The sequence below is a fragment of the Ananas comosus genome, linkage group 1 (assembly GCF_001540865.1).
Source record: "Ananas comosus cultivar F153 linkage group 1, ASM154086v1, whole genome shotgun sequence".
In the NCBI taxonomy this organism is placed as follows: domain Eukaryota; kingdom Viridiplantae; phylum Streptophyta; class Magnoliopsida; order Poales; family Bromeliaceae; genus Ananas; species Ananas comosus.
The window spans coordinates 2720847-2791631 of NC_033621.1; the positions used below are offsets into that span (position 1 = coordinate 2720847).

At 35.7% G+C, this 70785-nt stretch overlaps 7 protein-coding genes and 1 long non-coding RNA gene across 16 annotated transcripts in view; 3 read left to right on the top strand and 5 right to left on the bottom strand.

The window, feature by feature from the left end:
* Positions 419 to 9409, top strand: LOC109720669 (protein SNOWY COTYLEDON 3-like). Of its 3 annotated transcripts, none has more exons than XR_002219036.1 (7): positions 419 to 2196; positions 3797 to 3916; positions 5772 to 5888; positions 5963 to 6052; positions 8209 to 8316; positions 8404 to 8547; positions 9043 to 9409. XR_002219036.1 is itself a non-coding variant. In XM_020247928.1 (6 exons), exons 1-6 carry the CDS (start codon positions 865 to 867, stop codon positions 8464 to 8466), a joined length of 1830 nt encoding a protein of 609 aa, XP_020103517.1. In that variant the 5' UTR covers positions 419 to 864; the 3' UTR covers positions 8467 to 8853. The 3 variants fall into 3 exon arrangements, 1 of the variants encoding a protein (XP_020103517.1); XR_002219034.1 differs by lacking the exon at positions 9043 to 9409 and adding an exon at positions 8666 to 8853; XM_020247928.1 differs by lacking the exon at positions 9043 to 9409 and having other exon boundaries at positions 8404 to 8853.
* On the bottom strand, positions 17048 to 18067 carry LOC109708709 (LOB domain-containing protein 37-like). The gene is made up of 2 exons (XM_020230528.1): positions 17828 to 18067; positions 17048 to 17608 (listed from the first exon to the last, which is right to left on the bottom strand). Exons 1-2 carry the CDS (start codon positions 18015 to 18017, stop codon positions 17238 to 17240), a joined length of 561 nt encoding a protein of 186 aa, XP_020086117.1. The 5' UTR covers positions 18018 to 18067; the 3' UTR covers positions 17048 to 17237.
* On the bottom strand, positions 21246 to 26326 carry LOC109706823 (UPF0553 protein-like). 2 transcript variants are annotated; one of them, XM_020227834.1, is made up of 7 exons: positions 26124 to 26325; positions 25607 to 25750; positions 24910 to 25008; positions 24645 to 24721; positions 24315 to 24423; positions 22890 to 23218; positions 21246 to 21701 (listed from the first exon to the last, which is right to left on the bottom strand). In XM_020227834.1, the coding sequence occupies exons 1-7, from the start codon at positions 26191 to 26193 to the stop codon at positions 21609 to 21611; spliced, it is 921 nt and encodes a 306-aa protein (XP_020083423.1). In that variant the 5' UTR covers positions 26194 to 26325; the 3' UTR covers positions 21246 to 21608. The 2 variants fall into 2 exon arrangements, with proteins under 2 accessions (XP_020083423.1, XP_020083428.1); XM_020227839.1 differs by lacking the exon at positions 25607 to 25750 and having other exon boundaries at positions 26124 to 26326.
* Positions 35105 to 40568, top strand: LOC109707951. The gene is made up of 3 exons (XR_002215591.1): positions 35105 to 35255; positions 39835 to 39939; positions 40306 to 40568. It is a non-coding gene; the product is annotated as an uncharacterized LOC109707951 (long non-coding RNA).
* Positions 55168 to 57587, top strand: LOC109721152 (transcription factor bHLH139-like). Its single transcript, XM_020248597.1, has 5 exons — positions 55168 to 56066; positions 56358 to 56606; positions 56703 to 56768; positions 56862 to 56927; positions 57252 to 57587. The coding sequence occupies exons 1-5, from the start codon at positions 55479 to 55481 to the stop codon at positions 57345 to 57347; spliced, it is 1065 nt and encodes a 354-aa protein (XP_020104186.1). The 5' UTR covers positions 55168 to 55478; the 3' UTR covers positions 57348 to 57587.
* Positions 56605 to 64103, bottom strand: LOC109721126 (pentatricopeptide repeat-containing protein At1g25360). Of its 5 annotated transcripts, none has more exons than XM_020248575.1 (4): positions 61526 to 64103; positions 61321 to 61435; positions 60682 to 60892; positions 56605 to 56693 (listed from the first exon to the last, which is right to left on the bottom strand). In XM_020248575.1, the coding sequence occupies exon 1, from the start codon at positions 64089 to 64091 to the stop codon at positions 61680 to 61682; it is 2412 nt and encodes an 803-aa protein (XP_020104164.1). In that variant the 5' UTR covers positions 64092 to 64103; the 3' UTR covers positions 56605 to 56693; positions 60682 to 60892; positions 61321 to 61435; positions 61526 to 61679. The 5 variants fall into 5 exon arrangements, with proteins under 5 accessions (XP_020104164.1, XP_020104157.1, XP_020104147.1 ...); XM_020248568.1 differs by having other exon boundaries at positions 56605 to 56754; XM_020248558.1 differs by having other exon boundaries at positions 56605 to 56754; positions 60642 to 60892.
* Positions 65671 to 69166, bottom strand: LOC109708666. The gene is made up of 4 exons (XM_020230486.1): positions 68220 to 69166; positions 67342 to 67605; positions 67166 to 67257; positions 65671 to 66620 (listed from the first exon to the last, which is right to left on the bottom strand). The coding sequence occupies exons 1-4, from the start codon at positions 68946 to 68948 to the stop codon at positions 65849 to 65851; spliced, it is 1857 nt and encodes a 618-aa protein (XP_020086075.1). The 5' UTR covers positions 68949 to 69166; the 3' UTR covers positions 65671 to 65848.
* The window catches only part of LOC109718735 (BTB/POZ and TAZ domain-containing protein 4), a 2947-nt gene continuing 2346 nt past the window's right edge, over positions 70185 to 70785 (bottom strand). For both annotated transcript variants that reach the window (XM_020245137.1, XM_020245128.1), the window contains exon 6: positions 70185 to 70639. In XM_020245137.1, coding sequence (XP_020100726.1) covers positions 70504 to 70639 — 136 coding nt within the window. In that variant the 3' untranslated portion in view covers positions 70185 to 70503. The remainder of the gene's footprint in view (positions 70640 to 70785) is intronic.

Sequence of the window (70785 nt, forward strand, 5' to 3'; positions counted from 1 at the left end):
ATATATATTAAATTTAATTTATTTAGTTTATTATTTATTGATCGGCTCGTAAATTATATTAACGAGCAAAATACAAACTGAATTTTTCGGGTCGCTATTTTTACGAGCTAACTCGTTATCCGCTCGTTGACGCACCAAAACCCATCTGCTCTCTCTCTCTCTCTCTCTCCCGGAAGTTCCAACCTGTAACGCCGTGCACATCACGGTTACACTGCACTGACACGTGGGCCCCACATGCAAGGGGGTCCCACACGTCATGCTAATAAGAACCAAGATATATGAGCGTTACATGGAAAGCAAAATCACCGTCTCCTTCTCTCATCCTCCCTCCAATCTACATCTTCTCAATTATTATACTTACCTGCTACCTCTCTCTCTCATCCTCCCTCTCTCTCTCTCTCTCTCTCTCTCTCACTCTCACCGTCCTTTCCTCTTCTTCGCCTCATCGGAGCTCTCTTTAATCCACATTATTCTCCGTTTTAAATAACACACCCCCTTTATTATTATTATTATTATAAATAATACTACTAAAACTAATCCCATTCTTTCTCTCTCCACACATGAACACACTCTCGCTCTCATCTTAAGCTCCTGAACACCAGCACCCCCACTACGAACATAACTACCCAAAAAAAAAAAAACAAAAAACAAAAAAATCCCCAAACTCCACGGCTACTACTGTACACACAATGTGGCTTCACCTATCACTATCTCTCTCACTTCTCCAGGTGAAGAAGAAGAAGAAGAAGAGAGAGAGCGAGCGCTAGAGCGGTCAGAGGAGTAATCCCCCTCGCTCACAAGAATTTTATATATATATATATAGTTCGTAGGAGGAGGAGATAGATCGAGATCTCACCGGCGATCATGGTGGCCGCCGCCGCCGCCGCCGCCGTCGCACCCGCACGAAACCCTTCTCCCCGGGAAGATCTCGCTCGCCCCCCTCTGATCCCCTCGGAGAGCAATGGCGGCGCCGCCGCCTCCGCGGCAGCCGCGGCGCGGCGGCCCCGCGCGAAGGAGATCGGGTCCCGCTACCTCTCCTCGTTCTCTTCGCCCTCGCCCGCGCCCTCGGCCTCCACTTCGTGCGCGTCCTCGACGTCGTCGTCGTCGTCGTCGAGCTCTTCGCGGCGGCTCCCGTCGCCGGTGCCGGCGCCGCGGCCCTCGGCGACCCCAGCATTGCCCCAGTCGGCGGCGCCGCGGAGGTCGCACTCCGTGGGCCGCGCCCGCCCCGCCGCGCGGGCGGATCCGCGGCCGCAGATCCCCGCCGAGCCCCCTCCCCCGGCCCCGCCGCCGCCCTCCTCCGCCGCCGCGTCGCGCGCTATCTGCACCACCACGAGGAGCCTCTCGGTGTCGTTCCAGGGCGAGTCCTTCTTCTACCAGACCAGCCGCGCCAAGGCCGCGGGCTCGCCGAAGCCCACCCCCGAGCGGCGGAGGCTCTCCACTGCAGCCGCCGCCGCCGCCGCCGGCGCGGCGTCTTCGAAGGCCGGGGAGCAGTCGGAGAACTCCCGGCCGTCGGATCGCCACCACCGGTGGCCCGCCGCTAAGCCCCAGGCGTCCAATCCCCTCGCCAGGAGCTTGGACTATTCCTTAGAATCAAAGAACTCGATCCTGGCGACCGTACACTTGCTGCAACAGTCCATGGTGTTCGATGACGGTTTGAGGCGCGCCTCCTCCTTCGATGCTGACGATCTCTCTGCATCGTCGGACACCGATAGCGTCTCCTCTGGCAGCAATTCGGGGGCACAAGATCTCGGGGTGTCGGGACGAGCTAGGGTTTCTCAGAGGGGAATTAGTGTTCCTGCGAGGTTCTGGCCGGAGACCAGCGGTCGGCTAGGTTTGGTGAAGAGATCTTCAGTAGATAGCCCTTTTTCATCTCCTCGCTCGGCTTCTTCACCTCTCCATGGACCAGTGAGGGCTTCGTCGCCGTGTAAGGTGATGGCTTCGCCATCGAGAGGGATGGCCAGTCCTTTGCGGGGAAGGAGTGGATCGGCGGTGAGCACTTCTTCTCCTGTTGGGGTTCAGCCGGCGAATGCGCCCTCTATCATTAGCTTTGCTGTGGAGGTGAGGAGGGCGAAGAAAGGAGAGAACCGGATCGAGGAAGCGCACGTGCTGAGGCTCTTGGACAACCGGCATTTGCAGTGGCGGTTTGTGAACGCGAGGATCGATGCTCTGTTGCTAGTGCAGAGACTAACTGCAGAGGTGAGGGCGATAACGTTGCAGTTGTATCAGTTTCAATTGAATCTATGTTTTGCTTATCACTTTGGAACTGCTTACTTGTGTTTCCATCTTTGCAGTCTATAATTCAATGTGAAACACCATATAATTGCCTTGTAATGTGTCGTTGCTGAATTGTTGTTGCCTGTCCAACTGTTCTACCGATGTATATAAACTTACACTGTTATCTGCATAACTGTGTATTTCCTATTCATTTAGTCCTCATGATAATTGTCATATGGTTTACCATTTGGTGAATTTCCTTCATCCTTTTGTAATTAGGCATTTATCATTTACTTTACAGAACATTGCTATATTCTATTAACTCATTAGATAGATAGTTGATTTGACATATTTAAGATATGCTGTATTTGTGACAAAATATGACTTCATAGATATTTAATCGGCGAGGGTAGCAAGCTACATAATTGTGCAGTCAGAAATGGTAGATCTCTTAGTTTACAATAGTTCATACATAGGGGCACCATGCAAGCTGCCAATGATGAGCTTGCGTACAATTGAAATTCATTCAAAGAATGGCATAGGTACATGAACTTTTTTTGTGCATAAATGATTTCAAAAGGTGAATTTTTGACTGGATTGACACTCTCTTACTTCATGTATTAGGTTGGATTTTGCATACTATGAGAGCTACTTTTAGTTTCTTTCTATAAAAGAGACTTGATAGCTAGTACTTTTGTGTAGTCATGAGTAATCAAATTGCCCTTAACTTTTTAACTTGATACTTTGTTTATAGTTATTACTTATTAGCTCCCCACAGGTTATAGAAGTTATGGCAGTCACAAGTAGGTTTCTAGGGCATTACTAGTTTTGAATAATGTTCTGATAGCAGTGGACTTCAAAGATCATCTAAAAATGTTGCAACTAATTAATTTGGACTTTTGTTAAATGAGGGCTAGTCACCCAGAATTTTAACATCTCAAATTGGCATTGCATTATAAAGTATCTTGGTTTTCCCTAATACTATGCTATGAGCCTTCGTAGGCCACCTAGAGTTAATATTTTGGCCGGTAGATCGCTGGGTTACATGCAGTTGACTAATTTATCTTCTATCTGTAACTGTTTAGCTGATCATCTTGGGCTGCCTGACTTCTTAGCACAGAATGAAGTTTCCTCCTATCAATTTTCTAGTTTAGGCTAGTAATTATTTCATAGCTAGGTGATTACAATTCTTCATCTGTTGCCATGATCATCTTTTTCTTTTCTTATACTTAAGGCTGAATTAGTTTTTTCGTTTAGTGTTAGTGATGCAAAACTCTCCCAGCCCAATCTGGTTGATTGCGTCCTACATCAGTTTTTCGATAGATACAGAGATTCTTCATAGTTAAACTCAGCTAAAAATAACTGCTGATCCTACTGTTAAGTTTTCCTTCATCTATTCCTCCCCATTGCGCAGTTCTGAATCAGTACTTCGTCCTTTTGGTCTCTGTTCATTGCTGAGTACATTTTAGAATATTTATCAACTTTTCCTTCATCTATTCGGTATACTCATCAACTTTTCCTTCGTATATTCCTTAAATAATGTATACTACACATTGCTTATATTCTTTTTGATTTGTATCAGAAAAATCTTTACAATGCATGGATTAGTGCCTTGAGGTTGCGTGATTCTGTCACTAGTAAAAGGATCAAGCTCCAACTTCTGATGCAGAATCTTAAGCTAACTTCCATTCTTAAGGGACAGGTAATTCTTCGGTTATCATCTCTATTTTGCAGATGTTGTGGAAGCTTTCTCGTATATTATTCTTTGTACACTTTTTGATTGTCATTGCCTATGCCATGCTTGAATTCAAAACTAAATGAAAATTTTGACCTTTCGCAGCTATCTACTCACAAAAAAGTGGATTGAGTTGTGTCTATTTAATCAAGTAAAAAATTACTCTGGGAATTGATATTAGTGGGCAAAAAGTAGCTTAATATGCAGTATTTGAAGTCAAGAAGAGATAAATAAGCAAAGGCCAGTTGGCAAATTAATCAACTGAAGAAATTTTATCTTAAATTATACACCTGCTAATGGGATTTGAATTTCACAAAGGCGTAGGTCTTAGAAGTTTCAAAAGGCTTGAAGAGGGAAAATTTGTGGAAGAGAGTTCCAGTCTACTATGTATCGTAGAATTAGGTGACTGCCATGCATCAATTTCATTAGCCCTTTTACTTTGTGTAGGTTGCTAGAAGGTGACTGTCCTTTTGCCATAACACACTTCAAACTTTTTCACATGATGTACATCTGTACCAATATACAGTAGGTTGCAGGGCCCAAGTGAGTCCAAAGATCTCTCTTCCTTTAGGGGATTTGAGCCCATTCAATCTACCTCTTTGAGTCTTTTATCCATGGTATCCTGCTTAGAATTGGGTAGAGATAAGTGGAGCTATTTGAGTTTCGTATGGTTAAATCTGATTGAATCATAGAAACTTGCAATTAATTCATCACCAACTTAATTTGCCATGCATGTCATGTTATTTCATATCCATTTTGTTCTGAGGCTAGTTCATATGTAGTATATCTACTTTAATAGTTCTTGTCTTTCAGTTCCTATTATCTCTTACTTTTTTTTTTTTTTCCGCTTTAGCTGGTAACTGAAAGTAGATGGCCTAAGCATCTCCCACTCCAAAATTTCCTCCTTTTACCCTCAAGTTGGTTACTCTTTGTTCTTAATTGTCTTTGTTTGTTTGCTATTAGCATATTCTTCCTTCTTCATCTTGTCCCATTGTAACTATGCTACCAGTGATAGGGCAGCAAGCTTTCTGGCCCAACAATTGGGGTCAGAATTATGCCTTCAACTTTATTCTGATCAATATATATAACTAGTACCTTTAAATATTCATCTTGCTTGGAAGTTTAAAAAATTATTTTGTTAATCATTCTGCTCTGTTGACTACTGAGAAACTTTCCTTTAGTGTTTTGCTATAGGGAAAATATTTAGGACATGTTTGGTTCACCTATTTTAGACTATGGAATCGGAATGGAATCGGAATGGAATTCATTGATTCCGATAGTTGTCGTTTGTTTTATAGGAATCGGATTCTGATTCCCATTCCACTCCAGAATGGGAATTGGCTAAATCCATTTATGGCCCAATCTGGCTTTGAATCTCGGATTGGCCCATTCCAAAGTAAACTATTCAAAACTCTCTTTCACCAACAGCTACCTCCTCTCCCTTCATCACTTTAATCAAAATCCTCTCTCAAAAAATCTAAATTTCTATTCCGATTTCCAATCCAATAATGAACCAAATATTTTTGGATGATTCGTCATTCCATTCTCCATTCCAAAGCAATCCAATTCCATTTTCCATTCCTATTCCAATCATGAACCAAACATGCCCTTATGTGCTACTGTATTTAAGATTTTAGAGCATTAGTTATCTAAAAAGTTTCAAAGCTACTTGTGCCCTTGTTATTTATCTTTCCTGCAGAAACAACCTGTTATTTTTCATGACAATAATCTTTGAATAGCAATACTTTTAGGCTATTAATTCTTCTGCTGCACTAATAGTATTTTCAGCTTTTGAAACTTGACCAGTAGAAGTTTTATACAGATGTCTTATCTGGAGAGTTGGTCTCTTATGGATAGAGATCATTCAAACTCTTTATCAGGAGCTATTGAAGCATTAAAAGCTAGCACTCTCCGTCTTCCCGTTGTTGGTGGTGCAAAAGTCTGCTCCTCCTCTTATGCCACCTTTACTATACTCAATTTTAGTGCAGACTTATAGTTTATTTCTTTTTGAAGGCGGACATCCAAGATGTTAAAGATGCTGTTGGTTCGGCAGTTGATGCAATGCAGGCAATGACATCTTCAATGATATCTTTGTTGTCAAAGGTGATTGCTTTTACCATTTTTCTTCTGTACATTCCATCAATTCTAAGCTCCTATACTGTCTTTGCTGCTTCCATGTTTATACTTCATCTATTTCATTGAGGGCCTGTTTAACTCTTTTATTTAGAGGCAAGCTATCAACCTAGTATCAACCCTTGAAGGAAAATTTTGTAGATAAATTAAGGCTTCTTAACTATTGCATCAAAACAAGTTCCTGCACATTCTGCAACGTGTGAAAAGAGAGTATCAAATCATTTGCATTAAAAAAATATATATTTGTGTTTAAGCATGAAACGAAGGTTTTCTTGGGAAGTAAGCTGATAATTTTCTACTATTACTAACGCTATCTTATTGAAGTGCGAGAAAAGATATCTTCACTGACCACATTGTAGAATGCACGGTTGTCAATTTCTATCGTGGCTTGCTCGATACTGAACATGTAGTGTTGGAGAGTTTATAAGCTTTTATAATTGTACCCTTGTAGAAAGTAGTTTTAGATGTTGAGTAAAGAGTGAAGTCCTTATGCTACATCATTGGAGAACCTGCAGAAAATTTACCAGCCATAAGCTGGTGGTCCCATCTCGAGAGAAGACAGGTCAAATAGTCAACAGGAAGGGAGGAATAATAAGGAAAAGAGAGAGGAGAATAAAGTCAAAAGATAAAGAATAAGAAAGGAGCCAACAGCAAAATGCGTCAACATCAAGGATTTCTCCTTTTTTAGATTCAAATGAGAGTTAGGCGTCCATAGAAAAGTGAAAGAAGTCTCTGAAAGTGAAAAAATAGTAATAATAAAAAATGTTTAGAATGAAAGAAAGAAACTTAAAAGAATTAAACAAGGGCTTTGACTTCACAAAACTTTTTTTTTCCTTTTGGCCACCCTCCTTATTTTAAGTACAAATGTTCAAAATGCCTTGGGTTTCAACAGAACTGCAGATCATTTAGTACTGTGGGTGAACTTATTTAATTTTTTTTTTCTTTTAATCGTCTTTATGAAGCTAAGGTCTTGCCTATCACCCTCTCTAGCAACAGTAGCAGGAGAATCACTATTTGGAGGGCTATACAGGGATTGATATATCTCAATGACCTGCCGCAGAAATTCTTTCTTTCTGTAGAATTCCATTATTGCCTGCTTCCCTTTCTAGTTTGTTACCCCACTCCCATTTATTTCTGGTGGTTCAGTATAGGCTGGTAGCGCATGTTAATAAATCAATAGCTCTTGCATACACTTCATTATAAATAGGAAGGTGAACTCATGTAAATTGGCAATAGTGGTAGCAAGGATGCTGAGAGTAGCCAGATTTACGCCTGAAGTTTTGGCTCAATAGTTGGAAATGTATATGGCGTGAAGGCATGCCAAGACAAAGTCATTCCTGGCAAAAGCCTGTTTGACCTTGCTATAAGGTGTAGTGTTGTTAGCTGAAGTGCTCTTTGTGTCTTGCTATTCAGACGATTTACAAATCTCCCCAAATTGCTTCTCTCTGCATTTTCTGTTTGCCAAACATTCTATAAAAGTGACTATTGCTGAAAGAAAAAGCAGCAGCAGCACCAACCAAGGGCTAAGTATATATAGGTCTTTAAACACTGTAGTTCCTAATGTTTCCTAACAGCATCACCTTTTTCTAATAATACGGTGAGTTAGGTATGGCACGTCTCACAACCAAATGTCCTGTTGTGGACCCTCTAAATTGATGCCAATTTCTTCGCCCAAGCATGATTAGGCAAGAGATGAGCTTGCCTCGGAACCAATAAGGCCACCCAGCAGGACTATGCACCGCTTTATAAATTTCTCTCTAAGTATGGTGTTGCGATATGGGGGTAACCTTTTATAACAGCTCCTTTTCACATGGGGAAAAAAAAAAAAATCTAGAGTGCGATGAGTAGTCCAATTCATGGGCAGACACTAGTTTTGTATTAGAACTTTTTAAAAAAATGAGGGGCATATTCGTGAGTACGGGTTTATGTCTGCAAATAACTAAAGCCGTAAATAGATCATATATTTTGCATAGCATATTTGCAAATATCTCAAAAGAAAAATAACGTGCCATAAAAATCGATTGAAAATTTTCATGAGGCGAAAGTTATCCCAAGTCAACAGTGTTCTGATCATGTATACTTGGCCAACTATCATCTCACAGTTTCTAGGATATTTTCTTCTCCAGGTTGAAGGGGCAAATTCCTTGGTGTCTGAACTTGCGAAAGCGGCTTCTCAAGAACTAAAACTGTTGGATCAATCCAGAGATCTCTTGTCCACTGTGGCTGCTTTGCATGTAACTCCTACTACCCTTTTTTTCTGTCCTTTTGCAATATTAACATGCATTTGCTAATTTATTTTTCTTCTCAAAAAAAAAAATCAGGTGAAGCTATGTAGTCTGCAGGGCCACATATTACAACGAAAGTGCAGGTCCAGTAAGCTGTAATTGTAGAGCAGATTCTCGTACTGATCACTAACTTCACAGCGGGCTCTTTTGTTCCCATGCCAACTGGAGATTGTCCGAAAGGTATTGACGTTTTATGTGATTGGATGTTTGTAGAGTGTTCTAATTCTGCTTGTTGTTGATCTCACGTAATGCATCTGATTCATGTTTTTTTTTTTTTTTGTATTACTCGTATGTCCAGAGGAATGGCCTTGTTTTCTTCTTCTTCTTCTTCTTCTTCTTTTGACTTCTCCTGCAGAGATTGCAGTAGTTGTATACAGATTACTTTTGCTGATAAAAGGGTGTATATATGTCATGCTTTGTGGCTGCTGCTTTGAATGAGCAAGTGGAAGAAAGCTACGTCTTTGTTTGCAAGAACTTTTGCTTTTTTGTGTGTTTTCTTTTTTCTCGGTGTTCTTTTTTCTATTTGCATTTTTAGATCTGAGTTATTACTTGGAAAGATGATTGCACAGAAGCATTTTCAATGCAACTCCGAAATCATCTCAAAGTTTTGGTTAGATCAACCAACTTCAATTTGGTGCAATTGAGTTGCAGAATTTCAATTTGTGTTTCATTCAGGTCTCTTTGTCAAATTCTGTATGGTTTTTCCAACAGAAGAATAATGCGACATGGATTTCATCATCTGCAAAAAGATGGCATGACTATTGATTCAGCTGCCACGACTGCATCGTCATTTATGTTATCTATTAGAGAAGTGCGAAAGTTGAATTGCCTGCTGTATAATCCCTCTTTCAAGAGAATTAAACCAACTCTGGGGACGATTCAATTGAAGTTTCAGTAATCTAAATGAAACTTTGAGATACAAGTTCAGTGACCAATGTGTAAGCTAATCTGTTACAATAGCTTTCTCTAAACTGCACGCGGCGAAAAGAAATCAGGGGCTATATATGATTTTGTTCTACATCAAAACTCTGGTCGAAGTTGATAGATCCTTAGACATCAATTGATTGAATAACACCCTTGCTTTGGCTTAAAAGACCCCTGTTCTGATCACTGTGATCCTTAATTTGTTGTGTTCTTCTCTTTCTGAACGGAGATAAGGACGTTTAAGTTGATCTCTCACTTTCTTTGAGCCAATGTGCAAATTTGTATTCTTTTTATTGGCTTTTATCTCTTGACAGTTCCACTGGCCAGCTTCTGATTGAGACCCAATGGCTGCTACCCAAGTGCTAAAAATTAGAAAATTTTGTTGGCTGGTCCATATCTTTTGCTTCTATCTTTTAACCCTAATAAAAACAAAATAGAAAACCTCCTCCTACATTATTAATTGTATAATTTTGCTTCATCAACTTTGAAATGTCACCACTAATTTATAGCATCAAAGCGAAACTCTAAAATAATTTTAATTTTTTTAGATCCTCTTAATATCCAAACAGATTTATTCGGACAACGTATTTTAAAAAACTAGACCTTTGCCTGCACCAATGCTTAGAAAGAAAATGTTCCAAATTTTTGGTGCTGTTTAAAATAGTGATAAAATGCCTATTTCAAATTAAAATAAAATTTTATGTCAAGGAGCAAGTAAGACCAGGGACAAGGGAACCTAGATTTTTACCTAACATAAATATGAAAACATGGTTAAACATAAATAGGACTTAACTTATGCGTATTGACTACTTTGATTTGACTATTTAATCTTTTAAATTTTTAATTTTAGTACCAAATCTTTCATATTTATTTGAGTTAGGTCATTTGATGTCTCTCCCAATAAAAAATTTAAGTTAATTATTTATTTTAATAAATTTATTGGTATATTGAATTACTTAAATTGTATTAATTAAATCTGTAAAAATACGACGGACTCAAATTTTAAAATGAAAGAGTCGTTAACATATTCAAATCAAATAAATTAAAAAATAAAATAAAAAATCTAAAATTTTTTAAAATTAGAAAATCAGATCAAAATAAGTAATACTTTTAACTTTTATATATTTTCACTTACGAAAATTGTGAATTTCCCATAGCTCACCATCACCGTCCAGTCGTTTCGCCATCTCCTTCATCATCAGATGGGTGATCTTCTAAGTTGCAATGCCATCACATCATATATATTTTAAGGCGGTCAAAAATTTTTAGAAAAATAATAATAAGTTTTTAAAATATATGATAAAATGGATAAATTTTAGGAAAATGTATAGATTTTACACCCTATTTTAGGGTTGATAAAAAACTCAAATAAATTTGAATAAAAATAAAAAAAATTTAATGTGACGGTAGAATATTAATAGTCTTGGGATGAAGTTGGTATAAGATATATACTCCATTTTAAATTGTTCTAAATTTTATGAGCAAATTTAATTTCTTGAAAACATGAATAATGCTGTGGGGCTGTCACATTTTCAATTCAAGCCATGTGAAATATATGAAACAATCATTGTATTATAAAAATTTAAGATTTTAAAAAATTTCTAAAGACTTAAAGAGTTAAAAAAAGATATTTATAAATTTTTATATTGTAACGATCTGACCCGTTAGTAATAATAAATCGTTAAGCCCAAACAACCGGCCCAAAATGTTTAAACCCAGTTATTATTAGGACTACATCATTGGGTCCAAACCAGACAAACCAGAACAAGAATTACCAGACGGTATGAGATTCTAGAGGTGGCTCCTACCAAATCCGTTGGTATAGCACTTTGTCTCGTATACCATTTAGCTCTCACAATTTCAGCTGGTATTCGGCTCTGAAACTAAATGTAACGACCCGATCCGCTAGCAATAATAACTCATTGGGCTCAAACAACCAGCCCAAAATACTTAAACTCAGTTATTATTACTAGTGTGCAGGTCTCATATAAATCGATTGAAATTAATATCTCATCCGATATAAAACTATTGAGGCATTACATATATTTAACAGAATATCTTATTTTAGATTGCTTTAAATTTTATGATCAAATTTAATTTTTTTTTTTTTTTGAGAGATAGATAGCATGCTACCCGCTTCGTTTATTTTATTTAGAAATAAATTTAGCTAGAAATATAAATTAATTAAGATTCAAATTTAGATCTTGGATGCCTATCATCAAGCTTTTTGTCATTTGCTCTAGAAACGGTAGATAAATTTAATTTGTTGAAAAGATGAAAATAATGCCGTGGGGGCTGCCACATTTTATTTTTTTTCTTTTCCATGTCCGTCGGCTCCGCAATCGAGGGAGGAAGCAGCCGAATTTGGCGCCGACACTTGCCGTCAGCCTTTCTCTCCACGTCTGGTGATGCGACGTCTCCACGTCAGCTGTCACACAAAATGGGAAGTTCGCGACCGCACCCATTCATTAAATATTTGTAGATACTATTATCTAACACAACTAAAATACTTTTAATAATATATAAATACTATTAGTAATATAAATATTTCTGTGCTACTAAATTATCTTTAATGATGCAGTTTTTAAATCGACGTTCGGTTCTATTAGATTTGATCTACACCGTTGAAAGTATTTAAAAATTAAATTTTTTAATTTTTCGATATTATTTACCTATCAAACGAGTAGTCTAAAAAATAAACGGCTAAAAAAAAAATCTCATAAGAAATAATGATAAAAGACTTGAATTTAAGATCAGAGATGCTGATCTTACTCTAAATAGTAAAAAAAAAAATTTCTATAAAAATTTCACCAAACTTTGATTGTTTTATACTGTTTAATTCACAAACGCGTCATATCGACGATTAAAATTGTTAGTTTTGAGATCTTTTGATCACTAATCAAATAATGTCGAAAAATTATGAAATTTAGTTTTCAAATACTTTCGATAGTGTAAATCAAGTCTAACGAAATAAATTGTCGATTTGAAAATCGCATCATTGAAAATAATTTGATAATACGAAGAACTCCGTACTACTAATAGTGTAGCAGCTTAACTCTATAAATAATATATATTATTAACTTTTCAGTCATTTAATGCTTATAATTTACTATAAGCAATGGTGCTATTATAAATCTAAAGAATAAAAAGTATATAATATATATTATTTATGTGCTATTATAAGTATTATTATTATAGGCGTACACAATATTTTTAGACTTTTTTATTATATATAGTGAGAAAATTGATATAAAGTTATTACAAGAAAATCTAAGAAGCGCAAATATAAATAAAAATCAAGAAATAAATAAGTAAATAAAATAATAATTAACAAAAATTTGTGTACATTTTTTTAAAAAAAATAAAATAAATACTAGTATATTTCGGAAGTAGGCAAAATTCGCCGCCTAGTGGACCCCACTCCACTTGGCGGGTTTTCTTATTTGCACTTTTGCAAGTCTATCCCTACACAATCATCTATTCGTGGTCATGTGACAAATATTTTGAAAAAAATACACAAAATTATTTATCTGAACTATAAATTATTTTAAATTTTCTATCTAATATTTTAAAAATTTTAGTTTTACAATTCAATCTTTTCAATTTATTGAATTTAAATCAATTAACAGCAGTTTAACTTTAAAATTTAAATATTTTATTTATTTATAAAATTTAATTAAATTTATTAAAATAAATAATTAACTTAAATTTGAGTCTCCTAAAATTTGGAATACCGACAAAAACTTTGCTACAAAATGATGGATATATTTTTTGTGATTGGTACGATGTCATTGCATGCCATGGAATTAAACCCATTGACAATAATTTTGTTTTATTAGCATCAGGTTAAATTTCATATAGGTCCCTACAAAAATAATAAATTATAAATATTTTTTTATAAATTTTAATTTTTATATATTATTTCTTCAAAAGTTCTAATATTTTCAAATGTGTTCCTGTCATTTGGATCCTTTAAAAAAATTAGTTAACCATAGATAAAATACTTGAGCATAATTAGTTAATGAGATGAATTGACCTTTTTACTCCTCTTTAATTAATAGTTGAAATTTTTGAAGGAACATTTGTAATGATAAAAATGTCATTTTACTTATAAAATAAATTATTTTGACGGTAACAAATCAGAAGGACATATTTGAAAATATTATAATTTTTGTAAAAAAAATATATAAAAGTTAAATTTTGTAGAGATATATTACAATCGCTGTATTTGCAGGGACATACAGGAAATTAAACCTGCATCAAATAATTATTAAAATTACTAATGCTGATTTTTAAAATTACTAAAATGCCCCTGCATCAATTAATGCACCATGTCCTCTTTGATGTAACATGTTTTTCTTGTCGCTTTCTCAAGAGGCGTCCACACCCTTCCCTCTACACTCTTCATTTTCCACTGCGAAATTATCGCGTGCACCTGGTGTATTCATGCATCTTCTTATGCACCGCATCAAATATTTGTAGATGAATTATCTTAAGAGCGGTTTGATTTGTATGAAAATAATGTCCTAAGTTTCATAATATTTTACATATATTGTTTTAAAAATATAATAAAAAGTGTTCATATGGTTAAAACTAATATCATTTTCTAGCTAATTGATTTTTTATTTAATATAATATTAGAGACAGTTCTAAGTCTTCTCTGTTTGAGTTTAATTTTCGTATCGGTCATTTTATTATTTTACTATTTTTATACTATCTCTTCAGTTAGTGTACATAATATATTCATTTTGATATCTATTATGCGCATAGCAAAAATGTTAAAGCTAATTCGTATATTCTGTAGTTAAATTTCAATTTTAAAACTTCTATTATGACTTTTTTTTTCTTTTTTGGAGCAATATGTGAGATATACTTTCCACTCTTTGCATGTAATAATATCTCTTCTTTCACTCTAGAGAAAACTTCAAATACCCTTCTTGTGGTTTCACTTTTTCTCATTTTAGTACCCTGTGGTTTAAAGTGTATCAAGTTAGTATGCTATGATTATGCACTTTTTTACTTTAGTACCTTGTGGTTTAAAATGTATCAAGTTTGTACTCTGTAGTTTCGCACTTTCTCACTTTAGTATCCTATAGTTTAAAAACCACAAGGTACTAATTTAATACAAAAATAAAACCACAGAGTACTAACTTGATAAACTTTAAACCACAGAATACTAAAGTAAGAAAGTGCGAAACTACAGGGTACTAACTTGATACACTTTAAATCACAGAATACTAAAATAAAAAAGTACGAAATCACATAAGGATTTTTTGAAGTTTTCCCTTCACTTTATAACTCTCTCACCAAAGTATCAACACCACGGCTCCCACTCGTTTATAACGTTTTCGAGGGTGGATAGCTTATATAAATGTTAATTTGGACATATCGACAAAGCAAAAAGGAACAAGAACACGTAAGTTAAATAAATAAATAAATCAGAGCAATTGCGCGCACAAAAACTACTACACGTGTCGTGTGATGAGACCTCTTGTACTGTTAAACGAGAAAATAAAGATAGAACAATACTACTGGAACACTCTAAAGTGGGATATACATCTTAAACCTATTATATCTTATGATCATTCTTGTCATTTTAAATTTTTAAAAATTTTACTAAAAACAAATTCCATTTTTATCAAGCTAGAATTGCGAGTGTAAGATATACACTCCTTTTTTGGGTATACAAGAATTATTTTTCATAAAGATAAAAAGTTACATAATTATCTGAATTACGAAACATTTTGATTGGACAATTTAATCATTCAAAATTTTGATTATATTTTCTAATGTTTTAATTTATTTGATTTAAATTAGCTTGTGATAGAAAGTAATTCGCATAAACTTTAAAGACAAAATATTATTAACCAACTTAAATCAAACAAATTGAAAAAATTCTGTAGTAAAATTAAAATTTTAAAAGATTGAATAGTATATGCAAAATAGTCTATAATTCAGATAAGCTCTGTACATTTCTACCTAAAATAAAGGCACAAGTGAAATATAATTACATCAATTGTTATTCAATTATCACGACCATCGCTAGCACACAAGTAGTAAAAGGCTTGATAGTTGGTAGCTGAGATTCCAAATTCAAAGCACAACTACTTTGTATTTTCAGTAAAATTCATATCTTAAAAAAAATAAACGAAGCACATAATATGCTATCTTTCTCTCACCGAAAAAAAAAAAATTTTGATCTAGTTGAAAAAATTTTGATTTTACTACCTTACCTTTTAACTTGTTTAATTTGAGCCGGCTAATGACTTCTCAACTTCAAATTTAGAAATGCGTTGTTTATCTTTAAAAATTTAAATTCATGTAACTAGAAATTTATTAAAATAATTTAAATCAGATAATCTAAAAAATAGATGCTAAAATTAACCGAATAAATAAAAGAATTTAAGATTAAAAAAAAAAGATGACAAATGATGATAATCTGGCGCATGATGTGTACGGAGTCAAATACTCCACGAGCAAATCTTGGGGCGAAACTTGGGGAAGTTAATTTACGTACGTAGTTCCAAAAAAGAAAAAAGAAAAAGGAATAACTTTATCAAATGATGTGATACGCTCAACACAAATTCATTGCATTGAAGTGGCTGAGCCAAACCTGGTCTCTTATATTGGAGAAAAGTCGTCGTTACAACGCGTGAACTGTGTTTTTATTTTTATTTTTAGTTTGAAAAGGCTCTAGATATATTTTTATTTTAAGGTCCTAAAAGTAATTATTATTATTATTATTATCATTATTTATTGATTAGACGAGCTTAATAGGCTTGCAGAATTAGCAACCTCAGTTGGATGAGGGGGAGCCACATAGCAAATTGTGCCCTCCATTGATCGATCAGTTTTGTTCATGATATGTAATATTAATTTAGATGGTAGAAATACGAAATTATTATAAATTAGAAAGTTTTCTTAATTTTATATTTTATTATGAGAAGGATTATTAGTAGTCTATTAATTAATAATAACATATATATTAATTAGCTTTTAACAACCTCTCCACCAAAATAATTTGATTAGTAATAAATTTATTATTGTAAATATAAAATATAAAATATTATTTAAACATTATAAATTTTGAACCAAATGCTCACTAGCTAATAGTAATTTTAAAAACTACATGATATGTGCTATTGTGTTGGTGTGTTGGCATAATAGATGGAGCACATCAACAAAAAGATATATAACTCATATAGTACGAAAATCTCGGGAAATATTTGTCCCGGCATTATTGAGGTATCTGCTAATTAATCAATTTTTTTTATATTACATTTACATATGCCCACATATTAATTAATACCCACATATTAATAAAATATAAGATAATATCATATAATATCCTACAAAAGTACTATATATAAATTATAAACTATATAGAATGGGCTAGTTTGAGAAGATGCTATTAACTAAAACAAACAAATAATAACAATCCAATCGACTACATGCACGCTTCTAGAATGAGAAAGATAAGAAAAATATTATTTGTACACTCTAAATATAAATGTAAATACAATACATGTTGATCTCTATTTGAATGTATAAATATTTAATTCGGTATATTTTTGTAATTTCTGAGAGAAGCTTATATATTTCGTAAATAAAGAGTGTTGAAAAATATCTAAAATGAGATATTATATTCTTTCATTTATCTCGTAGATAAAATATGTTATTATATTAAATTATGAATACAGAATCTTTTAAGGTGCAAAAATTTAACTACTTTTTCTATAATCACACGAGACAAAAGTTTTATACCAAATAAATTATTCTTTTCTTTATCTCCAAGTATAGATGCAAATGTAAATTCATTCATTTAACATAAACGGGTCATCCTCGATCCGGCCGCAGGAAACTGCCACTGGAATATCAAACTCAATTAACACACGCAGCAACTGCACAACACTACACAAACACTCCTGTCTTCAAAAATTTTAGCATCAAACAAACAAATTCAAAAGCTGAGGTCCTCCTCCTCCTCCATTTTCACTCACAGTCACCGAGCCCTCGGAGTTCACCGACGGCGTCCGCAGCCTCTTCCTCTGCCGCCTCTTCTCCTCTTTCGCGGGCGGCGCCGGCAACATCGGCGTGAGATAGAGATCCAAGTCGCATTGCCGTGACGACGACGTCTCTTCGATCCCTACGGCGGCGGCGAGATCCTCTGGAAGTGGGCGGATGGACTCGCCGCGGAGGACGGCGTGGACGGCGGCCTGGCACAGATGCCAGTTGCCGGCCCAGAGCAGCCCCACGGCGCCGCCGACGGGACTGATCGTGCGCCCGCAGGCTTCGAACAAAAGCGATCGAAATAGCGCTACAATTTTTATTATTGACAGAACAGAAAGAATCAAAATATAGTATAATACAGTTAGCCACAGCGACCCTGCTGTGTAGGCATCAAAATTTAATTCAACAATACTAATATCATAAAAAATAAAAAAAAATAAAATTTAAGGATAAATAATTATGAAACTATGGAATATGAAAAATAATACTTTTAGCCGCTGACACAGACATAGATATAGATACGTACCGGGCCGATGAGAGAGGGGGACGGCGGAGAGAAAGGCGGAGAGACCGGCGCGGCCGAAGAACTTGGCGACGAAGAGCGTGGCGTGGCCCTGCGCCTCCGCCCCGTCGACCCACCCCTCCAAGCAAACCCTAAGCAAGCAACCCTCTCCGCACCCCTTCCGTAGTACCCGGCACCCGTTGCAGCTCATCATACATATATGTATATATATATATATATATATATTCAAAATCAAGAATGATCACTAACTTGAGGATTAGTAGTCAATCCATAAGTAACATATTATAATAAAATAATTTATAGTCAAGAGTCCCTTGCGGAGTAAATTGCACTACTACCTCCTGAACTTTTGGCGAGTTTCACTTAACCTCCCAAACTCTTAAAATATACATCTAACACCCTAAACTCTAATATTTCATTCGTTTTACCCCTTTCGTCAGTTTCCGGTTAACGGAGCTTGACAGAAAACTGACGGAAGGGGTAATATGAACGAAATATTATAGTTTAGGGGGTTAGATGTCCATTTTAGNTTTCCGCGCTGGGTCCCCGCCCTACCCCACAGTAGATTTCTGCGTGCACCAGGTGTATCCACGTAACAAGTATAACTCATGGACCACACTCTACGGTAAGTATATTTGTACATTTAATTTTACTATGTAAGAAAATTATAAATTATGGAAAAAGCTACTATCTTGGTGTTAATTAAGTAGCTGTTTGGCGCAGATGAATTTCGAGCACAAGTGTTAATTATTTGAGCATGACTACTCAAAAAAAATAATAATAAAATAAAATTATTTATGTAGTTTTTGCTGTAGCAAAGGTGGAATAAGAGAATTGAAGATTTTATTTTTGCGAGTTAGAAACTCTGGAAAACTTTTGCTTTTTGAATATATAACAAATGTGCAAATTTGCTAGAGACCTAACTGATCTAATTTTACCTCTGAAATATAAAAAATAATCGCTAATATTAATAAATTTAGCAGCAAAATAGGTGTCCCGCATTTATGATATTTAAAATATAGTCATTTCGTCATCAGAAATTGCATTTAGGAGGTCTAAATTCTCGTATTAAGGCTTGTAAAGCAGGTTTTTAAGGATGTGGTGCACTGTGCACCGGGTTCATGAAAAATTGTCGCCATCCCACCCTACGATTCCTTTGGAGGCGTACCCATCGACGCGCCTCGGTTCTTATCTTGTCCCAAACTTTTTCTATTATTTTATTCTATATCAGGGTTTCTTGCAAGTAGGTCCGTGGGTATATTTTAATTGCGAACTAGTCACTTTTTTAGCTTTTGCAATTGCCCCTTCTGATTATGGTGATAACACATAGGTTGAGAACCATTTTGTGGTAAAAATTTTGACATTAAAAAGAGAATATATAGCGACCACTGTTTAGTGCAATTAGTTGGTACCTGATAGATAACTAACAGGTTGGGGTTTGATACACTGCATGACTCTTTACTAAAGGCGCGATTTAGCTTTGGCTTGAAAAAATTTTATAAAAAAGTTTAGTGGGGAGCTTTTCATCGATACCTCATTAAGAAGCCTCCGATCCACTGTCATGTGCCAGTTTTATTGTCATTATTCAAGAATTATAATATTTTTTTCTAGAGTTTTGGAATTAAAAAATGTCCATAAATTTTTGGATGGAAGTGAAACTAATAGGTGGTAGAGTCATGGACGTTCCAACAAGATGTCGTTGGGAAACTCACTACTGAGAAAAAGGAAAAAAAACAAAAAACAAAAAACGAAAGAGATAAAATAGGTATTAATACAAAAAAAATTCTCTACTTGTAAAAGACTCGATAGATTAGATATAATAGTTAAAAATTTGGATGAGATTTAATATAATACCATAGATAACAAGTTGGTCCTTGCATTATTAGAGAACATGATGTTTGGGGAGTCTCAAATTGCGCCATACAATTTGATAATAGCATATATCTTGGTCTTATCATGTTCCTTTCTTTCTTTTCTTTGAATCGAATTTTTGATTTATTCCAAAAACCTATCTTGAAAACGTACACAAATGTCTATTATGAAAGAGTTACTCACTTCATTCTTGGTTTTATTCCCAGTTATTTTATTTTACTTTATTACTTTTTAAGTGTTAACTAGGTTTAAGTTAGTTTGAATATTAGTACGGCCGAAGCTAGTTTTCCGGTTGTCAAAGCAAATACATTAAACCTGATCATGATTTAGCTTTCTCTTTTTTAGATCTGGCAATATCATAATTTGCTTATTCCTTGAATACAATGGTAAAAGAGTATGTATGATAAGAAAGTGGGGTGAAAAACTATCTCATTTATTCCTATAAAAGATAACACGTTAGCAAATAGTGGTTGTAGCTAGTAACTTCTTACACTGTTGAGCTTAGATGTACAAGCATAATTGAGGAATAGTCTTAATAAAAGGAGGTCTGTATTCATTGATTTTAACATAAAGAAGGAAGAAGATTTATTATTTGTTGAGAGGAGGAGAATTGGTTGGAGACAACAATATATTCTCCGTAGCAACTTGAATGCGGAAGAGGGTTCCATCAATAATTGCAATCCCCTGCTTAACCCTTGCTGCAGTGGTGACGTTTTTATTCACGAACAGGGATGCTTTGTTTTGAGCCTATCTTAACCAGTGACACAGAAAAAAAAAAAAAAAAAAAAAAAAAAAAAAAAGAAAAAAAAAAAGAAGCCTGTTTGGACTTTGGAATGTTTTGATTCCTAAGTTTCTCATCAATAGATGTCCAGTGATAACTCACGCGCTGTAAGTTCAAAATGAGATTGCAATAATCATGATTTTTCTGAATAACGCATTTACCTACGAGGTGATTGAGGTCGTATCAGTCATAACTCCGAATGCAACAATTATTACGGCGCGAAAAAAGAAATTGTACCGAATAAAATATTCAGACTTCCTAATAAGCAACAATTTAGTCCCGAACCTTCTCACTCAGACGCTTTAGTTTGTAAACTTTCTGGCGTACTTTGATACCATCTATGGAAGCTAAAAAGACACTGACAAAATGCGACCTGTTTGCAGAAACTACCTTTCCAGTTCCTATTTGAGATGCAGTAAACAACAATCTCAGGTCGAAAATCCGCATCAAACTGGACTGGGTATTGCGAATTACCGGAACCGTATTGAGAGGGTTTTTGTTACTCTGTGATTGGGTTTTAGACCTGTGAACAATAATACACAGGCCTAAAGCCTTATATTCGGAAAATCGGCGTAGGTGGGCCGAAAAAGTTGAGTTTCTTAGCAATGATTGACACCACATTTGGATGGAGAGAAAAGAAGAGGAGAAAAGAGAGTTAGGATAAAACATCACTTTCAATCATTTGAATTAAAACCAGAGAGGAGAAGCAATGAAAACCAGAGAAAACAATCAATTTCTTTTGGCTCGAAAAAGTAGAGGGAACAGAAGAGATAAAATTAGCGTTATTCGCAATTATTTTGGTCTATAAGTAGCAAGCCTCATACCGCAAAACAAGTTTTGTGATTCCACTTCATGAGTCATTTTGGACTTGAATTCATCAGAAGTTTTCAAAGTACTCATGCTTATTGATTCAGTTTTTAACTGAACCAGGTTAACCCTACCTTGCAAAATCTGAATAAATAAGCTTAACATAGAAGTTAATACTGCCTTCCTTACCCCTTTTTCAGGGCAATTCTCAAAAAAGGAATGATTTGTTACCTATAACAGTGAGATCGGCAGGAAGAAATTCATATCAATCGTCATATGGTGAAGAAGATTAAATTAACCATGGCCCGAAATGCAGCTTCCGATTCAATAATATATCGAAAGAGTGCGATGATGTGGCAGAGACGCATTTTGAACGCCACATGACCAGAGCCAAAGATCGATTTCTATACTAAGCACCTGTAAAACAAGTAGATAGCAGCATTAATTAAATGACCTTTAGATGAATCGCAATAGACATCAGAGCTTTTGTCATTTCGTTACTGCTGCAATAAATACATAATGAACTAAATTAGCTTGACCTATGTGTCCCGATCCTGTCAGAGTGGCTTTCAATAAACCTTTTTTTTTATTGTCATTTTTTATCTTACTGCAGGAAATAAGACCTAGAGAAGAAGATCACAAAAATAATTTACTTAAAGCTATATTAGGTTAATAAGTAGGATAGCAGTTTCTCTTGAGCATCAAACTCATACAAATGAAAAAAATTAGAAGTAAAGGAAAAAAAAAACATATTGAAGTATAATTAATGAACTAATTTGATGTAAGAATTGAGGGTAAATATCTTAGTTGTTAAAAAGAAAACATCCTCAAGAGTCTTATGTCGATCTCTCAATAATGCTATTTTTTTCAGCAGTATACTTTGTAAATTACAAGACAATAAAAAGGCATCTATTAGCCTACACATGATGGGGAACGACCATAAATCTTTAGTAAGGATTTCCTGTATGATCAACATTAAATTGATATTAACAGTCAACTTTATAGACTATGATGATAGACGGATGCTGTTCATCTTATTACTTCTTGCAGCATTAGTTTCTAGCATAATTTCAATAAAAATGTTTACGGAAAACTATTTATAGATGAAGAGCAACAGGTGCAGGAGAGGGCGCCAGTTTTATTCCTATCACTCGATCTTCTTTAGTGGGGCTCAGTGAAAACTAGTGAGAAGTTTTGATAAACAAATCATTTATTAGTCAACTAAATTTCCTCTGTCACATGGCATGCAAATATTTCGACAGCGTCAAAAAAAAAAGTTCAAATATTACAGGCTTATCTGATTACCAACCATCCTGTTCCTAACACCTAATATAAAAAATGCTGCAAATGAGTTTTCTCTCTTATCTCTTGAATAAAAAATTTCTTTGCCTTGTAGTGTTGTAGTTTATCTTCACAACACTTTTTTATTCCTAAGCAAAGTTAAAGCGCAGTGCTTTAAACAAGTGAATTGGCAATTTCTTCTATCAAAATACTTTAACCATATCCGGAACAAACTACCTAATGAAATAAATTTACCAAAAAATAAGAGAATGGAAAAATAGGTCAGTGATGAAAGTTTGACAAGAGAAAGGAAAAGGTGTATACCTGTTTCCCAAATTTTCTTTTGATGAGTTCTCTCATTTTCTCCACAGCATAAATAGAACAAGCACGCAACTCAGCTTCCTCCTCACTACCAGCAACTATCTCTTTATTCGAATCGATGGAACTAGATAAGGCTGAACTGTACTTTAATATGCCAAGCTGTCTGAGTACTGCGGGGACAATATAGTCCGCAAATATTGTCACAGATTTTATGTCATAGAAATCTCCATATCCTCGACCCTTGAAAGCACCCCACAGGTCAGCAACAAAGATCTGTGCCCTTTTGTACAGAAAAATCTGATGTCCCTTGTAAAGAGAATGATCTCGAAAACCTATTTAAGGCAATTAGAAGTTGAAACAATACTTGAAGACACAACAATTTTAAGATATGCATACAATAGCAAAAGGTAACTTAGAGTGAAAGTAGACAAATAAAGCCTTAAGTGCATGTCAATCAAGTTAGAGGCTTAGATATGATAATGAAAATTTATGAAAATATAAATAACTAAATAATAGATTTAAATGAAAGCTCGCTGTCAAGAATTGGTACAAGGAATAGGTATAAGATAATAATTAAGACAGCACACACAAATTACAAACTGAAGTCTTCTGCATAAACAGGAAAAGGAGTTTATTTCATGACATCCCCCAATCACAATATTCTTATAATGTGTTGAGAGTTGGGGTTTCTTCAGAAAAAAAAATCCATGCTAGTGCTATAGGTTAATACACATGAATATGTTCATCTTAAGCTCATAGTTTACTGACAAGAAGCTAATAAATTGCCAAGGAAACCAGCTTCCTGGTCATCGCAATGCATATCTCAGATAGAGCTATTTTATAACAGTATCTTTTTTAATCTGTTTATCTGAAAAAGACAACTGTAGATTGTGTTGTTAAACATGCAATATCTTAAAATAGTACAGTTAATACTACAAAAAATAAAATAAAATACTGTGCAACAGATTAGGCTAGAAAATATTTGATAGTGCATGGATCCATGTATCGTGTTCCATTGAGTTCATTATGTCCTCAGGCTATCAGGACATGGTTATTATCAATGCTCATGTTCACTAAGAACCAGTTTGCTGCTTAAATATCTTTCATGATATGATAAACCACCTTGTAAGTGGAATCCATATCCTGAAGATGCTGAATTGTTAAAGACTCCACAATTGCTAAATCAAACCCATTATATTGTCTCTCTTGAATGCTAGAATACCTAATCTGACAATCTCTCTTGTTTATTAACGGCTATGTTTTAATTAGTTACCTAGAGGCCATAAGTTAAACAATTAAATATCCTTGCTAAAATAAGACACCAACCAAAAGAAGATAAGAGACCTATCGTCTTGTCTAAATGAATAGACATTAACGACTCGCATGCACACCAAAGCAAAAGATAACTGCCATTAAGAGAAAGCATACCAGGAAAGTGACGTGCAATAAGTGCAACTAGCGATTCAGCAGAATTTCCACAGGATCTTACGAGATTAACTGCCTGTCCTCCAAAGCTTCTCTCAAGTTCCAGACCAACCTTAATTGATCAAAGCATAAAACTTGATAAAAAATGCAACTCTTTTTAGAATCTCCACCATTTGTAAGCACTACACACTAGTACTTAGCTTTTATAGATGAGTAGTATATTCGGCAAACATAACGTGAACAGGTCTAAAGCATAATATGTGAACCAAGAGAAAGAAAAGGATGTAAGATGAGACAATCTGCCAAACAATCTGTCAAGTGAGCAAACACTACCTCATGCAGCAGGCGCACTCTTTCCTCCTCAATCGGCAGACGGCGTGGCCATTTCAGAAGCTCACGTAACTGGGGACCTGAATTTCCCACAAATTGAGTTCAAGTTGTATCAATTTTTTGATGATGAACTGAACCCATTTGATGATTTGCTAATGGATAATTTCATAACGCATGAACAATCCCAGGTATAAAGGGAAAAAACCAACAATCTAATTTACAAGAATAAGAATAGAAAGAAGCAATGCTCAAAGGGGTTATAAGTTACCAGTATAATTCTGAAGACGATCTGCATCAAGAGCAGATTTGTCATTCTCCAGAGCATCCTTAAGTCCCAAAGCCAAATGGTCATAGCTTAGGTCTTTGTCTGTTCAAGATATGTAAATGCAAGAAATAAAAGCCAATCAACTTCACAATAATGAAAAATAAAACATTTCGTCATGCAAAAAGATGCAAGAGATGTATTTCAAACATAATTCAACCGACTGTTGTCCATTCTTCTGAATGAAGGTAATGCCAGTGAAGTTAATGCCAGGACTTGATAGAATTTCTAGATGAAGTTAGTCATCGATTAAAACAACTTATAGTTTAGTGATCAAAGTATAATTTATTTTACAATTTGTTGACTTCTAACATAATTGCCCCCCCNCCCCCCCCCCAAACAAAAGTATCAAAACAAACTGGAATTAAAATTTGAACATGAAGAAAGTAACGTAATCGCTGTTCCAAAACACATTAAATGAAGAGCACCATAAGGCTACTCTGTTTTGAGCTGCATAAGTAAAAACAAGAACACGCTATTACAATTGAATATGCTCCTAAAGACAGGCAAATTTCCCTCTTTTTTCCTTTGAGAAGATAAATGATTGAGTAATTTCAGTTCCAGCAACTTGAAAGCTACAATACTTCCTTAAAAACTGTCAAAAAATTACTAGCTTAATAAGAAATGTCTAGAAAATTCATACCTGGCCAAAAACAAAAGTTTAATGCATCCAAAACAAGTAGATACTGAACAGTAAGAGGCCCATTATCAAAGTAGTGAATCCCTTCAAAATTCCATTCCACTTTCGGAATCGCACCCTGAATACCATCCACTACTTTCTCAATTTCTGCGAATTGAAGCAAAAAAAAGAGAAAAAAGCCCTCCTTTTAAGCAAACACACATAACAAAGAAGTAAAAGCAGCAACTTTTTACAATATCTAACAATGTAAAGAACCATTAAATTACACAGATAAGGCAAAACAAACCCTGGGTCATCAAACCAATCCACTGTATCGAAACCAACCGTATCCCTTATCGCAAGTCCCAAATCACAAAACAGGCTAACAATAACAGCAGATAAAGCCATAGAGCTATGCGATATCACCAAACTGGGACGAGCGAGCGAGTATTGCATTCTAAAACCCTAGCCCCAGGATTTGAATCTGAATCGAACTACCCTACAGGAGAAGGGAGGAGACGAGGGTTTGTAGAGGGGTTACCCAGCGAATCCACCTTCACGTGAGCCGCGCGCGTCGCCACCCACGCCGTCGTCGTCCTCACCTCCTCCATTGCGCTCTCCCTCTCTCTCCGTGTCTCTCTAGGGTTCTCTCTCTCTTCGTCCTCTCTCTAGGGTTCTCCCTATCCTCGTCGTTGTGGCCAATAGGAGATGCGTTTTATCACGTCCCGTGCCCCTCGGAGCTTTCCCGCTTAGGGATTGAACACGAGGAGCGCAGCCCATGGACCGAGGAAGTATTCCCTGCACCGGGTTTAGTAGTCCATTTTGTACACCGCCCCCCTAACTTTCCATAGTGAGAGGCTTGAGAACCAATATTTAATTCAGTTACTGTCCGTGCCTAGCGCAATTGCGCAAATGTCAAATAACTTGGTAGCTTATATCCGAGGTCGCAAATTCGAATCCTAATTGATTTACTTTTTCAACTTAGTTTATTTCTAAATAAAATAAACAAGCGGGTAACATGATACCTATCTCTCAAAAAATATATTTAATTCAGTCATGAGTCCTAAAAATACTTACAAGCATAAAACGTATAGAACTTAACTAAATTATGAAGTATTTTAAATTTATTATTTAATATTTCAAATTGTTTAATTTTAGTCATTAAACGACATTTTTACTTTATTTAATCTAATTTTTTAATTTAATGATTTATAATTGCGAAAAATGTATGTGTTATATGTGCTAACTAATCTATGTATTCAAATTTTAAAGTCAAAATTTTATTGACTAACTCAAATCAAACAAATTGATAGATTTTTTAAAAGATTAGATAGCAGATTCCAAATGGTTTATAGTTCAGATAAATTCCATATTTATATCAAAACTATATATCAAAAATTATAATTTTGACTAGTCCTTCAAAATATTATTTTTATATAGTATTGATGTTTTATAATACAATACAGAAAAATTTAATTGGTTGATGCACGCGTACTAAAAAAATTATATAAAATGCTAAAAAATCAACACTATATGAAACTAACTTTTGAGGATCTAAAAATTTTTAAAAAGTAAATAATAACTCTCTCTCCGTCGTTCTAGGTAAAAGATTTTTCAAAATCTATCTTACATTTTATATATTTGTTTTATGCTGCAAATTATATTAGTCAGATTAGATTTTGATTTTAAAAAAATGATTATCAAATTATAAAGTATGGTGCATAGTGTATATTACTCCGGGTGTAGCTAATAGTTTTCGCTTGTCGACTGAGCAGAAATTACTGAAATACCCCTCTTCTTTGTCTTAAGGACTCGGGGATATCCTTCGAGTCTTGTCGTGTAATTGGCCGTTTGATCTCGTCCGACGCTGCAATATGGACCGTCGGATTAGTGGGGCCCGCGTGTACGAGGAGGTCGCTTTCGTTGATTTTGCTGGATTGTGCGGACCATGTTTTCCACATCTGGTTTGTAGGCAAAGATTTCTCATATCTTTTTCCAGACACATGGGGATAGATGCAGAAACTTTTTTTTTTTTTTTTTTGATTGAGAGATAGGTAACACGCTATCCATTTCGTTTATTTCATTTAGAAAATTTAGCTGAAAATGTGAATCAAATAAGATTTGAACTTGAGTCTCGGATACTAGCCACCAAACCTTTTTGTCACTTGCTTTAGAGACAGTCGGTATGCAGAAATAATTATTAATAATTATAAAAAAATACTTATTTTAGGTAAAGATCTGTTTGTCTCATCAACATAAAATCGTAAAAAAAAACAAAATCTTTTATTTAAAACTTTTGGTGAATTTTTTTTTGCACGTTTTATAATATTTGGTTTGTAGAAAAAAAAAAAAAAAAAAAAAAAAAAACATAAGTTTCCATCAATATTTATTTGGTTTCGGGGAAAAAAATGAATTAAAAAAATTTTGTTTTTTTTTACGATTTTACTTTTTATTTTTCATCGAAAATTAACGGAAAACGAAAACTTCAGTTTTTTCTTAAATCTGTAAAAATACTTTTATGTCGGACCAAACAAGCAGAAAAATAATTTTCATACCAAAAAATAATTTTTTGTTTCATTTTTTGCAGTACCAAACACCCCTTAATTAAACTTGTGCAGAACTAGTGTAAACTATAAATTATTTAAATTAGTTATCTAATCTTTCAAAATTTTAATTTTGTTATCTAATTTTTAAATTTCTTTGATTTAAATCAGTCAATGATATTTCATCTTCAAAATTTGAATACTGTGCTTATTGTTCCAGATGTAGTTCGTAAATTCCATGCAACGTTCGTAATTCTAAATTTATTAAAATAATTAATTAGCTTAATTTTTGAAGTTACAATACCGTGGGTTGATTCAGATTAAGACGGTAGGCTTGAATATCAAATGTACAGATTCGGGGGTAAATCTTGCAGATACAGAAACTGTGGTAACGGTTCGAGTATAATTTTTTATCATACAGCTAGACCAAACAGATTACTAAAGATCAGAGTATGAATATAGATATGCTTTGAATCTTTTTGTCAAGGTTTTTTTTTTTTTTTTTGAGAGATAGGTAGCACGCTATCCGCTTCGTTTATTTCATTAGAAATAAACTTAGCTGAAAATATGAATCAACTAGGATTCAAACTTGGGATCTCGGGTACCAACCACCAAGTCCTTTGCCACTTACTCCAGGGACGGTTGGTATCTTTTTGTCAAGGTTAATAGAAGATTAGCCACCACCTTGGAATATTTGGAAGAGAGTTTGTGGAAAAAAATGTTGTTTTCACAATCTGCTACTACTCACTTGGACCAAACTCCTCCGGTGGTGGGTTGTTCATGTAACGCTCCCAATAGTTCCACATCGGATGGAACACTGATTTCGATTAGTTTATATGAGATTTACACGCTAGCAATAATAATTAGATTTAAGTATTTTGGACTGGTGATTTGAGCCCAACGAATTATTGTTGCTAACCGGTCAGGTCGTTACAGTTCAACATTAGATTAGTCTCGAAGTGTTATATTTTCATTTCCTACTTAAATGACCTTCTTTGCATTTTTAACTGACTAATATTTTATTTTTATTTTTTTTATTTTATTTTCTTCTTTAAGCTAGTAGAAGTTCGCACGCAATGCACGCTTTACATAAGTATGGCTTATTTATTAGTTGACAAATTAATAATTGAAGGATGAAATTGGATAAAGGTATTTTTAAGTAGTATAGATATATTTTGGGGATGGAAGGGCCTTTTTTTTAAAAAAAAATGACAGATTTAAAACTCCTATACGTTCTTTTATATTAGATAAAGAACTGTTCAATAATTATGAAATTAAATGCGAAAAAACTTGCGAATTGTACTTAACACACTCGGTTATAAAATTTTAGGCTATGTTCGAACTAGCAAAGAGGTTGCATTACTTGTAGCGAAAACTACGATAAGATAGCACTACTCTATTTATTTCTTTTCGTAGATAATACTACGTTTTGCATACTTCAACGAATCAATTATGTTATATTTTCTAAAAGTTTCACTAAAATGCACAAAAATATATCTCAATAGAATTGAGCTCCCATTCTTTTAAAAGTACCAAATTATTAGTAGTTGTAGATTTTAGTCCATGAATTAAGGGATATACGGTTATATTGATGATAGTCTTTTAGGATTGAATGGGCGGTCACTCAGTTGAATAGTATGATCTAACGGATAAATATGATCAAGTGGATAGGTCTAACTGCGAAAAACTTACAAGCATCAAATATTTTGTGCTTTTGAAAGCACTATAATTGAACTCTGTCTCTACATACTTTTGCTTTAATTTTATTTTATTTATTAGTATTAAATAAGTCTCAATGTAAAAAGAATTCTTAAATAATAGATACCCAAAGTCTCAAATTTAAAGTCTAATTAATTACTATCTTTTTCACGGCAGCAATTAGCGACTCGGACTTCCATTTTGGGGCCCGTGTTGGACCCACGAAGCTAGAGAATTAATGGTTTCACAAGTTATCAAACGCTTCAAATTGAAATGATTGCAAAATTAATTGACATTGCATTTTTTAAGTCCACCAATCACTTCGCAACATGTGTATTAGAGTCATCCGTGTAGTAACTGCTGCTTTTTGATTAGTTGGTAAACCAAAGTAAAATTTAAATTAACTCCTTTTCTCCGTTCCCACTCTTATGATAATCAAACGCTTCACACCTACGCGCATACGAGAAAACAACACAATCAAAGAATGAGTAGTTTACATTCCATTCCCATGTACACATCAAAATCCTTAAAGCAAAAAATAATAATAATAATAATAGCAAACTAATACTGTATATATATTATGTATGATTGTTTATTTTTTCACAGTACGTAAGCGAAGAGTAGTGTGAAAACAAAATTAAGCTTCAACCTACTCCCCGAGCTCCAGAGGCGGGGGCAGGTTCAGATCGAAGCCTCTAACGCTCGCGCTCGTCGACGCCTCCGATGTCGCCTCCGACGCCGCACCGCTCGCGGCCTGGCCGCGCGCCCGCCGCCGCCGTCGTAGCAACGCTTGCCCTCAGCCCTGCCCGAGGAACGATTCGACAGAGCGAGCACCGGGTGGGTCCCGACCTCCCCCGCCCCGGCGCCGGCAGCGCGGCGGAGCGAAGTAGATGGCTTTCCGTTGGCTGTCTTGTGGCGCCGGGGCCTGTAGGACCGAACACCTTCCCGCACACGAGCACTCGTGCGACTGCTTGGATGATGAGGCGCGGTGGAGTCCGCCGCTCGATCCATCTCCCGCCGCCGGCCCGCGCCTGCTGCGAGCATGACGAGGCAAGGGCGAGTACTTCGCCTCGGGCGCCGCGGCGGCGGAGTGGCGGCGGCGGCGGCGGAGGCGCCGCGCCTCGGCGGGGTGCGGGGGCGCTTTGGTCTCCAGAGCGTCGAGAGCCATCGGATGCGATCGGCGTTCGGAAACGGACGGGGGAGATCGAGTGTGGAGAGGGAGGGAGGTTTATAGCTTGGGGAGCAAGAAGAGAGTTTTGGAGAGCTCGATCTCTCGCGCTGTACATGTATAATAATAACAATATAGAGCAAGGGGTGGGAGTGGCGGAGGCGGTTAGGAAGCGGGTCGAGGATTGTTTCGTAGGGCCGGATGTACGCGAGTAATGTCCCACTGGGTGCGTGGCAGGTCGTGGCTGGTTCCTGCATTCTGATTTTGGAAGATACACGGATACTCGACGCACCATCCTGGCGTCTCAAATCTTCCAGCGAAATTCCGCACGTACGGGCGCGTGGCCCAATGAAACGACGAAAGGCGCAGTCGCATGGGATGTCGCAAGATGGCGGGCCACCACATGAGAACAAAAATTGGCCCACACGCGCGAACCTCGATCGATCTGTAAACTCGCAAATCACACGATCATCCGAATATTCCTATTTTTAACCTTGTCGATCGTCCTTGTTTCTTCCACTCTTAGTCTCTGTTAATTCTATCGTATTTATTGGTTAGGTTCCAATCTATTGTGGGATATTAATACGCTGATTAACTCTCTGATGTCCTGTTTTCTGGAAAATCATTGGTTCTAAAACTATTTAGTCTCTTATATATGCTTAACTCTCTTAATCTTTTGGGTCTAATTATTGCTTAAAATGTTATAGTCAGTTAAAAAGTTTAATTCTGTTCTATCTCTTATATAGAACTATTCTATATACCGGGACGTCGTAGTTAGTCTCAGAGCCAACTATCAGCTACAAATGTGAGATGAGTCTCGACCGAGTCAGAATTATACAGCGAGCGACTCTCTAACTGATGATTGTTGTTTTGGTAGAGCACGGCTTTCCACAAGGTTGGCTAAGATTATCGAGACAAGTCTCATATCGTCTGATACTTGTAAATGTATCTGAGCCTGACGAAGATGTCATGCCTTATAGTGAAAAAAAATATGACATCTCAAGACTTGAATTAGTCCTATATATAAAATATAATATTGTTAAATCTATTAACATGGGTATAGCATTTTAGGCGGTTGTTAGATTTAAAAGGTTAAAAAAGTTAAGCGTGTTAGAATTATAGTAGTCTTAGTATGAGTGACTCCTAGAAAGCTGGACATTACAAACTCAAAAGCCGCTATTATAAATTGTATGTATATTATAATTAATAATTGAAGTCCTCAATTTTATGTATGAGTCATTAGCTAGCTAAGAATTATAAAAGTTTGTACTTACATAGGAACTTTCTAAACCATTTTGAAAATTATTTTTGAGCCACCTACAAGCTAACACGTGCATTATCAATAGCAATGCTGATTTTATTTAACTAAGTTTTTGTAAAATACTCATTCATTTTCAATTTATTTTACGCAAGAAGTAGAGGGACCAAATTGCAATATTAAAATGTGAAGGGACCACCGATACAATTTCCTGGGACACGACGACCTGTGTAGTTAATACACGTGTTTGGGTTGTAAAGAGTGGTACGACACAGGTTGTAGGGAAGTCGATGGCGCGGGACGAGAGTGGGTCAACACGTGTGAGGAGTGAGTGAGTGAGTCGGTCGTAGGTCAACGCAGTGCTAAACCAGTTGCAACGACCATGATAAGCTATCGCCTGATCCCGGTGTATCCTTTTGTCTCGTGCACCGTATACGTTTATTTGATTGATCAATATCATGAATCAAAATCCAATTCAATAGAGCCTTTACTAATCCTCTAAATAGCCTATGATAAAAAATAAAAAAAATCAATGATTTACAAATGTGTTAACTTTTATTCTGCATTCTATTCTTTTAAATTAAACATGATGCTCCCTAAACTTTTATACATTCACTATATTGATTCATTTTTAAAAATCTCAATTAATTTTACTTCAAGAAAATATCTAAATGTCAAATAAATGATTTTTGAATTCATGTGTAAATTAAAAATATAAATAACAGCTTACTGTTTGACAAGAAGAATGATTAAACTTTTCAAAACAAAACTGATGTTAACAAGTATGCTTTTCAAGTAGAAAAAATATTTCTGAAGCCAAAATTCTAGTTAAAAATATATATATATTGACTTGGTGTCTAAACATTATTTTTCTATAAATAAACTTATTGACATTATTAAAGTTCATGTGACATATTATTCACTTTCAAAGAATATGAAACAAAATAAAACTTTGGCAGAAGTTGAGGAACTACTAGTGCAATTAACCCACTTAAAAATTCATCATTTAGGGTAAAAAATACTCTCCATATATATGTAACAATAGAATAAGCATTTATTATTTTCATTTTTCACTATTAAGCCACTATATTTATACACCTGGTGTAGGAATTTATCTTAGTTAACTAAGTTCTTCACTGAACCGTAACGATCTGACTCACTAATAATAATAATTCGAATTCAAACCACCGGCTTAAAATGCGTAAATCTAGTTATTATTATTAAGGTGCGAGATCTTATATCTTCTTAATCAGAATGCTTTTCTCGTCTGATGTGGATTATTGGGGTGTTACATGAAAATAAACAACCAACTACTAAAAGGGTGGATTTATTTATACATATTATTGTAAGGGACTTAGATGGTTGGATTTTACATATAAATTAGTTTGAGGACCAAAGTGTAATTTAGACCTTTTTTTTTTTTGTATATGGACGTGCATAAAACCATGCTGTGAAGTGGTGTTTATATAGTAATTAAGAAAATGGTCGAGTTGAGCTCAATAATGCAACGTCTTAATTAAACACCGGGACGTGCGCGAGAATAATGATGTGATTGCATGTTCCTTGAATCCGAGCTCAACAAGATATTACTACAACTTATTTCAGGTTTTTTTTTTTTTTTTGTAAAAGGAAAGAAAAAAAGAGATAGATCAGTATGAATAGTAAATAAAAAATTGATGAGGGGTGTGGGTTCTTTAATTTTTCGCCTACCTGTATTGAATGGGCCACATGGAGTGATGTATTCTGTTGCAGGTGTGTTTTACAATCATATGTGAATTATGCGATGGACACGTGAATCAACTTGAATTTTGTGTGCATTGATCGCTTAAGTGGAAGGGTAAATAATGAAGTTATTATTGTTTGAGATGGTTGAGATATACTACCTACATTATCGATGAGGGACTAATTGGTGTTCCAGATCCCAAATTCAAAACCTAGCTTCTCTCTCTTTAAAAAAAAAATCATCACTAATGAGGCTTGTGTCGTACTATATATATATATGTATGTGTGATACTACCGATATTTGAATTTTTAGAAACATATAGCCAATTCACTTGCAGCGTACAGATACACTACTTGTAAGTTTCGATTGTATCTCAGCCCAATTCAACCTTCTGTCATTTCGCACATGATTCGGCTTAACTTAGCCTCCTGCCATAAAGGCAGGATGCTGAATTGGGGATTGGATCGGACTTGATTTCATCGGAGCCTGTTCCGGGGCTGAATCAAGCTCAGAAATTTTGCACCCAATCTAATCCTGAGTAAAACTTCATTATAGTTGGGGCAGTTTGGGTCGGATCGGGTCGGGTAGCGTCGGAAAATCCAAGATTTAGCTAGGTTAATCAACGAGATGGTACGAACCTATGTCCTACACTGCTACCCTAACAGCCTCCTTTTTTAATACGGCCTGTCGAGTCGGACTGGGCTAACCTGACTCACCACAATGTTGGGCTAAACGAATTGGATCGGGTGTTATTGGGCCTAGTTTTTACCAGGATTAGGAAGCTAGAGATAAGCACATATTATTATTAGACCTGGAGTGCGACGTGAAATTTTATGCAAATTTTAAAGTAAAAAAATAATTAAAATTCATACAGAAGAGATTTTTGTTATTTTAACGAACATCATAAATTTATTTTAAAAAAGAGCTATAAAAATAATATGTAACTATTTCGTGCATTCCAAAAAAAAAGAAAAAGAAAAAAAATTCTTTAAGTAAGGCCGTAACGCTTAGCACTTTATTTATTTTATTTTATTTTATTAAATTTTGAGCAAAAGCGTGTGGCCTCTTATTCAGGAAAGTGCGCTGTAAAGTTCGTGCTAACACATCACTACGCATCACAGCCACACGATCTCCATCGAACCGCTCCAATTTATCTCCGTCTCTGCTCCCCAAAAGGTCTGCAACTAATTATTACATTTTAACTTTTCCACCATTTATGCCGAATCCTTCGATTATTACTTCTCCTCGTCACTCTCCTTGCCCTAATTGCGCCCCCCCAAAAGGTATCTCCAATCCAATCCTCTTCGCTTTCTCGCAAGCAAATTGCTCAAATTGTGGTATAGATCGTTAATACGTGTGATCATTTTCTTCGTTTCTGATGTTAAAGAGCTGAGATTAGCTATGTTGGTTTCCTGAAGCCATTTTCATCCTTTTGGCTTTATTTGGTTGTTTTTAATGTTGTTTTTTTGGTAGATTTAGGGTTTATTGGGCTTTTCAGTGTCTTCATCAATGATTAACTAGTAATATATGAAGTTAAATTTTGGTCTCATTGAGTAAATTTTAGCATTGAAGCATGGGATCACTCATTTGTGATCTAATTAGTGAGAAAAATCGCATTTTGCATCTAAACTCTAGATTTCTCTGATAGTTAAGTGATAGCAGTGAACCATCATATACAGCATGGGTGTTCCCTGTGCGCCGATCCGGTGCATAATGCTAGACATGTTCCCTGGACATGCATCGACATGATCGACGCATTCTTGGCTTAGTATGCGTTAAACATAAACTTGAAAAATTGCACAAAGTGGTGGCGATCTTATGTTGGGCCCGAAAGTGCTTGTGATGTGTGAGATTTTATTTACTCAGTTACTTTACATAATTGTAAAGAGTAAAAAGCCTACTTGAGGAATGGAGCATTACTTTGGTATTAATATAGAGGAGCAAAAAGGGTTGTAGTAATTGGACAAATATCGTGGAACAAACTTATTCAAAATTTTATGAAACTTTGCAAGAGAATAGTTAAAGGAAGTTTAGACGAGGAACAGATGCGTCAGTTTGGTTTGTTACTAAGAAGGAGTGGGTACTGAAGCCATTTGTTTACTAAAGACATTTATTCAGAAGCATAAGGGACGGGCAGTTGCTCTTATCCATTTTTAAGGAAAATCTTAGGGCATTCTTGAAAAGATATGGTGGATAAAAGGAGCAAAAGAGTGTAGCGACAACTAGTGAGGTGTCAATCAAGGAGAAGCTAGTGAGTTCCATAACAATAGGATGCTTGAAGGTGCATTTTGAAAGTTCCTACTTGTTTGAATGGTTCTGAGTGGACTAAAAATAGATATTCAAGGTGTCGTTCCCTATATATATATATATATATATATATATAGAATTAGGCTACTATACTATCTATAGTACCGGAGCTCCGGTACTATAGTCTTATTTTCGATCTTAGGGTGTTCAAATTAACGATCCACACCGTTAAATATGATATAGGGTATATGAAGTTCTTAGGAATAAAATTTTAGGTTTTTTCGACATCGTTTACTTAGTAAATAAATCATGTCAAAATGGATGGTGGAAATTGAATAATCTTTAAAATTTGAGCATATGACTTTTAAATTCAAGATCGAGAATGTTAACCTTAATCTAGATAGTTTAAAGTATTTTCTATCAAAATTTGAAAAAATTTAGATTCTTCTATACCGTTAAACTCCAAACTCGCCATAGTAGCCATTGAAAATTGACAATTTTGAATGGTTTGATCATAAAGTAAACTATGTCGAAAAAATATAAAATTTTATTTCTAAAAGCTTTAAATACCTTAGATCAGTTTTAACGGTGTGGATCGTTGATTTGAATACCCTAAGATCGAAAACGAGACTATAGTACCGGAGCCCCGGTACTATAGATAGTATAGGAGACTAGCTCTATATATATATATCACCGAAGTTAATGTAGGATTAAATGCTAACTAAGAATTGTGAAAACAAATTAGAATCTAAACGTTTTAAAGTAAATTGGTATATGATTATTTGAAATGCTATTTTCGGTAAATTATTGTATCAAGGTGGAGAAGGAAGTATTGTAATTAAATAAGAAGCTTACGTGCCTGTTGGATGCACGAATATGTTGTGCAATATATCTTTTGATTTTCTCAAGAAACTTGTGGTATCTCATAGATGAGGAGCATGATGAAATATATAGAATGGCATATTATGTTATTTGGCTACCAAGTTATTTTCTTTGAATGAGATAATTGTCTCATAGGTGAAATGTACTATTTTAACAAATTATGGCTTATAAGATCTTGCAAGGAGCTAAAAATCCAACTCCTAGCCTCCAATCATAAAAGAACGAACTAGTTATCAATGGATAACTTGTTTTGACATCCAAATAGGCCCAAAAGGAGATACTTTCATTTTATCAAATCTGTAGTTCAAGAAGAAAAAGAGATTAATGAGGATATTGTGAATAAAATCAGAATAGGATGCTGAAATGGAGAAGTGCATTTAGGCATTGTATAATTGTTGCATATTGCTAAAATGAAGATTATAGGTACGATGCAAGCTTAGAGAGTTAATATTAGCAGGCTAGTTGGTGCATTATGTATTGTGTCAGAGCCACTCCCTGGGGTAGTGTCATGTTGGACCAACTGATCGTGCATATCAAGTTTACTCTCGGTCCAGCAGGGTAATAAGGACATCAAAACAGGTGGAAACAATGTGGTATGCTTGATGTTTCTGGAAGTCATCATGTAATGTATATAGAGAGAAGATTAGGACTATGGGCCATGTATGAGCCTAATGAAAATGTCATGTCGTAAACAGGGAGAGTTTGTCATAACCTAATAATCCTAAGTTTTTTATGTAGGGATGAAACTTGGTTGTACAATGACTAGCACTCTAGTATTTACGACTTCAGCTTTAACATTTTCGGCCACATGGATTAGGCTCAAAGTTGCTAATAGTAGTGAACTAATTTCCTAATTGGGTCCTTCGAGCCACTCTAGAAGGCACCATGTGGGAATATGTGGGATCACCTATTTTGCATTTTTGGTTTAGTAGATGTGCTAATGAGCCTGACAAGGATGTCACAGCCGAAACCGGAGGTGTTTGTTTACACCCTCATCTCTCTAATTGGATAATATAGCTACAATAATTTAGTATAGAAGAATTTGTTTCCTAGTATTGATAGCAGGGGCATAAGCATTTTGGGCTATGTGTGTAGGCTTAACCTGTTTATGTCTTAATCGAATTTGTACTAGTAGTGTCTAGTAGGCATGCTAGTTTAACACTTAACTTGTTGGACCTGTACGTATGGTCCAAAACATTTAAGCCCAACATACCAATATCAGTATGCTAGTTCTTATAAGTTGAAAATAATTTTCTGTATATTATCAATTATGGGACTACTGGGGTGTGAGAAGCTCCCTACTTTTAGCTTTCATTTGCCCATCAGGCTCATTTATACATACATGCTAATATGGCGGATGCACTGTTAGTTGGCTCTATATGATTAGGGCCCCTGATAGTAGCTTTGAAACAACTAATGTGCCAACTAGTATAATAGTATTACTGACTTACTGCGTCTAAACTATGCAGCTCAAAATGCTTTAGCCTAACGATACCATACCCATGCATTATCCCAACTCTATTTTATGTGGGGCTACTGGGGTACGGCAGTTTACTTTAACTAGCAAAAAATGTGGTTTTCATATAACTGAAGGCTTGTAAAATTGTAATATTTATGACAGCATTGAGCATTCTATTTCATCGTCCGGTGCAGTGCAGCCACAATATAAACACATTTTACAAGAATGTCCCCAGTAATTATAAAGTCTTCTTACATTGTTGAGTTCATGTGTTGTTGCTTATTAGTATTTCTAGTTGCTGGTGAGTCTGGTCTATTCCCCTTCGCAATATGTTGAGGTTTTGTATCACAAAAGGTTTTGTATCACAAAATGTCATTTTTTTCTCCTGTAGAGAGATGTTGTTAAGGAGATGTTTAGGCAGCGTTTGGTCAGAGGATAGGGATAGGAATAGGCCCTTATCCCCACCTTTATGCCCAAACGCTAATTTTTTACCCGAGAATAGTAGTTCTCGGTTATCCCCACCAACACCTCCATTTTCCATATAAAACTATTTAAAATTGTTCTTATCCCCAGGAACAACCCAATTTTCATCCAAACACTATTTTTCTTATCCCCATACTTGTATCTATCCCTGTAATAGCTAGTTCTTGCTTATACCTGAACCAAACGGAACCTTAAAGATTACCCTGGGCTTGGAGAAAAAATTTTCTATCTGATCTTGATAGTAAAAGGGAGGTTGTTTTAAGCATGTGTGAGATAAATGGTAAACATTTTTATTATTCTCAGATATGTACTTGGTCTCAGTGTAAAACTATGTTTTTAGTCTATTGGATATGGACATAACAAATCTGTTGTAGCTGCTGTTCTTGCGCATTGTTTCATCTACAGGAGAAAAGTCGGGCAATTTAATTAATCCCCTGTTAAAATGCTGGTTTTCACATCACCTTGTCTTATTTAACCATGCCTGCTGAGTAAGTAGATTGAGATAGTTATTCACAAGAGTCGTCATTTAGGCAATAATGGCTTTTGCTACCTCCCAACCTTTGGAGAGAGAACGCGCTTTCTTTCTTAGTCAAACAACGCGTATTCTCTTTTGCATAATATATGCAGGAAACTGTCTCTATCCTCTTTCTAAGTGCTTGTTTAATTGCTTAAACACTGCTAAATTATCTCAAGAGGACAATTGACTTAACAAAACCCAGTTGCATTAAATTATTGGTTGACTTGCATCTTTTCCTTTATGAAATTGTTTGCCCTTTTTTAAATTGGTTCAGGGTGAAGACTCTTGCTTATATTCAACAAAGAGATTGAGAATGCTTGCTCAAAAGTTTAATTTCTCTTGCAAAGTGATTTGCGTGTGATTAGTTGACTTACAGAAGGTTAGCTATAATATAATTCTTTTTGACTTTCATTCATTTCTAATTTAAGGTGGATGATAGTGATTTATTTAGTTGTTTGACATTCATTTGTTAATGCATAAATCTGGCATTAGACATGTAGTTGTCTAGTGAGGAAATTTTGAATACTGTGGTTTTATGCCAAAATTTATTCTTTAAGCATCAGATATGCCACTTTAGAACTTGTATATTCCCTTTCATTTGGTACAACAGACCCATTTGATCAGCAAATAATCCTTCAAAAATAAAAGATTAGTTGTTTATATCTCCATCAAAACCATAATTTCATTTTAAAACTCCTGTAGCTGATTATTCATTTTGTGACTATTTCTTCGATTTATTTTGCAGCTGGATGGGATATGTAGGCCACACTCCAATGTGTAGTAGGGTCCACAATATTTTCTAGTAGTTCCTTGCATTTTCTTTTTAATAACGAATAGATTCTATTTTTAAGTATAGTCTTTCTTTTTCTTTTTTTTAATTAAACATAACACATTTCTAGAGGCAGTGTTTCACTGATACCTAGAACATATGAATTGGTTTTACTACTTTTCATACTTTAGGTAAAAGTAATTAGTTTTATCATAAAGTAATTGGTTTTTTTGTACTAATATTGCTATTACGAGCACAACTCTCAAGAAATTTCTGTTGTGTCTAAGGACCGTGTTGGTGTCGCAGCCGTCCCGTTATGCCAATGATTGGCAGGAACATGGCACAGCGGCACGCTCCATGCCAGTGGTAAAGTATGGCACGGCAGCATGTCCCGTGCCAATGTTGGTTGGCACGATACTCCATGCCAGTGGCACATAATCACGCACATTGGCATAAATTGGTATAATTTTTGTGAAATAGTTTTTTTATGAAGAAAATAATTTCTTAAGAGTGTTTAAATGCCTCTAATATTCTTAAAAATAGTCCAAATAGTGACATTTTACAAAATTTAGCATGAATATAATAGCAAATATCTTAATAAATCAAGAATATAATTTTAACAAGATATGAAATTGCACTTACGAAGACAAAATTATAGTCATAATTGAAGAAAAATTTTTACTTTACTATTACTAAATATAAAATGATAAAAAAATTTGGTGGCAATCGTCGTAAAACAAATTGATCCAATAATACCCAAGGACTCTCTGTTTGCACAAAAAAATATTATTAAAATTATAAGATCTGCATGCTTTAAGTTCAAAAAATCATTATAATACTTTTTTATCTAAAAAAACTTTAAAAGAAACTTAAAAAAATAAAAAAAAAGACGTATTTTCTCAATACGGTTTGCCACATCTCCGTGCCGCATGCCAGCATGGCCTTGGCACGGTATAGCACGAGCAGCATAGGATGTCGGCATGGCCTTGGCACGGTGTGGCTAGAGCAGCACAGGGCATCATGGGCAATCCTTGATAACTGTTATATTATTGGTTGGTCATAGCATGGATAAAAAAACATCCCTTTTCTAATGTTTTACTTCATATTTTCTTTATCATAGAGTTCCTTCGTAGCAAATTCAAGAGCCTTGAAACTTGTTTAACTGTAGTACTGCACTTATTGCTTTATCAAGTACAACTTAATTTACTTAAGATTTTGTATATGTTTTAGGGTGTGTGTGTGTGTGTATATATATATATAGCTTTTATGTTTTTAAAAGTACCAAGTTATTGATGCTTGTAGATTTTTAGCCATTGGATTAAAAGATATGCGGTTAGGATGATGTGGGCCCCTTAGAGTTGAGTGGGTGGTTGGTTGAATAGTATAATCTAATGGTTGAATATATATATAGTAGGTCTTGTGTGCTATTAGGAGCACGGAGGCCTCCGTGCTCCTAAGCCGTTTACGATCATGGAGCTTCCAAATCGACAATCGGCTACGTTAGATTTGATCTAGCGTATTTGAAATATTTAGAAAATAAATTTTGTGATTTTTCGGTATCATTTACCTAACGATCAAAAGAGTTCAAAATCAACAATTTTTAATGGTTGATGTATACTATTTGCACATTGAACGGTGTATAAGTATTTAAATCAGATAAAATTTTGATAGAAATTTTTTTATACTATTTACAGCAAGATCAATATCTCTAATCGAAAATTTTAGTGCTGTATCACTAATTTTAGATTTTTATTTTCAGCCGTTGATTTTAACCTTTTCCGATCGTAGAAATGATTCAAAATATCCAAAATTTAATTTTATACGCTGCAAATACTAACAAGTCTAACGGACAGCGATCAATCGATCGGAATCTCCCCTATATCCGAAAACGTCTTAGGCACGGAGACTCCGTGGCTCCTAATAACACACAAACCTACACTAAATAATATATAACTATAATATATATATATTATATATAATCATAAGCTCTGTGCTCTCAGGAGCACGGACCCTCCGTGCCCTGAGCTTCGAGATGACTACTAATCGACGATCGGCGCTCCTTTAGACTTGATCTAGAGCTATTTGAATATTAGAAAATAATTTTCATTTTTTTTTTTTCTGAATCATATCTACAATCAAAGGATTAAAATAATAATTAACCCTGAATAAAATTTATTAAAAAGTGGTGATTTAGCACCAAAATTTACTCATTAAAATATTGATCTTCTTAATTAAAAGAATTTTAACAAAAATTTCATCTGATTTGAATACTTCTACCCGTTAAATTTGAAAACGACAGATATCAACATAAAATTATGATTTTATCCTTCAATCACTTTAGATAAATGATATCAAAAAACGCAAAAATTATTTCTTAACTTCATAAATACCTTAGATCAATGTTACCGGAGAGCGATCACTCGACTCAAATTCATCAAAACGCTAGAGACGGAACCATCCGGGCCCTGGAGAGACAGAGCCCTGCCTCAATATATATATATATATATATATATATATATATATATATATATATATATATATGTTAGGACTATTATTCTCTTATGAGTATAGAATTCTTAATACTCAGAAGTTTTTGACCATTGGATAAAAGAATGTGCGGTTAGGATGATAGTGATTTTCTAGGGTTGAGTGGGTGGTTGGTTGAATAGTATATTATAACAGATGGAAATAGTCAAAGGAATAAATTTAACAATCAAAAATTTATGAGTACAAAAATATTTATACTCATAAAATTATAGTAGCTCTCTTTATATATTTTATAGAGAGAGGGATGGAGTAGGGCTACTATACCCTTATAAGTATAGAGCCTTTCGTACTCATAAGTTGTTTTAGATGATGGAGTTTCTGAATCGAAGATTCACTTCGTTAAATATGATCTAGAGTAATTGAAGCTTCTAAACAAATAAATTTTGTAATTTTTCGAAATCATAATAAATTTCATTAAGCAGGGATAAAATGAACGATCAAAATCGAACGACGTCCTAAAAATAGATGATCGAATTCTTCAATTTAAGATCGGAGTTATTAATCTTTATGTAGATAATGAGTAGAATTTTCTATCAAAAATTCAACTGATTCTGATTTTTTTACATCGTTAAACTAGCAAGTATCATATACCAACCGTTAGAAATTATCAATTTTGAGATCTTTTGATCGCAAGATAAATAATATCAAGAAATTATAAAATTTGATTTTTAGAAGTTTTAAATACTCTAGATAACGTTTAACGGTATGGATCGTCGATTCGGAAGCTTTATCTTCGAAAACGATTTATGAGTACGAAGGCGATCTTACTCATAAGAATGTAGTAGCCGGACTCTCTCTCTCTCTCTCTCTCTCTCTCTCTCTATATATATATATATATATATAGTCCGGTTGGGATACTATCGATAGCACCAAAGATTTGGTGCTATCAAGTTTTCTATCATTAGATTTAACCCTTTGATTATTTTTAGCCGTTAGATTATACTATTCAACTAACCACTCATTCAATCCTAGGAGGCCCACATCATCTTAATCATATATTTTGCAATCTAAAGGCTAAAAAACTAATAGCACCAATAACTTAGTGCTATTGATAGTATTCCAGTCTATATATATATATTCTTTTCTTGGCCCCTTTGTTGCTGTTGAAAGAGGTAGCTCAGGGTCTAAATCACCTTGGCATGGTCATGTAACATGTATGTGTTGTTTCTCCACACATGTAGATTACAACAATGGAGGAATTGACATGTTCACTAGAAAGAAAATTAAGGGAAAAGTAAGATATTTTTGTATCCTTGAAATTGGAGATAGCCATTCGCGGAAAAAAAAAAAAAAAAAGAAGAAGATTTCCTAACTAGTAAGCTGAAAAAAATTCTCTAAAATTTGCCAATCGGAATTCGAAAGAAAGAGTTGTACAAATGTTAAACAAATGTCCAAGTCATTGCATCTCTCTCCAAAATTCAACTGATATATGAATGTATGAGATGTTTATAGCAGCATACTGTATTAGATCCCTGTTTGAAACAAAACAGATTATCTTTTATGCATTATCACAAAAAAAGAAAATACTTTAATACAACCTGATAGAATTTTAAGATTTCAATTCACAGAAGAAAATCTTGATACTGCACTAGTTATTACTTGATAACTGTAGGTCTTGCGAATTGTTAAATATAAAAATTTATAAACACCATTCTCTTACAGCTTAAGTTTAAGTTTTTAAAGTACAACGATTGTTTTACTTAGTATCAGAATAGGAGGTTTTGAATTCGAGTCACGCCGGGCTTCAAGTATTTTTAATTTTTTTTTATTTAATTTAAGTTGACGTTATGAGCCATACAAAAAGTTTCTAGTCCAGACGTGAGGTGGACGAATATCCTGTAACTTTGTCCTTGTGTGACGATTTTGGATGCGGCATAATTACACGACGCAAACAATATCGAACACGACATGAAGTTATAGAGAGAAGCTTGAAATCGACTAGACGTAGATCTCTTTAATCTGAAAATGACACAATATGATGATTTGAGATGATCTACATAAAAAATCTAAGTTATTAATGTTACAAGTATTTAAGACCGTATTAGTGTTGTTTGAGCGAAACTGTTTGTGAGATACTTGGGTAATATATTTTGGCGTGGTACAACTATTTTAGAAGCTAGTCCAAATTAATACTTAATTAATTAAGAAATTAGCAGATAAGAAGAAGAAGACATCTTCTTATGTCCTTTTTTTATATAATTTCAAATTGAAGAAGTACAAATGGGGCAGCTTCGTCCAACCGTGATTAACATTATTATCTTGAGTGGTTACAATTGTTTAATTTTTCACTCCTCTTTTATTCCTCTCCCACCTTTTAATTTTTCTAATTATTATTAGCAAGCTGTTATTTTTTTGTCTTAGAAACTATTCGACCACCCTAAAATCGACACGTATTGGATTGCGAAATATATAATTCTAAGGGTTTGAATTGCTAATACTTTACTATTACACTTTGTAACCACAATGTATATAATAAGGATCGAGATAAACACCCACGTCACCTATATTATCAAATAATGCTATAAATAAATAAACAAATTCATAATTTTTTTTTTCCCCCTTTCGCTCAACTTATTTTATATGATTACTATTTTTTTACATTCATTTACGAACTAATCTTAAAAATATCTGCCCACGAGCACACACGCTTGAGGATCATAATGTTATAATTTAACTCTTTTTAATATATTTTGCATCTATGATTTGGTAGCTCAATAATTATGTAAACATGTGTTTTGTATGGGGACACTGTCAACTATAGCCTATTATGAAATAGGCCCTCATACTTTATTTTATTTACTTTTAGATGCTATCTCAACTGTTAATTAGTTTTTTAATTATCTTAATCACTTCTTTGTTATAACCAAATTAAAATTTTGTTACATTTATCTACCATACTATTTATCAGCTATTAACAGTTAAAAAAATTTGCATTTTTGATCAGCTAAAAAAAAGCTGTTCAAATAATTGAATCAACATAATTGCTATTGAGTCCTTACATAATCAAGGGGAATAAAACTTGAGTGTCAAAAATACTGTTTTTTTTTTTTTATGAAAAAAAACAAAGACTCTATTGAGCTATTGTTTGTTTACCAATCCATACACTGTACTTTAAATCTATTATTTTTAGCTACTATATGATTTTTCTCTTTCCGAAGAATTTACTAAATTATCATGTTCTCACCAACCTCTATATTATAGAATAAATAAATCTACTATATTAGATAGAAACTAATCATTTTATTAAAAGAAACTAGTTAGATCATCGGAATAAAAAATAAAATGAGCTTTCAAAAAGAGATATATTAGAGAAACTAAAAAAAACTTCTATACAATATATATTGTATAGTATAGTGCTATTAAGGCGAAAAAAATTAAAAATTTGAGGTGTTACCTTTACATTTTTATTTATATATATTTTTTCTGCCTATCAATTATAATTATCATCATATGCACCTTGTTCTTAATAAGAGATAGGAAACATAGAGACAACAAGTAGTGACCTTAATTCTCTCCTGTTCCTGGGAACCCTTATTTTTTTGGTATCTTTGCACGATCCTTGATGTCCAAAAACAAACATTTTAATCGAAAAAATGTGGTCTAAAAAATGGCAAATGATGTCTCAGTTTGGGGCCTTTTTTTTTTTTTTTTTTGTAGCATATGAGTGGGGAATATTTCTTTTAATTATTATTTTTATTTATTATATATATTATTATATTATATTATATATTAACATTAATGGGGGTCGCACGAATGACCATTTTTGTGTGGAGATGGTGGGGCCCACCTGTCTCCCCATTGGACCATAGTACCGCGTGGGAGCCAATGGTATGTCCCCATTGGTTTATGGAGTGGGGCCCCACAATTTATCTAGTTTGTTATTGTTAGAGGGTTTTTTTTTTTTTTTTTTTTTTTTTTTGCAAATATTGAATTGGACATTGAATTTGGATAAATTTGGCCACAGTTAATAGCGATCAAAATTAGATACATTCGCCGTACCATTAAAGATAACAGTCCCACGAACGGATACAAAATAAAATTAGTATATTTCTTTGTTAGTTTAAGGTTTTGATTTGTTACGAGCGTTTTAACACGGTATCATAGCACAGTTCATATTCTGGTGGCTCAATGGGATATGAAGTTGTTCATGCTATATACCAGCAATACTTAGCATTTGGATTGGGTCCATGTTGCTTCTGATTAGTAGCAGTTTAGCACGTGATTTGATCCAAGTTCAACGTAATTAAAAACTCTAATTGATTTGATAGGTGGAGATGTCTACTTTGCACATTATATTATACAACTTAGTCCCTGTAAATTAGGGTTGCATTTTGGTGTTCGATCGAGTTCAGATAATAGCCTTTTAATTCATGCAAGTTTTGGTGCCCACGTAGGTCATTTTTGGTGGTGTTGGATGAGATTGGGTCATCTTTGATCAAATGAATGGGTAATTTGATAAATAATTTGTGTTTTACGAACGAACGAGTTGAAAGGTAAGAACAGATATAAAAATAACATATTAAGAGAGATGAAAATAATTTTAAAACAATTATGCAAAAAAATGATTATAGGTTGGTTTTTTTATTGTGAAATTATAGCTGGAGAGTAGCCAGTTTGGTTCTCAATTCCAAACTATCAATATCTTTCCCAAATCCCTGCATGATCTTTTCTCTCTCTCTCTCTCTCTCTCTCTCTCTCTATATATATACCTATAATTACGATTATCTTTATACTCATAAGTCATTTTCGATAATAAAACTTCCGAATCGATGATACATACCATTAAACATGATTTACAGCATTTAAAACTTCTAAAAATCAAATTTCATATTTTTTCAATATCATTTACCTTATGATAAAAAAATCTTAAAATTAAAAATTTTTAACGGCCAGTATAAAATACTTGCTAATTTAACAGTGTAAAAGAATCAAAATTGACTGAATTTTTAATAGAAAATTATATGCATTATCTAAATAAAGATCAATAACTTCTATCTTAAATTGAAGAATCAGATCCTCTATTTTTAGTAGGCCGTTCAACTTTGATCCTTCATTTTATGCTTGCTTGATGGATTTTAATATAATTTCGATAAACTACGAATTTTTTTTTAAGAGTTTCAAATACTCTAGATCATATTTAACGGTATGAATCGTCAATTTGAAAGTTGCATTATCAAAAGTAACTTACAAGAGTACGAAGAGATCTATACTTATACTCTTATAGTAACTCTACTCTATATATATATATATATATAGAGAGAGAGAGAGAGAGAGAGAGAGGGAGAGTTGAGCTAGAATATTATTGGCAGGATGAGAATAGTTTTACTATCAACTTTTTGATGATTAAATGTTTAGGGTTTAGGAAGGGTTGGTGAAAAATTGATAATCTAAGAATGAAAACATTGATAGTAAATACTATTCATATATTATTAATAAATTACTAACTCAACTCCTATATAGAAATGACCGACCGTTCCTAGAGCAAGTGGCAAAGGGCTTGGTGGTTGGTACCCGAGGTCCCAAGTTCGAATCCTAGTTGATTCACATTTCCAGCTAAGTTTATTTCTAAATGAAATAAATGAAACGAGTAGCATGCTACCTATCTCTCTCAAAAAAAAAAAACTAACTCAACTCCTATATAGAAACGTGTTTGTGTGTGTACTTAGCATGCCTGTGTCTCACTTAAACTAGATCCCTACTAATTGGGGATTCTAATCCTGTACCCCTTTAAGTATGCTTTCCAATGCAGTCACAAAAATCACGTTAAGGATTGCTCTTCTTTTATTATTCCTACTAATACAACTCTGATTAAGGTGGCGCTAACAAAATAAATTTAAATGCTCAACCTTCGCTCTTTAAATGGAGAGGGCACATAGTTAATGGTGGTGTGAACGGTAAAAGAGATTTTGAATCACAGAATAAGTGAAGTAATTGACAATTGACATTAAACTTTCGGTTTTTAATTTGTTAGCGTGACTTTCACTTGAACTGATTGTATGGGTATCAGAGTTAGGGTGAGAAACAGAAGGTTGGATGTGAATGGCCCAATTTGATAAGTCATTTCATTTACATGCAAGTAAAAGAGAGGTTTTTTCATTGGAGTTGTGCACAATGATTACTCTTGCTTAACTTACAAAATATTTCTTAGAATTGTGCCCAATTAAAAGTTCACAATCAGCTTAATCTTTTTTTAGTCTCTTTTGGATCAAAAGAGTTGAAACTTTGTCTCCTCTTCTTCATCTGGTCATTGGTGGATCTTCAAGTTGTGGGTCTTCAATTTGGTAAAACAGTTAAACCCTAAGACAATCATGATAATTATTATGTACAAGCTAGTAATTATGAAACTCCTCTTGTTTATCAACTAAGCTTTTATGATGATTATATTTTATATTCATAAATATTGATCTTTTGATGAGTAGAAAATAGTAGTATCTTCAAATGGGGCGTATCGTACGAGTTAGGGAATGGAAGCACAATCAACTTTTGGACAGACTGCTAGCTGGTGCGAGAAAATCCCCCTACAATCATTATTTCCGGACTTGTATGACACGGCAACGCGCAAAAACATGAGAATTAAGGATTGCTTGACGTGTGACGGATGGAATTGGAACAAAATAATAAGGAGAAACAGTTCTATTGAGTTCGGATCAAGGTCTAGCTTTTCAGCACTTAGGGGAAAGGATATCCGATTTTAGAGCAGATCAAAGGCCGGACAGAGTTTTGTGGAGGTACGTGGAGCTCTGACGGTCGATTCTCGGTGAAATCGACCTATTCAGCTTTGAATGATGGGGGTACGAGGGACGCCCGAGCAAACAAAATATGGAACCTTCGAATACCACTAAAAGTAAAAGTGTTTTGTTGGATCGTCCTCACGAAGAGGTCTCCGACGGTAGATAACTTGATTAAGAGAGGATGGGTCGGAAACACAGCTTGTGTGCTATGTGGGGTTGAAGAAGAATCGGTAGACCATTATTCACACAGTGCGTGTTTACTAGATTCCTAATGGTGATGACCTTGGATGGCATCCAGTCCGAGGATATTGGAAACGACGTGAAATTGGTCTGGGATATGTTGATGATTAGAAAAGGGCGCCAGACACAGAGCAATGGACTGACTAAACTTATAGCTTGCTGGTGGGTTACTTGGGAGGTCAGAAACAATATGATCTTTCGAAGGACTCCGACGAACCCACTATTAGCCATCAGCAAAATCAAGCAGTTAAAGTACATGTGGGGGCAAATTATCTCATCAAAGCAATCATTTTATTTTATTTTATTTTATTTTATTTATTTAGTTTTTTTTTTTTTTTTTTTTTACTCACCTTGCTTGAGACCTACTGTTGCCTCACCCTTGTAGTCTAATTCATACTTCTACTGAATGAAACGGGTAGCGTGCTATCTTTATCTCAAAAAAGAAAATAGTCTCTTGCAAAGCTATTTCTCTATAAGCTACAAAATCATTAAAACAATAAGGTTTCACCCCTTGTCTCATATTGCATAAGAATAATTAATACATTACTTTAAAATCACAACAGTTGGCTATATATAAAGCCTATAATTAATATATGTTTAATTTACCTAGCTAGTTTGTATACTCTTAAAATAAGTTCTTAGTCTAAGTAGGTATTTAGAATGGTCTTACTTGGGCATGTACAACTTGGCAACAGCTCTCAAGTAGTCTTAATGTTGTACTGATCCTCTTCTGAGGAGTCGGGGCCAGCCGGCCGGAATCCGTTTGGCGCCAGGAACTGCAACCGCCCATCGGACCGAAAGGCCATGCACGAGTCCCGCGCGCTCATCCGGAAAAGAAAAAAAAAAAAAAACTTAGATAGACAAGAAAATGCCAAATATAATCTGCATTTCGCGACGAATCTCTTAATGATTTTAATAAAATTTTGCTTAAGATTTTCTGGGTCCGCTAAAGTTTATTGATATCATAATCTCTTTGATGTTTCTAGTCAAAAATCTGAGCTGGTGGATGGTCCCATAACATGGATCTTCGATTCTTTATTAACACAATTGTTGTGGTCCCCTTTGTGTTGAGATATTGATTAAGGGACGTGATCTTTGTAAATTACATAGCTTGCATATCAGTGCATTAGAAGGCATAAAGCCCCGTATTGCCGCTCGATTTGAATGTAATTAGAAATACAATATAGTGGGAGATGTAGCAGTCACAACTACGTACATATCTAGTTTGGTTGGATGTAGAAAAAAGCACTTCGTTAGTTGCACATAATTGATTGAGAAAGTGTATTCCAAAGTTTTGTCATATATATATATATATATATATGGTGGTGAGATTATCTTTAGTGTAGAAAAAAAAAAATTCTTTGTTTAAAAAATGATAAGGCTGGTAAGCTTACCTTTTGGATAAAATTACTCTTTCTAATTGCTGTACTTGGAACTGCACGCAACTAATTGTGGGTAGTTTCAACTACAGTAGTTGGTCCCAAACGCATCAAATCAAGTATCGGATTTGAATTTGCATTTACTTTTGTAGCGTAATTCAACTACATATATACAACCAAACAATCCCAAACTAAATAGTGAAATTCTCATTCCAAGGATGGTTTCTCTACCAACTATCATTTGGATAGAGGAGTATGTAATACATGTTAAGATCATATGGACAATTTTCAATGAGATTATTCTTATGGTAATGTAGTATCAGAGCATGTTTTAAGCCTCCTTTGTTTCGAGGGATTTTGAGTTCAATTATACGGTTTAATTCAACTAACTTTTACTACCCTTGCGACCGAAGGTATTGGCCATTTTTTGAGAGCATTCTTTATTAGAAAGATTTTTTTGGGTAATAATCATGAGCAATGCTATCCATACACTTTATAACTAGAGTGCAAAGATTATATTATTCACTCACTTATCTTATCAGATTTTTTTTAATTAAACTAAAATCTCAAAGGGGTTTATCAACCCTTCGATCAACGGTATAAAATATGTACCCTTATAAGGAGTGTACATGTAGCATTTCTCAATAATAACCATTTTAAATGTCGAGGCACCCTCAACTATAGTCCATTGTTAAGTAATGGGGCCTACGTACAGTTGAGGGGGTCTAGTACATTTTTACTTTATTTCTTAAAATAAAAAATGAAGCTATTTCATTATTTTGTTGTGTATAAAATTACTTAAAAATCGAATGACAGTTGTAACTTAAATTATGTAATCACTGAAAACCATTGAAGAACAATAAAAGGAGAGAGACAACCCGATCAATAATAATCATTGGTATTACTAAAGTTGAATGAAAATGATATTTGCTTTCTCAAAAAATAAAATGGATTGAGAATGGGAGCCAATCTCTTAAAATAGTTGCATAGGTATTAGGTAGATATTGCTAGAAATTTCATATTTTAATTTCTTTTTTTGAAGATACACTACAACAGAATTAGATTATAGGGACACATATTTGGGACACTTTTGAGTAAGTGTCCCATTTATGCTAAAACTTAAAAAAAACATCTACTTATGCCTAAATATAAAGCTCAATCCAACCAAAAATAAAAGATTACTCTACTCAACCCACCACACCGTCCATTGGACCCGATTACAAACAGAAAAAAAAAAAGAAAAATCAATTACCATCTTTTCTTCTCTCTTCACTCAATCCACTGAAATTCTAGACGAAGAGCCTTTCCTGTCGTCCTCCTCTGCCACCGCAGCCAACGAGATAGAGTTTCGGCGGTTGCTAAATGCTTAAATAAGTGTTGGTAAATTAGCAGCAATCTTTTAGATTATAGCGACACACTTTAACTGTCACTATATACCTAGCGACCCCACATATAGCAACACTTTTTAAAAGTGTCGGTAATTTTAGCTAGCAGTACTTTTTTGCATGTACCTACATTTAAAAGTGTCGCTATAGACCGCTTTTGTTGTAGTGATATTGCTTATATTTCTTAGTGTATGTTTCTCATATCTGTAGCAATTATAAAGTAAATTACTGAGGAATTTAATTCCACATTATGCTATTACTCTTACCAAGAAATTTTTGCATTGCATTTTCCTCTCTCGCCAACTATTGAAAAACAAAAGTGTTAAAAATCTATTTGCTTTACTATAGTAGAAGTATTAACTACATGAGCTTCATGGTACTTGATCATATCGATTATATGTGCAGTGATTTGATTCAATGAATTTATTATAGTATTATTTTTCTAACTTAATAATTGTGATAATATACTTTATACATTTAGCTATATATATATATATATATTAGAACTATGATTAGGAGTATTAATCATGTGGATCTATATAATTATGTATCTTAATTAACTTGTTTTGCAAGATAAACAACGAGATTTTTTTGGGAAAAAAAAAGTACATGCAATAATCAGAACCACCAATTATGATGGAGCCTTGTGGTGCTCTTTCTAGCCAACCAGGCAACTTATTTTAATCCGATCCCTGCACACAAATCTCAATGCAACAACCATATGATAAATCAAAATAATAATAATAATAATAATAATAACAACAATAATGACAGCGAGATCCATCCTTTGAGTTGCATCGTTGTCTTTCAATGTTGGATTTTACTTCGCGGTACTTTAATATTTGAAAACAATAAAATCTAATAGTAGATAAGAATATATCTGATAGATATGAATGTCTCTAAAAAGACATGTCTGATAAAATTTTTGACGACAAATTTCTATTTTAGTACACTACAAGTATTTAGGAGTTCATCACATTCTTATAATCAATCCCATGTATAAAAAGGAAGTGTTTTGATAAATATATATGTAGCTTTGGTAAATTGTACTGTGACAGCTAAATTGTACTATGACAGGCTAAGTAGTCACTATGGCTAAAATCTTCATAGTACTTCATTGGTGCTTTGAGAATCATAATTTTCATTTTCTTCCTTAAGACCATTTCAAATTAATAAGTAATTCAAAAGTATATAAAAAGACTCAAAAAAAAAATGATTAATTGGATTTTTGCGGCTATGTTGTCAACTTTTGCCAACTTCTTTGAAAATCTTTAATACAATTCCTAATTTCCACAAATCCTCGAGAAATAAAAAACAAAACAACAATAAATAATACTAATTGACGCGATCTCGATAATATATCTTGTAATCTTATTAGTCATATCTCAGGCTCTGCTAACTAAGGAAGAGAATTATAAGGAGAACATTCTCCTCCTTAGCTCAAAAGGAGCTTTAAGGGACAAATTGTAGCTTTTGGTATGCAAAATCAAGTATTTCTCAAAGACCAAAGAAGCCATTAATAAACCAACCTGTGGTGTTTATAATAATGATATTTCCAAGTGATGAATCATGAGACCAGTACTAATGTGCACATAAAAATTTGTTTGTTATATATATATATATATATATATATAGAGAGAGGGAGAGAGAGAGAGAGAGAGAGAGAGAGAGAGAGAGACTTAAAATTCCAATGCCCATCAAGCTGTAGATTATAGGGAACAGTGGTTAGTTGTGCAGCCTCCATGGGGGGCAAGGATTAGAATCCATGATCTCTTTGTCCTTTTTAGCCTCTTTCATATCTCATGAACTATGTCTAGAACCACTTCCCACGATCTCTCTCTCTCTCTCTCTCTCTCCTTTCAAGAGTAGTACTCTACATAACCTAGAAGATACCATAAATACAGTTTTACATACAAAATATTTATAAAACATAGTTGATAAATCATCTCTGTTTATATCATAGCTAATCACTAGTTTATTCTTTCATATTCCTCACCGTTCAGTTAACCGTTAACACATAATTTAAAATTTTATTAATTATATAATAATTTTGTCATCTTTTTCTATATGAAATTACCAAAATATTTTTAATATGACCTTAAATGTCCAACCTTATATATCAGTATGAAATCGTTTTGCTACTAATAATAGTTGTGAAATTTTCCGTAGCCATGAAAAACTCCCTTCATAAGCTAAATATCAGAATTAAAAGTTATCAACAAAGTATCACGTATATAAAATTGATTTATACTCTTAGCAATTTTTTGTTGTTGTTGTTGTTTTTTTTTAAACAATAAGGACAAAATTTTCTCCAAGAGATAATTTAATTCAATACACATGAACAATCACTTCCCACGTCCTACCAACTTCTTGTTGCACTTTGCACCTCTTACTGACACGTACGCTCCCAAACCCTTCAATAATTCCTCTCCATTCCAATCCTAATCATGAGCTTATCACACTTCAATCATTTCTCTTGGACTCATTACACTAAATTACTCATTTGTCCCCTGTGATTGCCTCATGAGCAAAATCTCAGATCACTTTTCTCCCCCCCCCCCCCCCTAATTTTTAATTTAGTTTTTGGGAATAACCCATTTCTTTAATTCCAATCACTATCCTGTTTCAAAACCCTTTGGCTTAGTTGTGTTCTCCCCACAAGAATTGACAAAAAAATTAAAAAAAGGACATCATTTTGTGCCAGGGAGTTAAAAATTCCCTGATGATGGAAAATTCTTTGTGAGCTGCAATATAAATACTACCACATAACTGTGCAATGCTTAGCAAATCATTCAAAGCATTGCATCATTCCACTAGTCCTTTTCCTCTCCACGTTTTTGTTTCGATATCGGATTCTCAGCGAAGAGATGGAGAACGAAGGACTGGCGTTGGAGGCGACCTGGAGCTCCTTCGAGGAGTCGGAGATAATGGCGCAGCTTCTCGGCGGAGCCGTCGCGACCAACTACTTCCCCGGTGATCAAGAACAAGAGCCCACCAATGGAATGCACCTCATGTTTTGGCCTAACTATGATTCTGATTCCAATTTCTCCTCTCCCACAGATGTTAACTACAACTCATTCCATTGGCCTCAATCCATTTCCACTCCTTGTATCAGCACAAGCACTGGTAGTTTCCTTCTTTCAAATCCATGCTATGGAGGAGGATGCTATTTAGGAGACACCAACTTAGTTCCACACAACACAACTTCATCTTTCGATGTAGATTTTAACCGTCGATACTGCGACCTTCCTTCGATGACTGAGGAAGCATGCGATGACAATGAGTTAGGGTTGTCGATCGCGAACCAAATGAGGCCCGCTGTTTTTGCTGATGAGCCCTCGCACGCCGCCAAGCGGAAGTTTGGTTTGGGTGATAATGAGAAGCCCATTGAGGATGTGAAGGATGATGATACTTCCTCTTTGGTTCCTAGAAAGAAGGCCAGGGTCACTATGGGGGTAAGTCTCAAGGATTATATTTATAAATGCGGGTCTTTTTCTGCATAAAAAATCCATCCTTTTTTGTAATTTTGCATTTTTTTTTGTTTAAAATCTTTCCTTTTATGGACTTGAATGCCTCCGACATGCAAGAACAGCAAATAAATTTTAGTCCAAAGTTGCAAAGACCTAGGAAAAAAAAAAGTGGATCGAAGTAACAAAATCTAAAAAAGGATGGGTGTTTTAATGCAAAATAGTCATGGATATATGTTTTTTCTTTCACAATTCTGATCAAAGAATGTATCAATACAGGCGCAGGAAAGGAATAAGAATGCAGATACCAAGAAGCCCCTGAAAAATGAGGAAAATGGCAATGCCGACTTTCATGGACAGAGCTCGAGTTCGTGCAGCTCGGAGGACGATTCGAGCGGATCGCAGGAACAGATGGAGGGAGGAGGCAACACGAGCTCAAGATCGAAAAAGTCTGAAACTACTAGCGTTACCGGAAAGACGAGAGCCGGTCGTGGGTCGGCAACCGATCCTCAAAGCCTTTATGCAAGGGTAAGTCATTCATAAAAATGCCGAAAGCATTCGAAATCACTCTTCTGGTGTTTCACATTGCTGACTTTTTTGCTGAACCTTGTATTGCTTCAACAGAAGAGGAGAGAGAGGATCAATGAGAGATTGAGGATCCTACAAAACCTGGTTCCTAATGGAACAAAAGTAAGGAAGATGAAAATATCTTTAGTTAGTCACTAATTTGATTGTCAATGAAGAGAAATTTGATAATTAACAATTCAACTATAATTTGAACAGGTTGATATTAGCACAATGCTTGAAGAAGCTGTTCAGTATGTCAAATTCTTGCAGCTTCAAATCAAGGTAAAAATTCAAATCAAACACTTCTTAGCTAATTCATAAACATGACAAAGGAAGGATTTCCCCATATATACATGCCCCTCAAATTACATGTATTTGCTTATGAAAGTGCAAATACATACTTTTTGAGACCCATACACACAAACAGATAAATTTGCAGGGTTATATATTCAAAAAAATTCCCTAAAAAACAAGATGAACACAAATGACTTGACTACCAACCATAAGCCTGTAAAATACAAAGATAGCATTTTCTATTTTTATGTATAACTTATTTAAAATATTTAATTTGTTTAGTAACTGTTTTTTTCTTATATACATATGCAGCTTTTGAGTTCAGATGAATTGTGGATGTATGCACCTCTTGCTTACAATGGAATATGCATAAGCCCTGATCTCAAGATCTCTCCCCCACAACTCTAATTTGAAAAGGGGGTTGACTCAGAGATCATATTCCACACCCAAAGGGAAATCTGTCGAAATTACGATTCATACCATCTTCAATTTGTACTTAAATTTTTTAAATTTTTATGACTTTTCCTAATAAGTCATCTGAGGAATTAATCAAACTCTAATTCGATTCAAGCTGTAATGAAAGTCTTTTTTCTTTACCTTGGAACAGTGTAAAGGATGTAATTAAATGAGAAGGTAAAGTTCATAAAATTAGTTATACAATTCTTAAAAGCTCTTCTACTATCTAACATTTGCTTAGCAATGCTTTTTTGGTGGTTTACAGTTTGAAAAATGGGTTCTAATCATTTTTTCATGTTGATCTGTTATTAATTGCCTTTTCCCTCAAAAAAAAAAAATGATCAACTTAAAAAGGACATTTATAAGCATACCATGACACAAACCCTGCTCAAAACCACGGCCGAATATATGTACCTTAAAGTTAGGAGTATTCAATCTATGTAAGATCTGAGTTCTACTATCTTTTCCGAAGGGGGTCAACTACAAATTTAGTACTTGAAATTTAATTCAGATTTTAATTCAATCCTCAAATTTTCAATTACAGTAATACAGGAATCAAATTGGTTAACACAACTATTATGTGTTTTGTTGTTGATCCAACAATTCGATATAACTGAAATAGTTGTGAAACTTTAGGAACTAAATCGTAATTAATACGAATTGAAGTGCTAGATTTACAAATTGAATTAACTACAAATTTGCACTCAAGTTTTGATGTGGAAATTAATTACATCATTGGTGCCAAGTCACCGAACATTGAATATGCTGTGACATGGAATACTATTCAATTAATGTTAATAAAGGCGGATCCTCATATTGCTAAAAATTGAAACTTTGAGGACATAATTGAAATTGGGATCATAATTTAGGGCCTCAAATTACAAATAATATCTGTTTTGCTTGGCTTTAAAATCTGATATAGCTTTCACCACGAAGGCAATATCCTTAATTGTTGATAAGCAAAAACAAGCTCATAGCTTTTCCATGGAGGGAACATAAAACGTGTTTTAGGCCCAAAAGCAATGAAAAAGCATGCTCTCGATCAACATTTTTGCCTAACCGTGTTAGATAGCTCTCAATACCAAACGAGCTCTAAACTTAAAAGGATAAGTTTGCTAATACATCTTTAGAAAGAGTAATACATAAATACTATTTTGGAGTCATTTATATGATATATCTCATGCTTAACATGAGATGCCAACTTTAAAATTTGGCACGGTTGTTGATTGTGTAGCAGTGAAATATACAACAGCAGTTGCAAGAACTTCATTTGATACTTGATACAAGATTCTAATCCATTATAACCGTCTTTTTTTTTTTCTCTCCTTAAATGTTGATCTACTTATAAGGACTAAATGGTTTAAGCTTCAAATACCCATCCAGATCCCATTATAATGCATCTGACATTGACTTACCTATATAAAAAGTTATCAACAAACCTTTTGTTCACACCTATTGATTTAGATAGGTTGGCAAGTTTGTTTTGGAGATTGCTAACCCTAGTTCACACTTTCCTACAAAGGGAAAAAAATTAATTCACTCAAATTTCTATTGACAAGTATCCCTTTCTTTGATCAGAATAAACTAATAACCTACTTTATGAGAGATCACATAGTTTGGAAGTTGAAATCTTGGATCTCATAGTTTAGAGCTATTGGCTCTATATAATTAACTTCTTGAGATTTATGTGATATGTCCCATATGTTGATGCTCTTTGTTAAGCACTTGTTTCTTGCCCATGGACTCACAAGAATTGAAGTGTTCATTCTCCAATCCATACAAATATATAAATTGGCGGTTTTCTAGAAACACGTGGCAATATATCTAGCCTCCACGTTTTTCTCTATTTGATGGCGGTATTTTTTATTTTGAATTTCATGATTACCTTATCTAGGTAAAGTATCAAATTTGAATTTCATAATTACACCTCGGAAAGATACTAAGTCTTCCCAAATCCACCTCGGGAAGGTACCAAATTTATCCAAATCTTTTCCGACAAAATCCTCATTTCCTTACCTCCAGAAAGGACAAAATCTTCACCTTGATTCAGGTGTGGTTTCTTAGATACACGTGCCAGTATTTCTAGCCTCCACGTTTTTCTCTTTTTAATGGCAGTATTTTTTATTTTGAATTTCATAATTACCTTATCTCAGTAAAGTACCAAATCTGGATTTCATGATTACACCTCAGGAAGGTACCAAATCTTCCCAAAACTATCTCGGAAAGGTATCAAATCTATCCAAATCTTTTCCAACAAAATCCTCATTCCCTCACCTCAGGAAGAGACAAAATCCTCACCTTGATTCGAGTGTGTATATAGAAGAACGTGTACTTTTGAGGTTGGAACCTTGAAAAATTTTTCGAATTGCTTCTTCTTCCTCTCTCCCTCATGCACTAAACTTTACCTTTCTTTACATTGAGCTTTACATTTCTTTTGTATTTTTTGCTGGATCTCTGAGAGCTACTTAGGTTCGTGTTGCACCACCCTAAAGACGTGCCGATGGGTGGAAGGTGGTCATTGTATCGCTAGGAGTGATTGCTGGAGCCTCGCACGTAGGGGGCCAATCTCGCTTCTAGGACAGTGCTTTCGCACCTCGACTCGCAGGCCTCATCTAAACCTCTTTTCTCTATAATATTTTCTACTTAATCCATCTTTATAATTTTTTGAAAACAAAAATTAAAATTATTTTCTTTTAGAATTGTTTAAAAAGTAAATTATTCAAGCTAATATATGTTTGCATATTACATAATTACATATTTTGTTGTCAATCCAAATTATTTATATATATATTAAAATAATTAATAATCATTCAAGTTAAATATATGTTTTGTATAGTTCATAATTACAGATTTTGTTGTCATTCCATGTTATTTTTGCATGGCAAATCATTCTTGGCTACTATTGTTTTGCCTCCTCTTACATACATATGTGTTGATATTTTAATTTTGTTATTTTCCTCCTTTTTCGTAATTATTATATATTAAAATTCACATTAAAATATTAGTGTTAAAAACTCTCTGCGGCGAAGCGCAGGTTCAACACTAGTATCAATATAAATTTGAAGCTTGAGAAACAATAAGAGTACCCAAAGGATGATTTAACAGAGTATTACTAGGAGGTTCAAAACTTCCAATTTCAATATGAACTTGTTGATAATCCTTCTATCTTTCTTCCGTGTGCAAATTCTATGCTTGTACCTCTAAACATATGTGCAAATTTCATTGAGAACAAGAACAGAGAGAAACCTGATCTAGGCCCTTAATAGATTTAAACTTCAAATTGCACCTTCGATATTGGCAATATCTAGTTGACGAGCTCCAAAAGCTGAGTTGCCAAGCTTGATTTATTCCTTTTTTGGCATGATGAGAAACTTCTGGGCTCACACATTTCCATGCCGCATCACTATCATGCATTCAACTCTTCTAATCATCTCTTTTTCATAGTGTATATTTTTCTCAGCATGATGACATTCAGTGAAGAAGAACAAGAATTCAGTCTGAAGAAACGAGAGAAGGAGATTTAGATGGGTAAGGTATATTTATCTAATTTCAAAATTAACTGTTCAACATGAAATCATCTTTGCCAAAAAAGAAAAAAGAAAAAAACATTGTTTGCTAGCCCAAGGTCAATTCTCTCCTTTTTTAAAACTATTGCAAGAAAATTTCTAGAAGGTTTTCATTTGGCAACTGTACAGTTGAAATTAAGCAATGGAGAAGGATAAGCTCGTGGCTTTCAACAAATACAATAGACAGAAGGAGAATCAGAAAAATCTGCCAAGAGTTACCACAGAGTGCTGGAAATTCACGTGATTACGCCTCATAGTCAGATGCTAAGGACACAAAATATAAGCTTTATAACAAAAATTAAAATGAATCTAAAAAGAGAGGGCTTAAAAGGAAAACACATAAGTGCCTTCCTTCTTACCTGAGTAAGAAACTGATGATAATTGATGTCAGATTCTTTGCGGTTATCCAAATACCGATGGTAGCTCTTCAATGTTTTAAGCTACCGATGTAGGGTTAATTTTGACCTTATACGCCTGCAGCAAATGATGAAACATCAAAATCTCTAAAAATAGTTTCAAATTTTAGTGTCTGTTAAAATAGCACCATAAATTACCAGAGATTACCTTTAAACCCTAGTAAATGTATTCATTCCAGCATGATTAAAAATCATGATCAGCAACATCCATTGTTGAAGTAAGTCCCAGTTTCTGATCTTTGGGCTTGATGCTCATCATCGGATGTATATTGCACTAGAACAAGTTTTGTGTAAATTGGTTTTCACCAAAAGTTCCCACATGAACATTCTCCATCCTTGAAATGGTGAAACCGTTTAGCGTCTCTAACAACTATCTCTCTCCCGATGGCCTTCGACATAAACATGATCGCAGTATGGCAATCGCCGCAGATTCTCAAATTCTTAAGGACTCTTACAGTAGCTCCATGAGGCAGCTTTAAAAGCCCAAATGCAACCGCCAACTTCTCGCTATGTGTAGATAATACATACTCCTTTTGCTGAGGCTCCATGTCATGCAACACAAACTTAGTATCCGGGACATAACCCAACTTTCTCATCTTAACACCGAGTATATCAAGGAATTGGTATACTAGCTGTACTTCAGGATGCGTTGTATCATTAACAAGGAACACATGCACTTTATTAGAAATCTCAATCCAGCTGCATCCAGGTTCCTTCTTCACCCCGCGATCCTTCATCAATTTCCTAACCCTAGCGGCATCTTCCCACCGCCCGACAGCCGAATAAATGTTACACAAAAGAATATATGTTCCATCATGATGCGGTATCATCTCGAATAGCTTTTCCGCCGCATAAATACCAAGATCCATATCTCCATGAATTCGACAACCGGCTAGAATGGCCTCCCAAATGGCTGACGTAGGCTCGAAAGGCATCGATTTTATAACATCCTTAGCTTCCGCAATCCGCCCTGCTCGGCCTAACAGATCGATCAATCGAGCATAATGATCTTCCCCAGGGGTAATACCATAATCTCGCTCCATTGACTCGAAATACCGAATCCCTTCATCCACCAACCCCGCATGATTGCATGCTGATAAGATGGTGAGAAAAGTGATACGATCAGGGCATAAACCCTCCGCGATCATCTGGTCATAGAGCTCTACTGCTTCTGATCCATGCCCATGCTGCCCTAGGGCAGCGATCATCGCGTTCCACGAGATAGAATCCACATTGGGCATTACAACAAATACCAAGTGAGCCAGTTCCACGGCTCCGCATTTCGCATACATTGTCAATAGAGAGTTGCCTGCTGAGTTGCTCGACTCAAAACCAATTTGGATGAGCTGCGCATGAAGCTGTTTGCCATTTTGTAATGCTCCGACCTCACCACACGCAGCAATTGCACCCGCGAAGGTGTAGTCGCATGGCTTGAGATTGCCGTCCCTCATCTGACTGAACAACCTCAATGCTTCTTCTGGAAGCCCATTTTGAACCAATCCCGAAATCATCACCATCCAAGTTAACTGACTCTTTTGCGGCATCTGTTTAAATATCTCGAGCGCATCATCAACTCGGCCACAATTGACGTACCCCGACAAGATAGCATTCCATGAGACGGGATCCTTCAATCGAATCTCATCAAAGATCCTTCTTGCAGTATCCACCTTTGCGCATTTAGAATACAATGTGACCAACACGTTCTTAACCGGTAACGCCGATTCAGGATCGAAATCTGGCCCAGAACGGACGACATGAGCATGAACTGCTTTCCCGTGAAGAAGAAGTCCCGCATTGGCGCAGGCGCTGAGCACGCTGGTGTACGTGAACTCGTCGAGCGGTATCTGCTTCGAGAGCATCTCTCTAAACAACTCGAACGCCTCCGAGACCATCCCAGACTGCACGTACCCGGAAATCATCGCATTCCAGACAACATCGAACCGCCCGTCCATGGCATCAAAGACGCGCCTCGCTTCATCCACACTGCCGATTCTTACGTACCCGACGACCACGGTGGTCCAGGTGAGCTCGTCTCTCTCGGGCATTTGGTCGAACACCTGGCGGGCGGGGACGGGGGACCCGCAGCGCATGTAGAGGGCGACGAGGGCGTTGGAGACGGACACGGCGCGGGCGGCTCCGGACTTGACGGCGGCGCAGTGGAGCTGGCGGCAGTGGGCGGGGGCGGCGTCGGCGGGGGCGGGGGCGATGGCGCTGAGGGCGGCGGTGAAGGTGTAGGCGTCGGGGCGGAAGCCGTCGCGGAGCATGGAGCGGAGGACGGCTGCGGCGGCGGCGGCGTCGGGGGCGCGGGAGAGGGCGGAGATGAGGGCGTTGTAGAGGACGGGGTCGCGGGCGCGGAGGGGGGTGGAGGCGAAGATGCGGAGGGCGAGGTCGAGGCGGCGGGAGGCGGCGAAGGCGGAGAGGAGGGAGGTGGCGGAGAAGGGGTTGGGAGGGGAGGAGAGGAAGAGGCGGTGGGCGGAGGGGAGGTCGCGGGAGAGGGAGTAGAGGTGGAGGAGGCGGTTGAGGAGGTGGGAGCGGGGGCGGAGGCCGGAGACGAGGAGGTGGGCGTGGAGGGAGCGGAGGGGGCGGAGGAGGACGCGGGGGAGGGTGGAGAGGCGGTGGAGGAGGGCCGCGTAGTGCTGGGCGAGCTCGGAGGCGCCGACGGGGTGGTGGGCCCGGAGAAGGGGTTGTGGCGCGAGAGGGGGGCATGATGGCATTTTCTCCTCCGCCTCTCTTTTCTTTTCCCTCCGGAACTCGGGAGTTTCAAAATTATATTTTAAAGGGCTTTTTTTTACAAATGGCCCCCCTGAAAAAATTTTATTTTAAACTAACCCCAACAATTTATAATTACAAAAATAGCTCTATTCCTGCCACGCAAGTGCCACGTGGGCGAACCCGAACCCGAAAATCAAATTAAAACTCGAACCCGGATCCGAATCTGGTGGGTTTTAAAAATTCATACCCAACCAAAAATCCGAAATCCGAATCCGGACCCGAAACCGGCGGGTTTTAAAAATTCATACCGTTGGATGAAAATCTAAGAGATAAAAATTATTAAATATTTCATATATTGTATAGATAAATAAAAATAAATTATGTATATAAATAATTTATTCGGGTTTGGCTTCGGATAATATTTCGTGTATCCATACCCATTGACATCCCTACTTCCTATTCCTCTTTTTAATTTAATATTTATATTGCGAAAAATATATATATTTGTATTTTTTCTAGATACGGTAAATCATTTATCGTGTTTGGACACGGTGAATGGTTCACCGTGTTTAACTTAGCACCCTAGCCCAGCCCCACTCGCGTGGCGTTAACGGCATCTACATGGTAGGGTCAGGAACAAAAGTACAAATATAAATTTACTGGGTCTATTTTAAAAATAAATTTTTTCTAGGAGGCTAGATGCAAAAAAAGCCCTATTTTAAATGTAAAATTGTATGGAGGCCCGATCAACTGTATACAATTGTTTTTTTTTTATATTATAATTCAACTGCGAGTCTGCCACCTCCTCAAGGCCTCAACCTCTGTTAGTTATTTTATTTGTCAAAAAAATAATTAAGCTATTAAATTCTGTAAAATTGCCAATAAATGTGATAAAATTCTCAAACTTTTTTAAGTAAAATCACTTAATTTCAACACATTAGAAGTTGAGGGGGCCTTACTCAGAAAACAGAAGTTTACAGGGGCTATTTCAGAATAGCCTGTAGTTGAAGAGGGGTGCTTCTCTATACATGTTTACCAAATATACAAATTGATAGCTCAAATTGATATGCACTTCACACGGCTTGAATTTATCGTGATAATTTTTTGTATAATATTTCCTACTTATTGAGTTGCAGAAAAACATAAAGGCATTTTGCCGTTGATAAATGATGATATCATGTTGTGCATAAAAAAAAAAAAAAAAAAAAAAAAAAAAAAAAAAAAAAAAAAAAAAAAAAAAAAAAAAAAAATCTGCTCACGAACTTTATGACATGGTGATGCCAATAGACTCGAGCAGATCGAGCCTGGTAAAGCCTTAGTTCACAAATTACGAGGTTCAAGAAAATGCAAGCAGGATCAGATTTTTTCTGTTCCTTTGGTCGAGTTGGTCCAAGTTTTTGAATTTATTGTTTGATCCAACCCGATCAATTTGGATCGAGTTTGGATATGGACATATACCGGGTTTTGCTTAAGTCTGTTTGCCAATTTCAGTACATGGAGCAGTTTCACGATCAATGAACATCTTTCCAAGTTCAAGAACCAGAGTCAAAGTTCCAATTTTGTATTTAAGTTGCAAAGATCTGAATTAACGAATCAGCATTAAATAATGAGACTAACTTGACACAACTTTACATGTAGTTACAATATATACTAAGGCGACAGAACATACAATGAACATTGCCAAAGATCACTAAGTTACAGACTTCTACACTAAGATCAGAATCAATCTAAAACCTTCAGAAAATATCTGAATTATCAACTATTCCTGCTCTTTCTCTTCATCAGTCGCGCTCATGCATTCAAGGGCGATGGCGGCACTTTCTACATGCCTTAGAAGGACAGGGTATATCTTTTTCCTCACTCTCTCACACGCTTCATTCTCTTCGTCTTCCCATAAGCTGCTCTCTCTCCTTCTATCATTAAAGCAGCTCCGCTCCTTCTTTGATATGTCGTTCAGGAAGCCATCTACTCTCTTCAGCTGACATAGCAGACTAGCGACCTGGGACTTGCACGGAGCATAGCTGCTTTTGCTCTCAACAGCATCTAAAAACTTCTCGATGTATTTAAGAAACCATCTGTTACATTCGGTCCTCAGTGAATTTGCCAAGTCTGTCGCTGCCGTTGAGCCTCGTCCCTCGCCAGAAATATTGCTGTTCTTTCTTTTTCTTTCCATGCAAGAGCATTTTGGCTTTTGACAACAAGTTAAAGGAACTAGAAAGTTATCACTAGTCAGAGATGACTCTTTTGGTTTAGAAGTATCCTTCATTTGGTAAGGGAATTGTGAAAGATCGGAGTCGAGGGTGGCTTTGATCCATGAGAAAGCACATTCTTTTCTCCGGAAAGCAGCTTTAGCAGCAGCTTTGGCTGAAGCTAAGCCAGTTGAGTTGCAACTGCAAGCTCTAGATTGTCTCGGCTTTGTTATCGACTGAATAATTGAGATAGCCTGATCTAGGTCTTGATGGAATTTCAGAAACCTCTCAATGACACTTCTTGGATCCTCATCTTTGTCCGATTGTAGTTCTGCATACACACTGAAAATGGAAGATAAAAAGAAATGTTATAAGACTGTTGCACACCTTATTTGATGTTCTTTAACGAAAACATTCCTAAAAAACTGAAAAGAACCAAGTGAAGTTGTATTCATATATCCCTACTCAAAAAAAAAAGAAAAAAAGAAATTGACTTCTTTCATACCCTGTCCAAGAATTAGTGGAGAAGTTGTCATCTAGTCATGTAATGGAGAATAGAAGCAGAATTAAATTTACTTCAGACCAGTATGTAACTAAAAGAATAGTAGCTAGATTAGTGGATAAGTCGTCAAGTATTCTGAATTTCGATGATTACAGAAAATGTCATACCCACGTGCTAATATCTAATATTTCAGATATGTTGGTGGATCATTGATATCCTATAGTTAGATTTTTATGCCCGAACAAAGAATGGTCCTTGAGTAAACAAGCCATAATATATTGGAAAAGTTATTCTAGAATCAAAAGAGGCCTTATAACTATCTTCAAAAGGCTAAAAACTTCTCATAGAAGAAGTATAAGTTCAGCATAGTACTAAATCAACTTACCTCAAGCATTGAATCAATTTCTCTGAGGCAGATGCCTCAAGCAATGCATTCAAAGCGGCTTGCAGAGCCGAATCTCTTTGTCTTAAGGCCTCCTACAGGGCAAATTGTCGGGAAAAAAAATAGGTAAAATGCGTATAACATCTTCGACAATAAGCAGAGCGGCAATTGTCTAGTACCTTCCCAAGCTTCACTAATGTCAAAGGAAGCGATGCCCAAACCACGCTATTCTCTCGCAATTTCATGTTATTTGTGAAAGAGAAAGGATCAGCAGTGCAAGAGCTCTCCTTGGCCATCCTATTGGAAGCATAAAGCGGCTTATTGGAATAACCACCCAGTACCTTGAAAGCCCTCTCAGCTTCTTTTTTGCTAACTAACAGGTCATTCACAGCATTATTCTTGGATGTGGCGGAACCATATTGAGCTAATCTATTTGGAGAAACCTATCATATACACACAAAAGAAAAAAAAAAGAAAAAAAAGAAAAAAAAAGAGGATGGAATTAGATATTTCAGTAAAATGTAATCAGGTGAATACGTAACATACTCTATTCAATTAATCTTTTGAAAGGTTCAATGATCTTTAAACTTTGATTCGCTAAACTAGAAGGTTCGAATTTTTAAAATGTCTAAATTTAGCCCTGCTGTGTCTAGCCCTTGCATTGTCCAGATAAATAGAATACTGATGCGGCATGCCAAGTCACTGTTCTTAAGCTTGTTAGTAGCCGTAAGTAATAACAATAATGCATTACTACTATCAAATAAGCTGAGATTTAAAATACATTTGAAGGAATTTAATACGCAAATTAGAGAGACTTTTGACACCCGTAACTTGGCGGATATAGAATCAGCGACTTGACATGATATGATAGATGAGTGATGGATGTTAACACGGAAATTACAATTGAAAATTTTATGAAGTTCGAGCTCATCTGCCAAATTGAAGCAAAAACTGATATTATCATCGCGTGTTTTCTATTTTAATATAAAAAATATTTAAATTATGATCAGATATAATGCATCTAGCTTCAGCAATATAAAAGAGAAATAAAACTCACACTAGCACTCTGAGTGCGTAGGAGGGGCCTTCTCTCCTTGCTCCTTCCGGAAGCATCCCAGCTTTTCCGCACGGTGGACATGGGGGCACTCGCAACGCAGGTCGACGGAGATCGAGAGGACGAGAAGGAAGACGATGCGAAGGACAACCTCGACTCATCAGAATCGCTGCTCTCCTCCTCATCGCCCACCCCGCAGGCGATGCTGATCTTCCTCAGCTCGCTCAACACGTCGGAGCTCCCCCTATTGATTCCCCTCCTCTTCGCCCTTCCATTGTTCATAGGCGATGTCGCGGAAGAGGACACGATCACCTCCTTGATGTCGGAGGGGGAGTCGGGGGCGGCGGAGGGGACGAAGGGGAGGGGGCCGGGGAGGAGGCGGAAATCGCGGAGAACGGGAGCGGCGGAGGGGGAGGAGGGAGAGGGGGGGTCGAGGCGGAGGATGCGGAGGAGGTTGCCGAGGCGGAGGCGATCGGAGAGGACGAGGTCGGAGTGGTCGGAGGGGAGGGAGACGATGCAGGAGTGGGAGGAGTCGGAGAGGCGGAGGAGGAAGCCGCGGCGAGGGGAGAAGGGGTCGGGATCGGGACCGGGGCCGGAGAGGGCAGGGGTGATGCCGGTGACCTGGAGAAGCGGCGGAGATGGATCGGGACCGTCGGCGGCGGCGACGAAGGGGATGGAGGTGCCGTGGAGGAGGCGGAGGAGGACGCCGGGTTGGAGAGGGGGGATCGCCATGGGGAGGGAGCTCCGAGCTCGCTAGGGTTTGGGGAATTGGGAGGGAGGGGAAGGAGATGGGGGAAGAGGAAGGGGAATTTGATTTTGACTTGTTCTTCGAATGCGTCCGAGTAAGGTGGCGGGAAGAGCGGCATTTGGCGGGGGATGAAGGGTGGTTAAGACCGGAGAGGGAGGGGTCGGAGACGGTTGTGGGTACAACACTTGTCGGGAACGGGGATGCTAATGGATCGGGTTTGATAGAGCTAATTTCTCGATCCACCCGAAAGTGGCCCCAAATTTGGAGGAAGAGGTGGATACCCCTTCTTTCTCTTAACCTGTTCCGATCCGTTAAAATTTTTTCAAAAAACTTTCCTTTCGCTCTTTACCTGCTCCGAAATTGTGAGACCCAGATAGTTCTATATATAAATATATAGAACTGAAACTCTTAATCAGATTATAATATTTTGGACGATAAAAAATTAAGAGAGTTAAGCATGTTAAAATTAGAGTAGTACTAGAACAGATGATCCTCTGAGAAATGGAGCGTCACAGAAATATTCTGAATGGAGCATTAAATGAAGAAATAAATATGATAAAAATCTAGCTTATTCTGAGTCCACCCGATCCGCCGAAGGAACAGAGTAGGAAATGTAAGAAGAGTCAAAGTGGATAACTGTAAGATTGACTGGATCGATCCATTACGGTTCTAATTTGATCTGTGAGTGAGCTGTTTTTGACCGTAACTGCAATTGTTAATCAAGACGACAAAAACCATTTATTAAGGGGTTGGATTGATCCATTAATGGTGTTGTACGAGCTGAAGCACTTGAATTGTTTCAATAAACATCAGTTCTTTTCATAAGCTTTGCAGAACATCAGTTAGTTCCATTTTTTCTTCCATTTCTGTGATCATGCAGATATGCCACCGCCTCAACATGTATAAAGTTTATTTACTTCGCGTAAATAATTCGCACAGTAAGTTAGATATTATGAGAAATTTTGACTCTTGAAGAAACTAAATACATGCCTAAACTAAAAGGGACGTGTTCTGTTCTACAGCTGGTTTTGCTGAGAACATCTTCTGCAAGATCTCTACTGAACCATGGTTTTCCAAATAGTCTCGGAAATTCTAATTCATGAAGCCATTTTACTGTAAAAGTTTTGTACAGATCCGCCATTTTAAACAAAAGGGTATGTATTCTCATAATTGTGAATTGCAGTACACTGTACACACTGATTTCAAAGAGGGATTGTATTACTACAGTCGAGAAGGTAACGGCGAACACACAGAATGATTTGTCATAAATTAAATAACCAACCCCAAGATATCAAGAAGAAACAGCTCGGACTCGATACGACCTTGAATTCGTTCAAATTAAGGCTCTGACAAGGGGATAAATGCAGCAAATTTGAGTCCAAATCGGGAATTTCGAAGAAAAGTTTCATTTGTCTGTTAATTACATGTAACAGTGCTTACTGGGAATCCATCACTCCCGCTTTACAATTCCTTCACTGGAATTATCATTTACAATATTTTACAACAGTGGAGAAGTTGTACGAGTACACAAGTACACAACTAGACGCAGACGGAAACCGTTGTCAGAAGAGAGGATGGCGCGGATAAGCTCTTTGCTTCAAGCACTTTACTCACCAAAAGCTTCCACTTCACCTCATCCTTCTTGTTCTGGTGCCTCAGTTTGTCCTTAAAATGCCTGCACAAAAAGTCATCTTATTATGCTTCCGAATACTTAACCTAACATCTATACATATATTACAAGAAATATTTCGACGTGTTTAAGTACCTAATTTTTCCTAAACTTATCCTATGAATTTTAGTTACGGACTGCTCAAGCACTTA

Bases quoted from the DNA above. Each gene is read 5' to 3' on its own strand.
- LOC109708666 (XM_020230486.1), bottom strand. From the start codon at position 68,948: ATGGCGATCCCCCCTCTCCAACCCGGCGTCCTCCTCCGCCTCCTCCAC. The intron at 67,606-68,219 runs GTGAGTTTTATT...TGTATATGATAG, and splicing joins TACGCACTCAGAGTGCTAGT to GTTTCTCCAAATAGATTAGC. The intron at 67,258-67,341 runs GTACTAGACAAT...TTTGCCCTGTAG, and splicing joins CATTAGTGAAGCTTGGGAAG to GAGGCCTTAAGACAAAGAGA.
- LOC109721152 (XM_020248597.1), top strand. From the start codon at position 55,479: ATGGAGAACGAAGGACTGGCGTTGGAGGCGACCTGGAGCTCCTTCGAG. The intron at 56,607-56,702 runs GTAAGTCATTCA...TTGCTTCAACAG, and splicing joins CTCAAAGCCTTTATGCAAGG to AAGAGGAGAGAGAGGATCAA. The intron at 56,769-56,861 runs GTAAGGAAGATG...TAATTTGAACAG, and splicing joins TGGTTCCTAATGGAACAAAA to GTTGATATTAGCACAATGCT.
- LOC109720669 (XM_020247928.1), top strand. From the start codon at position 865: ATGGTGGCCGCCGCCGCCGCCGCCGCCGTCGCACCCGCACGAAACCCT. The intron at 3,917-5,771 runs GTAATTCTTCGG...AGTTTTATACAG, and splicing joins CTTCCATTCTTAAGGGACAG to ATGTCTTATCTGGAGAGTTG. The intron at 6,053-8,208 runs GTGATTGCTTTT...TTTCTTCTCCAG, and splicing joins TGATATCTTTGTTGTCAAAG to GTTGAAGGGGCAAATTCCTT.
- LOC109708709 (XM_020230528.1), bottom strand. From the start codon at position 18,017: ATGATGAGCTGCAACGGGTGCCGGGTACTACGGAAGGGGTGCGGAGAG. The intron at 17,609-17,827 runs GTACGTATCTAT...TAAAAATTGTAG, and splicing joins CCCCCTCTCTCATCGGCCCG to CGCTATTTCGATCGCTTTTG.
- LOC109721126 (XM_020248584.1), bottom strand. From the start codon at position 64,091: ATGCCATCATGCCCCCCTCTCGCGCCACAACCCCTTCTCCGGGCCCAC.
- LOC109706823 (XM_020227834.1), bottom strand. From the start codon at position 26,193: ATGGAGGAGGTGAGGACGACGACGGCGTGGGTGGCGACGCGCGCGGCT. The intron at 24,424-24,644 runs GTAGTGTTTGCT...TGATCAATTAAG, and splicing joins GAGTGCGCCTGCTGCATGAG to GTTGGTCTGGAACTTGAGAG. The intron at 23,219-24,314 runs GTATGCTTTCTC...TGCCTTAAATAG, and splicing joins TATTGCACGTCACTTTCCTG to GTTTTCGAGATCATTCTCTT.